This window comes from Rhinopithecus roxellana, unplaced genomic scaffold, assembly GCF_007565055.1.
Source record: "Rhinopithecus roxellana isolate Shanxi Qingling unplaced genomic scaffold, ASM756505v1 contig5878, whole genome shotgun sequence".
Lineage (NCBI taxonomy): Eukaryota > Metazoa > Chordata > Mammalia > Primates > Cercopithecidae > Rhinopithecus > Rhinopithecus roxellana.
In genome coordinates, this window is record NW_022144380.1 from 76,812 (window position 1) to 131,973 (window position 55,162).

Consider the following 55,162-nt stretch of genomic DNA (forward strand, 5'->3'; position numbering starts at 1 on the left):
TTCTCCCTGCCGTCCCTTCCTCCCTTTCTTCCTTTTTCTTTTTGCTTCTTTCCTTTCCTTCCTTCCTTTCTTTTTAGAGATGAGGTCTCACCCTGTTGCCCAGGCTAGCGTGTAGTGGCACGATCATAGCTCGGTGTAGTCTTGAACACTTTGGGAGGCCAAAGGCTCAAATGATCCTCCCACCTCAGCCTCCCAAGTAGGTGGGACTACAGGCACGTGTCACCACACCTAATTATTTCAATTTTATGTGGAGGCAGGGTCTCGCTATGTCATCCCAGCTGGTCTGAAACTCCTGGCCTCAAGCTATCTTAGTGTCCTAAAGTGCTGGGACTACAGATGTGAGCCACCACACCTGGCCTACTATTTCTTTCTTGACTCAAGAGAATTGGCTGGAGATGGATTTGACTTTTTTGGTATCTATGCACAGACTGAATTCTTGGAGGCTGATATGGATTGGATAAATTGAGGACACGTTCTTGAGGTGGTGACGAGGTGGGGCATTGCTCATCACATACCTAGGTTTGGAAGAGTGGGAGGAGCGACCTGTTGCTTGAACCTGGAGACAGAAAGAACTATTGGAAAGGCCTCCTTACTCCCAGGAGAGAATGTGTTGGGGACTGAATTGCGTTGCCCTCAAATTCACAGGAATAAAGTTTTTATTCATCCTTTAAAATGAGGTCACAAGAGTGGGCCCTATTTCAATAGGACTGGGGTCCTTATAAGAAGAGATTAGGGCCGGGTGCAGTGACTCATGCCTGTAATCCCAGCACTTTGGAAGGCCAAGGCAGGTGGATCACTTGAGGTCAGGAGTTCCAGACCAGCCTGGGCAACATGGTGAAAACCTGCCTCTACTAAATAATACAAAAATTAGCTGAACGTGGTGGTGCACGCCTGTAGTCCCACCTACGAGGGAGACTGAGGCAGGAGAATCGCTTGAACCTGAGGCAGAGGTTGCAGTGAGCCGAGATCACACCATTGCACTCCAGCCTGGGCAACACAGCAAGACTCCATCTCAAAAAAAAAAACCCCAAAAAACAAGAATCAGAGGTAGGACACAGACAGGCACAGAGGGATGACTGTGAAGACATGGGAAGAAGGCGGCAGCTGTGAACCGAGAAACAGGTTCTTCCCAGACACAGATTCTGTCATGCCGTGGTCTTGAACATCCAGCCTCTAGAACTGCAAGAAATATTCTTGATGATACCCAGTTTATGGTGTTTTCATTCTAGCAGCCCAGACAATGAAGGCACAGCCTGATTATGCAATGACCTCGCAGCTCAGAGCTGGGGCGAACCCTGCCTGTACAGTGCAGCTTCCACAGCCTGAGTTTGCCCACATCCCCTGGGGCATTGGGGACAAAGGAAAACCACTTGAAAACAGTTCCAGCGGGAAGCACAGTTCATCCTTGTGGTTTTAAACAATAAACAAACTCTATAAATGGGCACCACAGACAAAGCCACATCAGTGTCAGTTTTTATCTTTGGGGCCTATCTCCTGTTCATGTGCAAATCTGTAAGTCACAGAGACACCTTTGCTGGGACTTGGGCTGTTTGGGGCTACAGGGCAGCCTCTTCCAGACCGAGCTGGGGTCCATTGACAGAATCCTCCCCGACTCCAGGAGATACTTTGCCTCTCCAGTTTGGGTGTCTGAGTGATCATTCAATGATTCATTATTAATGTTTGTTTGTTTGTTTATTTATTTATTTTTGATAAGACAATCTTGCTGTGTCACCCAGGCTGGGGTGCAGTGGTATGATCTCAGCTCACTGCAACCTCCGCCTCCCGGCTTCAAGCAATTCTTCTGCCTCAGCCTCCTGAGTAGCTGGGATTACAGGCGTACGTCACCACGCCTGGCTTCTTTTTGTTTTGTTTTGTTTTGATAGAGACAGGGTTTCACAATGTTGGTCAGGCTGGTCTCGACCTCCTGACCTCAAGTGATCTGCCCGCCTCTGCCTCCCAAAGTGTTGGGATTACAGGTGTGAGCCACTGCGCCTGGCCAATGTTTATTGTTCATTTCTACTTTTTCTTGCCTTTTTCTTTGTTTTTTCACAGGGAGAAACTATTCATCCTTATGCAAATAGATATCTTAACATGACGCTGAAGTTTGTTTCATTTTTTTCTTTTCTTTCTTTTTTGAGACAGGGTCTTGCTCTGTTGCCCAGGCTGGGGTGCAGTGGTGCAATCATAGCTCAGTGCAGCCTCCAACTCCTGTGCTCAAATGATCCTCCTGCCTTAGCCTCCTGAGTAGCTAGGACCACAGGCGTATGCCACCATGCAGGCTAATTTTTTTTATTTTTGTTTTTGTAGAGCTAGAGTTTCATCATGTTGCCCAGGTTGGTTTTGAACTCCTGGCCTCAAGTGATCCTCCCGTGGTGGCCTTCTAAAGTGCTGGGATGACAGCCACCATGGTCAGCTGGTTTGTTTCAGTTTGAGTGACAAAATTTAGGAATTGGGGCTCCAGCTTTTCATTGCAGACATTTATTGTGGGCCGTCTTCCCTAAGGCACCAGCAGAGGGGGAATGGGCCACAGCAGGGCTGCAGCCACGGTCTCCAGATGTTGCCCAGCCTGTCCAGCTGCAGAGGAACCGGGCTGAGTGTCCGCTGGTGTTCCCGCACAGCCTGCTGGACTCGTTCCATCACCTGATAGAACACAGGCTCTGAGGCTGGTGTGAGGACGTGGGTCTCAGAAGGGTCTCTTGAGAGGTCAAAGAGCAAAGGTGGATCGTGGTGGAGTACTTTTTCCCCAAAGCATGGGCAGACTTTTCTTCCATAGCAGGCACCGGCTCCCTCTGGCTGGAACACCGGGGTCACAAAGTGGACTTTCCACATTGTTCCTTCTGGTGGAGAGACAATAATTACAGAGTTGGTATAGAGAAATAGGGTGCATTGCTGGAGAATGGCATCTTCATAAGGGCTAAAGGGTAGGAATAACCCAAGCGTCCATTGATGGATGGACAGATAAACAAAACATCGTACATCTTACATGGAGTACTATGTAGCTATGAAAAGGAATGACACACTGACACCAGCTGCAACATCAATGAACCCTGAAAATACTATGCTCAGAGAAAGAAGTCACAAAAGAGCACACATTGCGTGATTCCATTCATATTGAATGTCAAGGATAGGGAAACACATAAAGACAGGAAGTAGAGTAGTGGTTTCCAGGGTCTGTAGGGTGTGAAATGGGGAGTGACTGCTGATAGGAACAGTGTCTGCTTTTGGGGTGATGAAAATGTTCTGGAGCTACACAGACGTGGAGGTTGCACAACACTGTGAAAGCACGAAGTGCCTGTGAATTGCACTTGGTCAGTTTTTTTTTTTCTTTTCTTTTTTTTTGAGACAGAGTCTTGCTCTGTCGCCCAGGCTAGAGTGCAGTGGTGCAACCTCCGCCTCCTGGGTTCAAGCGATTCTCCTGCCTCAGCCTCACAAGTAGCTGGGATTATAGGAATGCGCCTGTAATTGTTCACAAAGAAGATGAAATCATGTTAAGGTCAGGTGATTAAAACATTTGGAAGCACATCTAGATGCATAAAATAGACTACAAAAGGTTGGACGTGGTGGCTCACACCTGTAATTTCAGCATTTTTGGAGGCCAAGATGGGTGGCTTGCTTGAGCCCTGGAGTTGCCTGGGCAACATACTGAGACCTTGTTTCAATTTAAGAAATAAAGAAAAATTGGAGGCCAGGCATGGTGGCTCACACCTGTCATCCCGGCACTTTGGGAGGCCGAGGAGGGTGGATCACTTGAGGCCAGAAGTTCGAAACCAGCCTGCCTAACATGGTGAAACCCCAACTCTACTAAAAATACAAGGAATTAGCCAGGTGTAGTGGTGGGCACCTGTAATCCCAGCTACTCAGGAGGCTAAGGCAGGAGAATCACTTGAACCCGGGAGACTGTGGTTGCAGTGAGCCGAGATCGCACCACTGCACTCCAGCCTGAGCGACAAAGAAAGACTAGTCTCAAAAAAAAATTACAAAAAAATAAGAAAAAAAGGAGACTAGAAAAGTCTTGAACACATATGTGAGCAAGTATGTGTGTGTGCATGTGTGTATGCATGCACATACATGTGTGTGATGATGACAAAAGTTGCACTTCATATAGTGCAGGGAAGAAAGAATGAAATCCAGCCCATACATGGTGCTGGTGTTACCCATAAACTATGGGTAACAACTACCCATCGTTTGAAGACGATTGACAGGTGATCTCAGAAGGCATGTCGCTGGAATGAGAGGGACACATACTGACAAAAACTAAATTTAAAAAGCTCGTGGAGAGGCTGGGCGCGGTGGCTTACGCTTGTAATCCCAGCACTTTGGGAGGCCAAGGCGGGCGGATCATCTGAGGTCAGGAGTTCGAGACCAGCCTGACCAACATGGTGAAATCCCATCTCTACTAAAAATACAAAAATTAGGCGGGGCGCGGTGGCTCAAGCCTGTAATCCCAGCACTTTGGGAGGCCGAGACGGGCGGATCACGAGGTCAGGAGATCGAGACCATCCTGGCTAACACGGTGAAACTCCGTCTCTACTAAAAAAAAAAAAAAAAAAAAAACTAGCCGGGCGAGGTGGCGGGCACCTGTAATCCCAGCTACTCCGGAGGCTGAGGCAGGAGAATGGCGTAAACCCGGGAGGTGGAGCTTGCAGTGAGCTGAGATCCGGCCACTGCACTCCAGCCCGGGCGACAGAGCGAGACTCCGTCTCAAAACAAACAAACAAACAAACAAACAAACAAACAAACAAACAAAAATTAGCTCGGCGTGGTGGTGGGCGCCTGTAATCCCAGCTACCCGGGAGACTCGCTTGAACCCGGGAGGCAGAGGTTGCAGTGAGCCGGGTTCGCGCCACTGCACTCCAGACTGGGGACCGATCGAGACTCCACCTCAAAAAAAAAAAAAAAAAAAAAAAAAAAAAAGCTCGCGGAGACAAACGGAAGCGCGGAGACATGGAGATGGGCTCTGGAATGCAGCTCCACCCCCAGCCTGTTCTAGGGCATGGCGCTTTCCTCCGCAGAGGGACTCTTTCCCGAAGGCTGTTAGGAAGGGCCCCCCCCCTACTCACTGTCCCGTTGATGCCACCTGGCTGCATGCAGAACCCCCTCACAATAATGCATCAGGAACTCATGGTCTGAGTGCTGGGCTGTCCCCAGGAGCAAGGGCAGAAGGTCTTGGCCGTCAATCACTCTGCAGGAAGGAACATGGCATGGCTCAGGGTTGGAACAGGGACTTTGGACATTTGTCCCTCCAACATCCACCAGTCCCAACCCCAGGTGCTGCACTCTCTTTATGTTGTATCAGTGGAGGGAAAGTCCGGGTGTGAACACAGATGGATGGAAGGTATGTGTGTGCTTTAGCACGCTTGGAAGAAGAATGCAGCAGCGGCCCACGTTAGTCACCACCAAACGTCACCTTTGGCTAAAAAGTAATTAATTGGCCGGGCACAGTAGCTCACGCCTGTAATCCCAGCACTTTGGGAGGTCAAGGCAGGTGGATCACCTGAGGTCAGGAATTCGAGACCAGCCTGGCCAACATGGTGAAACCCCGTCCCAACTAAAAACACAACAATTAGCCGGGCATGCTGGCACATGCCTGTAATCCCAGCTACTCGGGAGGCTGAGGCAGGAGGATCGCTTGAACCCAGGAGGCGGAGGTTTCATTGAGCCTAGATCGCGCCACTGCACTCCAGCCTGGGCGACAGAGTGAGACTCAGTCTCAAAAAAAAAAAAAAAAAAAAAAAAAGCTGAAAGAGCCAGCGCCCAAAGACTGGAATGTAACAAAAGCCCACCAAGAGTTCTGCCCAGGCCTTTCCTGGGCCTTGAAGCATGACGAAATAATGAAGGATTCCTAACAGGACCCGTTTAGGATTAAACACGTTTTATTGGGGGTCTTAGAAGAAACTCCCCAGACCTCCACAATGAAGTTTCATTGAGAGTCTAAAGGAACTCCCCTAAACCTCCATGATTTAGCGGGATACAAGATAAGAGTAATCACCCCAGCACCTGGAACCATCTAGCTGAAGTCAATTTACTGAGACTCCAGGAGAAGGTCCTCAGGACTCACACCTTAATTACAGATTAAAGGAAGTTGAATCACTTCTGTCTTTAGGTGAGTACACACTTACATGTGGACATACAGCTTAGAGGATATAAAAGCTCTGGAAAACTTTGTAATTTGGAGTTGGTCTAGTGATAATTTCCAGCCCTTCTCCCCGTACCTGGTTACAGAAATAAAACTCCTTTCTTTCCTAGTTCATTTGCATCTCGTTATTGGGCCATGAGAATAAGTAGCCCGACCCTCAGATTGGTCTGGGAACAATTTCATGGACGCCTTACTGCAATGCCAAAGTGACATTTTCATTTGTCGTGAGTGTTGCTGTGTCTGTGCAAAGCTGAATTGTTTCTTTGGGTTGTTCTGTACCTGTCCTGGGGCACCTCACCGCCTGCCAGCTGGACCACGGTGGGGAACACGTCCATCAGACTTGTGGGCTCGCCAATCACTTGGCCGGCCGGGAGCACCCCGGGCCAGCGGAAGATCCCGGGCACGCGGATCCCACCTTCCCATCCTCCCATGCCCTTCCCACCTGTGTTTGAACACAAGCAAAAGAAAGTGGTTAAAAAACAGAAATAGATCCTCAGCCTGGGTGATTTAACTTTTCTGCTTGTTTCACTTGTTTTAAGTTTCTCTCTCCCTGAGTCTCTCAGTTTCTCTCTCTTTGTTTTAGTGACATTAAAACATTCAATCTCATGTAGTTTCCCTGTAGAGATTTGATTTTATATTTTTTATTAACCTTGTTATTGGTTAGTGTGCATTGGATTAAGTTGGGTCCTTCACTGCAAATGACTGTTGTCCTTATAAGAGAAGACACAGACACAGAGCGGAAGGCCACGTGGAGACGGAGGCAGACTGCAGTGGTATGTCCACAAGCCCAGGGACACCTGGGGCCCCCAGGAGTTGGCAGAGGCAGAAAGGAGCCTCCCCTAGGGCTTCTGGAGGGAACATTTCCCTGAGACACCTTGATCTCAAACTCTTGGTCTCCAGGGCCAGGACAGGATAAATTCCTGTTGTTTAAAGCTCCCCCAGTTTATAATACTGACATTCTTCATGGCACAGAGAACCAGACTGGGTAGAGGATACATTAACATCAATGGCAATGAGATAAAGGTTTCTGAGGAGTCAGGCCTTCAATGTGAAGTTGTTTTGGGAAGGCATTAGTGGATGTAGCTGGCATTTATATATCCCGTTTTATATGTGTACTAGACTGATGGATCCATCTACTTCAAAGCAAATGTACATCACAGGTATATTTGCCAACATTAGCCTAAAAAGGCTCTTTCAAGGACTGAAAAATAAAGCTCTGTAAGCAGGGAGACGACAAAATGTGTAAGCACAGCAGGGAGACGACAAAATGTGTAAGCACAACAGTGTGAAGTCATGTACACAGGGCAGCACATTTTAGAATCTTTGTGGGACATGAAATAATGGCGTGTTTGGAAACAATGGAATCCAGGTTTGAATATAATGTGGCCAGCTAGGAGTCTACCCTTCTTCCTTTTTTTTTTTTTTTTTTTTTTTTTGAGACAGAGTCCTACTCTGTCACTGAGGCGAGAGTGCAGTGGCACAGTCTCAGCTCACTGCAACCTTCACCTCCCAGGTTCAAGCAATTCTCCTGCCTCAGCCTCCTCAGCTGGGATTACGGGCGTGTGCCACCACGCCTGGCTAATTTTTGTATTTTTAGTAGAGATGAAGTTTCAGCATGTTGGCCAGGCTGGTCTCAAACTCCTGACCTCACGTGATCTGCCTGCCTCGGTCTCCCAAAGTGCTGGGATTACAGGTGAGAGCCACTGCGCCTGGCCTTATCCTTCTTGGATGCATTGTCTGAAGGTAAAATTCAAATCTGAGTCCATACAATAGAATATATTCAGCCATGGAAAGGAATGAAACATTTCCACAACACAGATGAACCTCAGAAACATCATGCTAAGTAAAAGAAACCACAAGAAAACCCACATATTGCATGATTTCATTTACATAAATGTCTAGAGTAGGAAAATACACAATGATACAAAATAATGTTGTGGCCAGGCATGGTGGCTTACGCCTGGAATCCCAGCACTTTGGGAGGCCCAGCTGGGAGGGCTGCTTGAGTTCAGGAGTTTCAGACCAGCCTGGGCAACATAACAAGACCCTATCTTTACAAAAAATAATTTAAAAAATTAAATAGTAAACAAACCAAAAATAAGTTTTTGGGTGATGGATGTTAGCACGGGGGACAGGGAGTGACTGCTGAGTACAGGATTTTTTTGTGAAGTGGTGAAATGTTCTGAAAATAAACAGTGGTAGGCCACTTGATGATGGTTACACAACTCTGATAATCTAAAAACTCCTTAATTGTGCACAAAAACGTGGCAGGCCAGGTCTCACTAACGCAGGCCTCCGTAACAACTGTTTCAGCACTGACCGAGTGGTGAAGTTACATCTTAAAAGCTGAAGCAACCAGCGCCCTTATGCAAAGGCTGGGATGTGACAAAAGACCCCAAAAGTTTTGCCCAGGCCTCTCCTGGGCCTTGAAGCGTGACAAGATAACAAAGGAATTCTTAGCAGGATCCGTTTAGGATTAAACAAGTTTTACTGGGGGTCTGAAAAAACTCCCCAGACCTCCGTGATTTAGTAGGAGACAAGGTAAGGATAATCAGCTCTGGCACCTGGACCTATTCATTTATTTACTTATTTTATTATTATTATTATTATTATTATTATTTATTTATTTATTTATTTTTTTTTTTTTTGAGACGGAGTCTCGCTCTGTCGCCCAGGCTGGAGTGCGGTGGCGGGATCTCCACTCACTGCAAGCTCCGCCTCCGGGGTTCACGCCATTCTCCTGCCTCAGCCTCCCGTGTAGCTGGGACTACAGGCGGCCGCCACCGCGCCCAGCTAATTTTTTTTTTTTTTTTTGTATTTTTAGTAGAGACAGGGTTTCACCGTGTTAGTCAGGATGGTCTCGATCTCCTGACCTCGTGATCCGCCCGTCTCGGCCTCCCAAAGTGCTGGGATTACAGGCGTGAGCCACCGCGCCTGGCCTATTTTATTATTTTTGTTGTTGTTGAGACGGAGACTTCCTGTATTGCTTAGGCTGGAGTGCAGTGGCACGATCTCAGCTCACCGCAACCTCCACCTCCCAGGTTCAAGCGATTCTCCTGCCTCAGCCTCCCGAGTAGCTGGGACTACAGGCATGTGCCACCATACGCAGCTAATTTTTGTATTTTTAGTAGAGACGAGGTTTCACCATGTTGGCCAGGTTGGTCTCAAATTCCTGACTTCAGGTGATCTGCCCGCCTTGGCTTCCCAAAGTGCTGGGATTACAGGCGTGAACCACCATGCCCGGCCACCTGGACCCATTTAGATTAAGTCAATTTACTGGGGCTCCAGAGGAAGGTCTTCAGGACTCAGACCTTAGTTATAGATTAGAAGAAGTTAATCGCTAATGTCTTTAGATGAATGCACACTTACACATAGACATACAGCTTAGAAGGTATAGAAGCTCTGGAGAACTTTGTAATTTTGAGTTGGTCAGGCAATAATGTCCAGGCCTTCTCCCTGTAACCGGTTACAGAAATAAACTCCTCCTCTCCCAGTTCATCTGCATCTCATTTTTGAACCACCAGAATAAGCAGCCTGACCCTCAGTTTGGTCCAGGAACAAAAATTCAAACTGGAGTATGTCAAATTATCGCTTTTGCCCTGGATAGGAAAAATCACTGTCCTTGAGCGATAATATTGACCCTCCTGGAAGAGACTGCCCTGTTGGGAATTGCGGGGAAGAGATAAACATGCAAGATGAGGATCTGGGAGCATCTCAGCCTCACCTTTATAAATTCCATTCCAGCCACCGTATTGGCTGTTTCCAAGTTGATTCTCTAGGGAACCCCCGTGATCTGATGTAAAATAAATGAGGGTGCTGTTGGTCAAACCTTCCATATCCAAAGTGTCAAGGATCTGTCCTGCAAAGAACAGATGTTTTTGAGGCCATCGAAATAGAAAAGTATCAGAAATGAAGCCCGAAGTGTATGCTTTAGTATTTGGAGGCTATCCGCAAGAATGAATCCTTCGTTTTAACGCATAACGGAAGTCACTTGTTTCATTTTGATACCCTTTGTTGGAGATCGATGTCTGACTTTCTATGCACCCCGTCCTTTGCTCAGAATTTTAGGCAACCTACAAGGACAAAATATCAAAAACTTAAAAGTGTGGCATGTAGACTGGGCACAGTGGCTCACACCTGTAATGCCGGCACTTTAGAAGGTCAAGGCAGGAGGATCATTTGGGCTCAGGAGCTGGAGACCAGCCTGGCCAAGATGGTGAAACTACATCTCTACTAAAAATACAAAAATTACCCGGGCGTGGTAGCACATGCCTGTAGTACCAGCTACTTGGCAGGCTGAGGCAGGAGAATAGCTTGAACTCGGGAAGTGGAGATTGCCATAAGCCGAGATCACACCACTGCACTCCAGCCTGGGTGACAGAGTGAGACTCGGTCTCAAAAAAAAAAAAAACAAAAAAAAAAAAACAAAAAAAAAAAAAACAAAAGAAAAGAAAAAAAAAAGTGAGGCATGTGAACATTCCAGAGAAGAAAGCATAGGCTGAAAATGCAGACCAGTCCTCAACAGTGACGCTGAGCTTCTTGCAGTCACACACGAGGGCACTCGTGTCATTAATGCCACTCACAGTTGGCCGGGCACAGTGCCTCATGCCTGAAATCTCAGCAATTTGGGATGCTGAGGCAGGGGCCTCGTTGAGCCTATGAGTTTAAGACCAGCCTGAACAACATAAAAAGAACTCGTCTCTACAAATAATAAAAAAATTAGCCGGGTGTGGTAGCGCACACCTGTGGTCCCAGGAGGCTAAGGTGGGAGGATTGCTTGAGCCTGGGAAAATAGGGTGCAGTGAACCATGGTTGCACCACTGCACTCCAGCCTGGGTAAGAGTGAGACCCTGTCGACTAGGCGCAGTGGCTCACGCCTGTAATCCCAGCACTTTGGGAGGCCGAGGCGGGCGGATCATGAGGTCAGCAGTTCGAGACCAGCCTGGCCAACATGGTGAAACCCCATCTCTACTAAAAATACAAAAATTAGCGAGGCACGGTGGCGGGTCCTGTAATCCCAGCTACTCTGGAGGCTGAGGCAGGAGAATCGCTTGAACCCGGGAGGCAGAGGTTGCAGTGAGCCGAGACCATGCCATTGCACTCCAGCCTGGGCAACAGAGTGAGACACTATCTCAAAGAAAAAAAAAAAAGTGAGACCCTGTCACACACACACACAATTAACTTTTTCTCCTTCCTTGCCTAGCTTGTTAAGGAAACAAAATATTTTAAAAACACAACTTTCACCCAAATCTCTGACGGCAATTATTCTGAGGATCCTGTGATTCTCAAGCCCACCACCACCTAAACCCTGGGGTTCCTAAGTTCTTTTTTGGGAGGCAGGGATGTGCTGTGCCCATATACAGGTACTCACCCAGCCCTGACTCACTCAAGCGATATCCCCTTCCATCCTGTTCTAAACCCAGGAAATATAATGAGTGAATGAGGCAAAACAATCCAGACCCACAGGAGTTTACATTCTCCCGGGGGAACATGGAAAATCGACCCACCTAACACATGGTCATGAAGAGAAACAATGGCGGTGCTGTGTTAGGAAAAAAAGAAGAAAGAAGACAGAAATCAGAAAGAAGAAGAAGAGGAAGAAGTGGAAGAGGAAGAAGAAGGAGGAGGAGGAGAAGGAGGAGAAGGAGAAGAAGGAGGAGGAGGAGGAGGAGAAATATGAAGAATAAGAACAAGAAGAAGAAGAAGAAGAGGGGGAGGAGGAGAAAGGAGGAAGAGGAGGAGGAAAACAAAGGCAAACAGAAAAAGGACCACAGGAGAATGGGGGAGAAGATGATTGGGAAGGAGCTACTTTAGGGGTGAGTCAGGGCAGGCTCTGAAGAGGAGCCAGCGAAGCCTGAGGAAGCGTTCCAGGAGGAAACAGCAGGTGTGGAAGCCCTGACAGAGGACACATGTGAAAGATACTGTGTGGTGTCCACGTGGCCAGAATGCAGCAGGTGGGGAGGACAAAGGGGTTGGGTGGAGATCAGACTAGGATCTGGGCAGCAGCAGCTCGTGGGGCTTTTGTAGGCGATAGGAGGAAATTTAGTCCTATTTTCAGTGCAGGGGAGCCACTAGCCACTCTACAGCAGAGAGGAATTTTATCTGCTCTTTCTTTCATTTGTCTACCACACGACGATAGGATGTAGACATCTTTGGGGCCAAAATTCCGTATGCCACTTGGGAATTAAGACATGGAACTCTCTGAGGTCATTATTGTATCTAACACATGGGGATTAAGACGTGGACATCTTTGGGGTCATTATTCTGTCTCCCACATGGGGATTAGAAAGTGGCTACCTTTGGGGCCATTTTTCTGTCTACCACATCAGGATTAGGACATGGACGTCTTTGCAGCCATTATTCTGTCTAGGGAGTGGACAGTTTTGGGGCTATCATTCTTTCTGCACATGGGATTAAGACGTGGACATCTTTGGTCAAATAGCGTTGCCTTCCATGCACGTGTTATGGAATTCACTCTCTGCTAATGGAGTGAAGATCTGTCCTATAATATTTTGGACTCTTAAAATCCAATCGCACTGCAATCGCTATTCTGCATCTTCTGTCTTTAACCTTCTCGTTCTTTGTTTCCTTTTCTGCTTCTGTTGCTGCAGGGGAAGCAGCCCGTTTTCCCTGGAAGGGCACTTACCTACCATCCAGTCCATCTCCTCTACGTTGTCCCCATACAGCCCGTGGAGACTCTTCCCGAGGAAGTTCTCCATAGTGATAAGAGGGATGTGGACGTGCAAAAAGGAAACAAAGAGGAGGAAAGGCCCATGCTTATTCCTAAAAATAAATACAAAGCACTTAAGGTTACTTTTTTGGTAAAACAGAGATTGAAGTCCTGTAGAGACTAAATATGGATGTCACTTGTCACATCCTTACTCAAATGTCTTCTCAACCCTGCTCACCAAAAAGAAACACTCAGAACTCTTCTTCGACAGAAAAATAATTCTTATGTTTAACAATCTTCCTTTTTTTGGTTGTTATTTTAAAGACAGGGCCTTGCTCTGTTACCCACGCTGGAGTGCAGTGACATGATCTCAGCTCACTGCAGCCTCAATCTCCCAGGCTCAAGTGATCCTCCCACCTCAGCCTCCCAAGTAGCTGGGGCCACAGGCATGTGCTAACAGGCTCAGCTAATTTTTTTTTTTTTTTTTTTTGGTAGAGACAGGGTCTCACTATGTTTACTAGGCTGGTCTTGAACTCCTCGGCTCACATGACCTGCTCCTGCCCATCTCAGCCTTCAAAAGTGCTGGATTACAGGCGTGAGCCACCATGCCTTTCTGGTCTGTTACCTCTCTCTCTCTCCTTTTTTTTTTTTGAGATGGATCCTGGCTCTGTCGACCAGGCTGGGGTGCAGTGGCATGATCTCAGCTCACTGCAACTTCTGCCTCCCGGGTTCAAGCAATTCTCCTGCCTCAGCCTCCCAAGTAGCTGGGATCACAGGTGTGCGCCACAATGCCCATCCTGCTTAAGACTCATTAACATCATGAATTTCCCCTTCCCTTCTGAAATCGATTTAAAAATCCACACTGGGCCAGGTGTGGTGGCTCACACCTGCAATCCCAGCATTTAGGGAGGCTGAGGCAGGAGCATTGCTTCAGCCTAGGAGTTCGAGACCAGCATGGGAAACAGCAAGACCCCATCTCTACTAAAAATACAAAACTTAGCGGGGTGTGGTGACATACACCTGGACTCCCAACTGCTCGGGAGGGTGGGGCGGGAGGATTGCTTGACCCTGGGAGGAAGAGGTTGCAGTGAGCTGAGATTGCACCACTGCACTTCAGCTTGGACAACCGGAGTGAAATCCTGTCTCAAAATAAATAAATAAATAAATAAATAACCATACTGATTTAGTGCATCTTTTTTCCCCTGAGTATTATAATGTTCTAACTCTACATACTTAATGCAAAGTTAAAAGAACTGCAGGTTACTCTCTGACATGACTTTTATTTTGTTCAGTTATTTCAATATATATTTTTGACCTCAAGCCTTAACTTATAGAATAAGTGGTGTTGCACATTCAATTTTCTTTATAATTGCTATCACGTAGTGAGGATTAGGACATAAAATAGTTATAAAAAGCACACTTTAAAAATGAGGCATATTGGGTTATTAATATTATTTTCATTGTCCTCCTTGAAAGTAGTGCTTTAGCTTCTCCCTCCCTTCACCTGGCCTTCATGGTCTAATCTAGATCCTTAAAGCAAAAGAGCAATGGTGAAGGTGTTAGCCTTAATTAGAACACATCAGGCTGGGCATGGTGTCTCATGCCTGTGATCTCAGCACTTTGGGAGGCTGAGGCAGGAGGATAGGCTGAGCCCAGGAGTTCAAGACCAGCCTGGGCAACATGGCCAGATCCTATCACATTAAGAATCAAAAAGAACGCAACAGTCTTACCTGCTTTAATTTGCAAGCTAATTGTCAATGTCCTTTCTGTCATACATTAGGTATTGCCATGAAGAACTCTCTAAGAGGCTGGGTGTCGTGGCTCATGCCTGTAATCCCAGCACTTTGGGAAGCCGAGGTGGGTGGATCACTTGCGGTCAGGAGTTCAAGACCAGCCTGGCCAACATGGCAAAACCCATCTCTACTAAAAATATGAAAGTTAGCTGGGCATGGTGGTGCATGCCTGTAATCCCAGTTACTTGGAAGGCTGAGGTACGGGAATCGCTTGAACTCAGGAGCAGAGGTTGCAGTGAGCCAAGATTGTACCACTGCACTCCAGACTGGGCCACAGCTTGAGACTCTGTCTCAAAAAAAAAAAAAAAAAAAAAAAAAATATATATATATATATATATATATATATAAAAGAATGTTGTAGGAGATGATGACAACCTCATTGTCACCAGGTAAGGTGACTTTTGATGGTATCACCATCTTTCCTAGAATGCCCTTGGGGAGCATGAAAATAGCTGTGTAGTGTTGAGAACCCTTTTCATCCTATTTCTCCTGGTCCCACACAGGAAGTTTCCTTGCCACAAAATTGACTGCAGGCTAAGTTCTGCCATAAGACGTCTGACTTCTGATGATAGACATTTTTTAAAATTTATAATTTATTATAAAGCCCTTCAGGTGATGCAGTTTACTTAAATAGTGCCTGTGGTGATCCAAGGATGCCAATGGAGTAAGACTGACCCTAGAGTAACAGCAAATTCCAGCTGACCTGTGACAATTTCTTTTTGAGACAAGGCCTTGCTCTGTCACCCAGGCTACCTTCATAGCCTCACTACATAGCCTCAACCTCCTGGGCTCAAGTGATCCTCCTGCCTCAGCCTCCCAAGTAGCTGGGCCTAAAAGTGCATGCCACCACAGCGAGCTAATTTTGAAAATTTTTGTAGAAATGAGGTCTTGCTGTGTTGTCCAGGCTGGTCCCTAACTTCTGGCCTCAAAATATCCTCTTGCCTCGGTCTCCTGAGTAGCTGGGATAACAGGTGTGTACCACTATACCCAGCTCAGCTGTAACAATTTTTTTTTTTTTTTTTTTTTTTCTGTAACAATGTTTTAATGGACACAAGGCAAGTCACAAGGCTCCACTGACCCTCATCTATGGCCCATTTTTACCAAAAAATTGTCCTTCTAGGTCATGGCTATCCCATTCTTCAAATGTCAATTAAAGAAGAGGCTTTTTTTTTTTTTTTTTGAGACAGGTTTTCCCTGTGTCACCCAGGCTGGAGTGCAGTGATGTGACCTCAACTCACTGCAACCTCCACCTCCCAGGTTCAAGTGATTCTCCCACCTCAGCCTCCAGAGTCGCTGGGATTACAGGCACGCACCACCACACTGGGCTAATTTTTGTATTTTTAGTAGAGACGGGGTTTCACCATGTTGACCAGGCTGGTCTTGAACTCCTGACCTCAGGTGCTCCTCCCACCTCGGCCTCCAAAACAGCTGGGATGACAGGAACGAGCCACCATGCCTGACTGAAGAAGATTATTCAGGATGCGTTTTCATTCCAAAGCTGAGTGCTTGGAGGAAGCTGACACTTTTCTGCTGACCTTTTGAGAAAGGACGCGACCTCCTGCAGAATAAGAGGTGTCGTTGTCTGGAAGCGCATGGGCTGCTCCGTGATGGTGTGGTTTCTCATCAGCAAGCAATCGGCATGGACAATCAGAGCACCCACAAAATAGGAGCCTGCGAGGAGGAGGACGGCCGAAAGGGCTGACCAGATGACCGGCGTCCACGAGACGGGTATCAGGTGTGTGAGCTTCCCTGCTGCCAGAGTGAGGGCAACCAAGGCCAGGACTTGGAAGAGGAAGTTGAGTTTTTGTTCCAGGTTGACACGCTTCTCTGAGAGTTCCCAGTGGGCGCAATCACCCATCAAGGAGAAAGGCATTCCGTAGAAATGGTCAAAGCCATGGTGGAGGGGGTGGTGGCAATGATCGCTGGCTGACTCACAGTTGAGACCCAGATGCCATTTTCCTGAAAGGCAAAAAGGATATTGATGTGACAAGCATCTGAGCACAACTGGACATGTCGATATTGACTGCTTGTCGCATTCCTGATACTCTGTTAGACACTGGGGGCTGGGAGATTGCAGAGAAGTGTGGGCAGCACTAGCTGTTACTTGCACCCCGCAATCTGGCCTCATTGTTTCAGGGGAATGAGGACCCCGTGTGTCAGCTTTAACCAAAATATGCGTTACCTGTGACAGGTGGAACAAATTACTGTAAAACTGTTCACTTAATACGACAGAAATTTATCCTCTCCCAGTCCTAGAGACCAGGAGTCTGAGATCGAGGTGTCTCCAGGCCACACTCAAATTGGAGGCTCTAGGGGAGGATCCTTCCTGCCTCTCCCAACTCCTGAGGGCTCCAGGCCTCCCTGGGCTTGTGGTCCCATCCCTCCGGTCTCCATCTCCATGTTTCCATGGCGTTGTCCTCTGTGTGTGTCTGCGACCTAATCTCTTGTCTTATAAGGACAGCAGTCTTTGCAGTAGGGCCCACCGTACAGACCTCATCCTTATCTGATTATATCTGCAATGACTGTTGTGAGCTGGATCCTGACCTGCCTCAAATTCCTGAGTTGAAGCCCTGACACCCAGGACCTCAGAATGTGACTGTGTTTGGAGACAGAGTGTTCAAAGAGATAAGTAAGGTAAAATGAGGTCATTAGTTTGGCACTGATACGGTTTGGCTGTGTCCTCATGCAAATTTCACCTTGAATTGTAATAATCCCTATGTGTCAAGGGTGGGGCCGGGTGGAGATAATTGAATCATGGAGGTGGTTTCCCCTATACTGTTCTCATGGTAGTGAATGAGTCTCACAAGATCTGATGGTTTTATAAATGTGAGTTTCCCTGCACATGCCCTCTTGCCTGCCGCCATGTAAGACATGGCTTTGCTTCTCCTTTGCCTTCCACCATGATTGTGAGGCCACCCCAGCCATGTGAAACTGGGAGTCCATTAAACCTCTTTTCTTCATAAATTACCCAGTCTTGGGTATGTCTTTATTAGCATCGTGAGAACAGACTAATACAGGCCCTAATCTGATAGAACGTGTGTCCCATAGGAAGAGGATATTAGGACACAGACACATGCATACTCTCTCCAGAGGCTCTAGGGAGGATCCTTCCTGCCTCTCTCAGCTCCCGGTGGCTCCAGCCATTCCTTGGCTTGTGGTCACATCACTTTAATCACACTGCTTTCTCCTCTCTGTGGCCCAATCTTCCTCTACCTCCATGTTAAACGAAGCTGTGTCCTTGCACAGTGGGCCCAGCTGGATAATTCAGGATCATTTTCTCACCTCAAGATCGTTCACTTAATCACATTTACAAAGACTCTTTTTGCATATAAGCTAATATTTGCTAGATTCAGAGATTAGGGCCTGACATCTCTGGGGACCGTTATTTAGTCTTTTGCACCTTGTTCTGCAGTGCAATGATGAAGGCCAGAAAGCGCCATGTGATATCATCAGCATGGGCAAAAGACTTCTGGACTTTGGAATTGTTCTCTCTTTGAGAAACCACTATAATAGTGGCCATGGTTGAAGTTAGTGGTGGGTTTCGCAAGGCGCACCTTTCAAATTCAGTCAAAGCATAGTCTTTGCTTCCATGCGGCCACTACTATGGTGTTGACAAAGAGATGTCAACCACTCCAATGCTGTCTGCCATCTGGAAAACCTCATGATTTCCCAATGAATATCCCATAAGGATAGACTCTTCTGTTTCAGAAAAATTATAGTTGGCCGGGCATGGTAGTTCACAACTATAATCCCAGCCCTTTGGGAGGCCGAGGTGAGAGGATTGCTTGAGCCCAGGATTGCTTGAGACCAGTCTGGGTAGCATGGGAAGACCCTGCCTCTACAAAAAAAAAAAATAGAAAAAATTAACCAGGCATGGTAGTGCAAGCCTGTAGTGCCAGCTGCTTGGGAGGCTAAGGTGGGAGGATCACTTGAGTCCAGGAGGTCGAGACTGCAGTGAGCCATAACTGCACCATTGCCCTCTAGCCTGAGTAACAGAGTGAGTACCCTGTCTCAAAAAAAAAAAAAGTCTATTGGAAAAAATGCAACTTTGTTTGACAGTGATGACTGAATCTCCCCAGATTTTTTTTTTTTTTGGGAAAAAATTAAAGAACATTTTATAATTTTTAATTTTTGGAAATATATAATTTATTGAATTTTATATTCATTGTATCCACTAGTCATGTTGTTTGTTATCAATAAATGGAACTATTGATAAAAATCATTACTATAACACAATAATGATAATGGCAACTTGGTCTCCTCTTAAGGAACTATTGTCATTAATTTTATTTTTCATCCAATACATAACATGCTTTGTTGACTTGTAGAAAAATAACCATGTGAGTTATGGAAGCTGACAGGGAGGTATAATTCTAGTAAAGACATTTTCATACACACTGAAGGGAAAAATAGGTAGCATTACAGACCTTTTTGATAAAATAATATTATTTTCTTATTTTTTGTAATCATGGTCTACGAGAACATTGTGTGAGATGCCAAATATTTCATTAAGGTGATGTTCCTTTTCTTTCTTTCTTTTTCTTTTTTTGTAGAGACAGGGTTTCGCTATGCTGCCCAGGCTGGTCTCATATTCCTGGCCTCAAGCGATCCACCCACCTTGGACTCTCAAAGTGCTGGGATTACAGGCATGAGCCACCGCGCCTGACCAGAGTCACTTTTGTAAGGGCACTAGTCCCACATATGAGGCTCCACCTTCACAGCCTCATTACCTTCCAAAGGCTTCACCTCCTAACTCCATTACCTGGGGGGTAAGAGTTTCAACACAGGAATTTTAGGGGGACACAAACATTTAGATCACAGTACTAAACTAGCTAAATTGATCCATAAACCAACCATGAAAGAGCTGAAGGTGTTCAGTCTAAGACACTAATGTCTAAGACACAAAGTCCATGTGAAGGGCGGGAGAGGATCCCACAGAACAAAGAAGCGATTGCGTGTTGTGCAACGGAGCTTGGAGCGTATGCCATAGGCATGAGCACATTTTATTTCTTTTTAAAATTTATTATTATAATTATTTTTTTGTAGAGGTGGGGTCTTGCTATGTTGCCCAGGTGGGTTTCAAACTCCTGGGCTCAAGCACTCTGTCCACCTTGGCCTCTCAAAGTACTGGGATTATAGGCATGAGCCACCTTGCTTGATCTGGTATTTCTTGAGTATCTACTTTGCAGAAAACAACCTGGAAAGTAACATGGTTCCTAGATATATGCAGCTTTCTGTCTAGTGGAAAATCTCACAGCACCTCACGCATTTTCCTTTCCAAACGTTTTAGCTGAATGTCCCTTCCATATACAAGTCATGCGCTTACCACTTTAAAAACTTACATACCTACGAGTCCAGTGGCATAGCCTTTCTCTTTCAATATTTTTGCAAAAGTTGTCTCATTTGTTGGAAGACCTCCAGATGCTCCAGTCCATTGAAGAACACGGTAACCAATGCTGGAAACCATCCCTTTGAGCAATTATTAAGAAAAAGAACTACTGTTACACATTTTTTTTTCTGTTTGTTATTTATTATTTATTTAAAAATAGAACGCTTGGTAAAAATCTCTCTTACTTAAAATTAAATTGAAGATGGACTTCCTATATGACTTTGCCTAGTGGATTGCATTTTTGGCAGCAAAGTAAATGATTAATTTGTTGAAAACGTTAGTGAGATGATGGACTTTCCTGTTATGTGCAGGTTATAAGCAATATAATTCAGTGAAAAAGGAATAAAAACTTACAATTTTTTTTGTGTGTGTTAATTAATTTATTTAGAGATGAGGTCTTGTTCTGTCGTCCAGGTTGGAATGCAGTGGTGTAATCAATGCCCACTGCAGTCTCGACCACCTGGGCTCAAACGATCCTCCCACTTCAATTACCCGAGTAGCTGGGACTACAGGTGCGCACCACCACACCTGGCTAATTTTAAAATTTTTTGCAGAGACAGGGTCTCACTCTGTCACCCAGACTTGAGTGCAGTGGCATGACTATAGATCACTGCAGCCTTGAACTCCTGGGCTCAACTGATCCTCCCACCTCAGTCTGTCAAGCAGCTGGGACTATAGGGGCACACCACCATGCCTAGCTAATATTTTCAAATTTTTTGTAGAGATGGGGGTCTCACCATGTTGCCCAGGCTGGTCTTGAACTCCTAGACTCAAGTAAATCCTCCCACTTCAGCCTCCTAAAGTGTTGGGATTAGAGTCATGAGCCATTGTGCCTGACCTAAAAATGATTTTATAATTTCATCAAACTCTTGATATAATCCAAAGGTTCTCAAACTTGTCTGCCCATTGGAATAGTGTGGGGAGCTTCAAAATATTCTGACGCCTGGTTATGACCCCAGGGGTGCTAATTTTTATCAGTCTTGGGTGGAACTTGGGCTTTCGGATGGTAGGAATATCCTCTGGATGATTCTAACGTACTGACAAGGTTGGTAGCCACTGATAAAATTTTATTCTGCTCTCCAGACATTCCAAATCTTTACCCAAGGGTTTGTTTGTTTGTTTTGAGACGGCGTCTTGCTCTGTCACCCAGGCTGGAGTGCAGTGGCGTGATCTCGGCTCACTGCAACCTCCACCTCCCGGATTCAAGCAATTATCCTGCCTCAGCCTCCCAAGTAGCTGTGACTACAGGAACTCATCATCAAGCCCAGCTAATTTTTGTATTTTTAGTAGAGACGAGGTTTCCCCATGTTGGCCAGGTTGCTCTTGAACTCCTGACCTCAAGTGATCCACCTGCCTCGGCCTCCCAAAGTGCTGGGATTATAGGCATGAGCCACCACACCCAGCCTCTACCCAAGTGTTTTAAAATGTAGGTGTTACGTATTATTATTATTATTATTAAAGTTTTATCATTATTTAGCTATGGCAAGGCCAACAGATCAGGAGATGACGGTCATTGGAGAGATAGTTTATTACTCACAGTTCAAGAGGAGGCAGGGGTGAGCCATGCTGTGTGATTCTATGGGGAAGCTTCAGGGTTGGTCAGGAGGCAGAGGGAGTGAGGGGAAAGCATGGAAAAAGCCTTTTTTATTTATCGTTTTTCTTTTTTGGAAAGTAATTGGCAAGGTAAGGTAAGTCGGCTTAAGACTGGCCAGTTTGTACAATTTCCGTGGGCTTTCATCTGCAGGGGCTGTCCCTAGAAAGCTGGTACCTGATTCTGGGGGATTAGGGCAAAGAGAGAGTGGCCCCATATATGAAAACCTCATAAAGGTGATGGTTAGGGGTGTGGGCTCTGGATTGATTGGTTTATCTATGAAAGGTGCACTCCCAAGTGACTTGTTTGCTGTCTCTAAGAACTGGCTAGCCCTGGGAGGGCCAGTCCTGCCAAGGTCAGCAAAGCCCTAAGATGTCAAAGCATCAGAATATAAAAGCTGCCTGGGCACGGTGGCTCACGCCTGTAATCCCAGCACTCTGGGAGGTCAAGGAGGGGGGATCTTTTGAACCCGGCATTTCAAGATCAGCATGGGCAAGATAGAGAGAGCCCCCCCCCGCCCCAGAAATCTCTATTTAAATTAAAAAAAAAAAAACTAATAAAAAAACCAAAATGTAAAAACTAAAAACTGTGATTAATACACCAGGCTGCACCCTAGTGCAGTTGTAAGCGAGACTAACCTGATCGAACAGGGTATCTGCCCGTGAGGAAGGCAGCTCTGCTTGGGGTGCACAAAGATGCGGCAGAGATGTGTTGGGTCAGCCTCACGCCGTCCTCTGCAAGGCGGTCAATATTTGGAGTCCTATGGAGGGACAAATTAACAGCTTTACTTGTTAAAACTAGGATTCTCATAAGCACAGCTACATGCTACTTGATAGAAGGTCTGCTGGTCATCGTAGAGCGCTTCAAGATGTTCTTAGGAATGACCCAAACGTAATGTCAAAGATTTCTAATGTTTTCTGAACCTTCAAGGAAACATCAGCTCATTTAAATAGAAGTGGGTGGCTGGACGTGGTGGCTCATGCCTGTAATCCCAGCACTTCGGAAGGCCAAGGCAGGAGGATTGTTTGGGGCCAGGAGTTCAGGACCAGCCGGGCCAACATGGCGAGACCCTGTCTCTACAAGAAAAACCTACAAAAATAGAAAAATTAGCCAGGAATGGTGGCCCATGTCTGTAGAACCAGCTACTTGGGAGACTGAGGAAGGAGGATTGTTTGAGCTCAGGAGTTCGAGGCTGCAGTGAGCTGTGATTGCACAGTGTACTTCAGCCTGGGTGACAGAGAGACAACTTGTCTCTGAAATAAATAAATGAATGAGTAGATAGAGTGACTAAGCTTCCACAAGGCACTATGGGTACTGAGAGAGCAACCTCAGAGGGAATGCAGAACTGAGAGCCCAGGGCACCTTCTCTGGGACTCACAGAGTTCATGAGAAGGTTTGACTTCATGGACGCCAACACACTGTAAGTGCTACATGAGGGTGGAAGGCTGGAATTCAGACAGGAGGATGGACTAGCTCTAGCTCATGACAGATGGACACACCATATTTTGGCATTAAGAGGGTGTGGACCCTCCTAATGAAAAGCAGAGCTTTTCAGCAGGGGAGGATTGAAATCCCATGTGAGTGCTGGGCTTGGCTAGCTGGATAGGGCTGGGAGTGAGATGGAGATCAATGTTGGTCTTCCGCTTACAGGCAGCGACACTGATTTCTTCTGCATGTTTGTTTATTTGTTTGTATTTTGAGACTGAGTCTCACTCTGTTGCCCAGGCTGGAGGGCAGTGGCACTATTTGAGGCTCACTACAACCTCCCCCTCCTGGGTTCACGTGATTCTCCTGCCTCAGCCTCCCAAGTAGCTGGGATTACAGGTGCCTGCCACCACTCCCAGCTAATTTTTGTGTTTTTAGTAGAGACGGGGGTTTCACCATGTTGGCCAGGCCGGTCTTGAACTCCTGACCTCCAAGTGATCAGCCTGCCTTCGCCTCCCAAAGTGCTGGGATTACAGGCATGATCCACCATGGTCAGCCTGTTTGTTTTTTGAAACAGGGTCTCACTCTGCTGCCCAGAGCGCAGTGGTCTGATCACAGCTCACTGCAACCTCAAACTCCTGGGCTCAAGTGATCCTCCCACACCTCACCCTCTTGAATAGCTAGGATTACAGGTGCATCCACCATGTCTGGCTAATTTTTTTTTAATTAAAAAAATTAAAATGTGCTGGGAGTGGTGACTCACGCCTGTAATCCCAGCACTTTGGGAGGCTGAGGCAGGCGGATCACGAGGTCAGGAGATCGAGACCATCCTGGCTAACACGGTGAAACCACGTCTCTACTAAAAATACAAAAAAATTAGCGGCGCATGGTGGTGGGCACCTGTAGTCCCAGCTACTCGGGAGGCTGAGGCAGGAGAATGGCGTGAACCCGGGAGATGGAGCTGGCAGTGAGCCAAGATCGTGCCACTACACTCCAGCCTGGGTGACAGAGCGAGACTCCGTCTCAAAAAAAAAAAAAAAAAAAAAAAATTAATGTTTATATTTTGTAGAGGTAGGATTTCACTGTTTCCCAGGCTGGTCTTGAACTCCTGGCCTTCAGTGATCCTCCTGCCTCAGCCTCCCAAACGGCTGGGATTACAGTCATGCCCGGCTGATAGCATTTCTAAAGTATTGTCCATTATGTACTGGGTGGATAAAAATCGTATTTAAAAAATGAAACGAGGACGGGCACAGTGGCTCACACCTGTAGTCCCAGCACTTTGGGAGGCTGAAGCGGGTGGATCACTTGAGGCCAGGAGTTCAAGACCAGCCTGGCCAATATGGCAAAACCCTGTCTCTACTGAAAATACAAAAATTATCCAGGCATGGTGGCGGGTGCCTGTAATCCTAGCTACTCTGGAGAGTGAGGCAGGAGAATCACTGGAATCCTGGAGGTGGAGGGTGTAGTGAGCCGAGATTGCGCCACTGCACTCCAGCCTGGGCAACACAGTGAGACTCTGTCAAAAAAAAGAAAAGAAAAGAAATGAGGCCAGGTATGGTGGCTTACATCTGCAATACCAGCACTTTGGGAGGCTGAGGCGTGTGGATCACTTGAGCCCAGAAGTTGGAGACCAGCCTGGGCAACATGGCAAAACTCCATCTCCATAGGAAATTTAAAAATTACCCAAGCATGGTGGTGGGCACCTGCAGTCCCAGAACTACTCGGGAGGCTGAGGCAGGAGGATCACTTGAACCTGGGAGGTCGAGGCTGCAGTGAGCTGTGATTGTACCAGTGCAATCCAGCCTGGACCACAGAGCAAGACTTTATCTCAGAGAAAAATAAATAAATAAATAGAAATAAAAATGAAATGAGCAGTCATGTGTAGGATGGATTGAGGTAGTGCTGGCGTGGGAAGAAAGTAACATTAGGGAGTGTTAGAAAACGCAGAAGTGCAGAGCTCCTGAAGTGTGAACTGCCAAGATCAAGGGTTATATGCATTTTCAGTGGCTTCTCTTTCTTCTACTGTCTGCACTGGGGGCACCAGGTGAGTAATTCTCTGTCCCTTGCCTCATGGTGTTGTTGCCATAGCAGCCAATGTCCCCGATGCCGAGGTCGTCTGCCATCAGAAGAAGGATGTTCGGTCGGGAGGTGGAAATGTTGCTGGAAGCTGATGGCGCCAAAGCTAGCAGCACAGCGAGCATCCCGGCCAGCCAGCTCCTGAAACACAACCTGACAGAGACTGCATCACGCTTCTGGCCATCTCGCTTGCAGAACTTGTGTATGGGGGAAGTTGGCATCACTATTTTAAGAGGTATTGATATTATCATCACATTTCAGAATAGCTTTGAGGACATCTCTTAGGCATTTGATTGTTTTTCTCTGGTTACAATTAACTGATACTGTTGATGACTTTATTTGACCTTTAAGTGTTTTTTTTGGATGCTCTAAAGTCTATTGTTTCAAACTCATGATTAACAGAAAGCCTTGGTGGGGTGCAGTGGCTCACTCCTGTAAGCTCAGTATCTTGTGAGGCCGCAGCGGGTGGATTGCTTTAGCACAGGAGTTCAAGACCAGCCTGCGCAACATGGTGAAAACTCATCTGTACAAGAAATACAAAACTTAGCTGGGCGTGGTGGCATGTGCCTCTAGTCCCAACTACTGCAAAGGCTGAGGTGGGAGGATTGCTTGAGCCTGGGAGGTTGAGGCTCCGGGGAGCTGAGATCGCAGCACCGCAGGGCAACAGAGCAAAGCTGTCTCAAAACTACAGCAACAGCAACCACGAAAAGCAGAAACAGACAGAAAGCCTGCCTTAGTCATGGTTTCTTGGACGGATCGGGTCCCCAGAACAGCTATTGTCCCTTCTCCGTTGCCTCTTCTTTATTGCTCTTCCTTAAGGAAATTGTGTTGAATATAGGGAATGGGGGCTGGGGTTAGGGGTTGGACCACCCAGCAGAGCAAGGAAGAGACACAAGCTTGGGGCAAGGTGAGACCAGAGTGAGCTGCTACTTCTGAGTCTGTGAAAACCCTCTGTGTATCGTAGCACGCAGATGAAAATACCCAGGACTGACTTCTTTAGCCCACTGGTATCTGATGAGAAGAGGGTTTGGAGGTGAAGGAGGTTCTAGCCTGGAGGAGAAAGCCCTGGTAGTTGCGTATCCTGAGGGAGCATTTCCACAGGGCTTGGTGACATACAGCCTGTCACTATCATTGCTGCCTCTTTCATCGATGCCACCCTGGGAATGTATGTGGACAGCAGGGCCATAGTGTCCCAGTCCCCAGTGGGATGCAGTAAAGATGTAATCTGAGTCTCCAAGAAGGTTTGCAGTAGGGGAAACCCTGATTTTCCCTGGAAAACCAGACACCTGGCCGATGGTAGAGGTTGATGCCCACCTGATTTGCAAAGAATTAAATACAATTCCCTCTGAGGCTGCCTGGGACAACATCAAATTAAGGGAGCATGGAGCACATCTTTTTTTTTTTTTTTTTTTTTTTTTTAGGTCTCTGCAGCAGTTTATTCTCTGAAATTCCATGTTTTCAAAATGGACATCCAAGAAACAAACAGACTGTACACTCAGGTTCAGGATTGCATGGTGAAACCTGAATTATGCTGTCGCATGCACTCGTTTGCTTCCAAAACTATCCACTTAGAATGTAACTTTCTAAAGTTATATTTATCCCATAGTTTTGCTTATATATGAAATTATTATGAAACCAACACATGTTCATTGTAAACATTTTAGAAACCACTGAAAAGTATAAAGAAAAGTAATTTGATCCTTCAATCACGGGTCTCATGCTTCATTCTCCAGATGCAGGATCAGTCACTATCAGTGCATTCGGAGAAAGCACCATCAAGAGATCCAGAAGTGGTCAGGCAGGGTGGCTCATGCCCATTATCCAAGCACGTTGGGAGGCCAAGGCGGTAGCATCACCCGAGCCCAGGTGTTCAAGACCAGCTTGGGCAACATGGTGAGACCCTGTCTCTATATAAGAAAGGAAAAAAAAATAAGAAGAAAAGGAAAGAAGGAAGGAAGGAGAGACAGAAAGAAAGAAAGAAAGAAAGAAAGAAAGAAAGAAAGAAAGAAAGAAAGAAAGAAAGGGAGAGAAAGAAAAGACTACTAATGAGTGCATATAATTGTATCTTACCAAGAATGGTGCAGATGTAGCATGTTGTCTCTATCTCTACTTCCTGTAAGACATAAAGATGTCCACAATCACATTGACAGCAGAAATTGAACCGATTATAAATAAAACAGTAATTAGAAAGGGGAATTTTGATTCCCGTTCATGATATCAATAGCAAAAATATCTTAAAACAATGACCAAAATGTCATAAAGGAATACTCTTCCTGAGTGAAAAGGCTTCGAAAATGTTTAATACTATGTTAAGAATGTAAAGCATGTTTCAATACACAGCCAGATGGAGTCTTCAGAGAAAGAGGGAGAAAGTGGTCATAGGGTCTCCATCCCCTTTACCAGCTTTCATAGCCCATGAGTGATGTGGTCAGGGCAGAAGATCGCAAAGTGAGGAGAGAATCCCAGTGTCCGGAAGCAGCTTCTTTTGTCTTCTGCTTCCTGAGCCCAGGGCCAGGGTGATTCCTAATGTCCAGAAACGCAGAGAGATTCCTGATTTGGAAGGGGGAAGCGGGGAAAGATCAAAGCTTGGATGATACACAAAAGAATCTGAGTAGAGGGTATGAAGATCAGAAATACAATGAGAGGCTGGGCGTGGTGGCTCATGCCTGTAATCCCAGCACTTTGGGAGGCGGCAGTGGGAGGATTGCTTGAGCCCAGGAGGTGCAGACTTGAAAACAGAACTGGGAGTGTCAGTGTGAAGGAAAAAGGCCTAGACGACTCTGCAGGCACTGAGTGCTGCATGAAGGAGAGACGCATTCGCCTTCTTTGCTAGGGGCAGGTGCTGCAGGAAGACGGGGCGACCATTGCCCACACTTGGAAATGTTCTGTCCACGGAGGGAAATGGGCGACCCCAAAGCACAGAAGGGCGGCCCCTCAGTCTCTCCAAAAAGTGAGGGAGAGCCCAGGGTGGAGAGCCCAGGGTGGGGAGCCCAGGGTGGAGAGCAGGAAAGGAATGAGATGGAAGATAACAATTAGAGTTGCAGGCAGCAAGGGGTCCCCTTCAGGGTACTGCAGTGGTCTCACCCCGTGTGGTTTGTGCATGGGACTGAGGACAAAGCTTGGATTTTTCTTTTTATCTTGCCCGAATTCCTATCTAAGGGGTCTGGAGAGTCGTGCCCTACAAACCATAAATTCTCATCAGAAGGGTTTCATTTAACTATATATCGTGACTTACTTTCCAATCTGACTCTGGCATAACATGGGACAGATAAGAAAATCAAAACATTTTACCCAAAAACATGTTTCTTTGCCATATCTTGGAACGGCCCTGTAAAGTTGTCCTTTGTGGGGAAAAATTTGCATCTGTAAAGATGTAAATAATTTCTATCCACATAGAGATTCACATCTTTTTCTTCCAGACCTTTCCAATCCTGAAAAGATTAACAAGACTCTAGCACCTTTTAAAGGTCTGAATAGTGTCATCTAGTGTCTCTAAGGGCAGCCACTACAAGACTCCAGAAGAACCTTGGTCTCCACAATCTTTTATCTTAACCTGAACATTTCTTTCCTAGGGATCCCAGGTTTGTTTGTTTGTTTTTTTTCTTTTTTGAGACGGAGTCTCGCTCTGTTGCCCAGGCTGGAGTGCAATGGCGCTATCTTGGCTCACTGCAAGCTCCGCCTCCCGGGTTCAAGTGATTCTCCTGCCTCAGCCTCCTAGTCTCCCAGGTCTTTAGACGAACTCAACCAATTGTCAACCAGGAAATGTTTAAATCTGTGTATAAGCTAGAAGTCCCCTGGCTTTGACTTGTTCCACCTTTCTGGACCAAACCACTGTATTTCTTAAATGTATTTGATTGCTGTCTCATGCCTCCCTAAAATGTATAAAACCAAGCTGCACCCCGATCACCTTGGGCACATGTTCTCAGGACGCCCTGAGGACAGTGTCATGGGTCATGATCATTCCTATTTGGCTCAGAATAAATATCTTCAAATATTCTACAGAGTTCGCTTCTTTTCGTTGAGTGGATGTGGGCATGCCTAAAAGATAAAGAGACAGGAGCATGCAGATGTGTTGGGTTTCTGCCTCTGAGTAACCAGGGGAGTGACCTGGCCACTTTTAGAAGGGCCGAGCGGCCAGTGAGTGAGGACACACTGGAGCCAGCAGGCACTGAGAGCCTAGAAGTGGCCGTGGTGGCTGTCCCGGTGAAACCTGACCAAGGATAGACACAGCTGGTGTGGGAGCGGGGAGGGCAGAGAGGAGGGGTGGGCAAGGTCCGCAGGGCTGCAAAACCCCAGGGTGTGAGTGGGAGAGAAGCCATTGGTTGAGGGATTTCCCCTCATGGCCTTTTAGGGGATGCTGGGAGGGGTGTTTGCTCCTTGCAGGATTCAGGGACAAAACCAGTCTTCTGAGAAAGACAATGAGCTTTGTGAAAGGAAAATAAATCTCGAGGCTCGCAAGTCACTAAGCTAAAGGTAAAAGTCAAGCTGGGAACTGCCTAAGGCCTCTGCCTCCCATTCTAGTCAAAGTCACCCCTCTGCTCCCTGAGATGACGTGTATCTGATCGCCTCCTTTGGAAAGGCTCATCAGAAACTCAAAAGAAGGCAACTGTTCCTCTCTCACCCTGTCTGTGACCCGGAAGCTCCCTCCCTGCTGACAGTCCTCCTGCCTTTGCTTCAAGTTGTCCCGCCTTTCCAGACCGAACCAGTGTGCTTCTTACATTATTGATAGATGTCTAACACTGAATTGCTACATCTCCAGTAATTTTCTGTCTGTTGAAGAGAAAAAGACCTCAGATATCATTTGTGCTTTGTTTGGAGCACAGAAGGAAGGGATAAGGTGTACGCCCTGCTCGTGAGGTTTGTTTGTTTGTTAGTTTGTTTTACCCTAGAGAGCACACACAATTCTTATATTCGAAAAGCAATAGCAAAAGACACAATTACTTTTCACCAACCTAATAGCACCTCCACCGGGAAAGAGATTGATTTAAAATTGTACATGGAGAGAAAACCAAAATGAGCATTTTAACACCCTCAGCTTTGCTTTCTGACCTACAATGCCACACTGCCGATGGTCAGAAAACTGAATAAAAGCAAAATACTGTGCAAATGTAATGGGAAAACTCCAAACCACCACAAAATAGGGGAAGATGGTTTGCAGCAATCCTGCCCAGCAGTGGTTTATCACTGGGTGTGGAGATTTAGTTAAAGTGTTCTTTTTCTAATTTTTCTTTTCCTCTTTTTTTTTTTTTTTTTTTTTGAGATAGGGTCTTGCTGTCTTACCTAGGCTGGAGAGCAGTGGTGCGATCATAGTTCACTGCAGCCTCAAATTCTTGGGCTCAAGCGATCCTCCCACCTCAGCCTCCCAAGTAGCTGAAACTACAGGCACATGCCACTATGCCTGGTTATTGATTTTTTTTTTTTTTTTAAAGTAGAGGCGGGATTTCCTCTTTTGCACAGGCTGGTCTCAAACTCCTGGGCTCAAGCCATCCACCCCCTTCGACCTCCCAAAGTGCTGGGATTACAGATTTTAGCCACCGTGCTTGACCTAATTTTTCTTTCTCCCGCAATGTTATGTATTTATAAGTAAAAAGATGAAATTTTTTCTTGGAGAAAAACGTTAAATAAATAAAGAGATGGTGATAAAAGCCTTGAATGAGTTTAATTTTAGAAGCTGTGACATTGAGGTGACCCAGAGCCTGGGGCCTGCCCAAGGCCTCTCCTGCAGATGAGAAAACAAATCCCCCTTCTCCAGGGCAGAGCTACATTCCTAGGCCTGTAAGTCACTGGTACGTTTCTGCTTTATAAAAACAAACTGGGCAATTATTCAGAGACAGAAAAGGGAACGGGGAGCTCTTTGTTCACCACACTACCTCATGCCTGGGGCTGGAGTCCCATTCCAGCACAAACGAACCTTCACAGGACTCACCTCTGCTCCTGGGTTCCCGCCTGAACCCCCGATCAAGAAGAGGAAGGTTCTCTTCCAAAGGAAGCAAGCGTGAAGGCAGAGAGCACACCCACAAGGCTTTGAGCTGGGAATGATTGACTTCGAGTTTGTTTTTCCCATGTCAGAGGATCAGAGAGAGTCAGGACAGACAGAGCGAGCACACACTCCCCCCACATCGCAGCATGGGGGAGTCTCAAAGCCACGCCCACGTCTACCAATCCAGTGGTCAGTTTCCTTAGGTTTTTATTTTGTTTTATTTTTCGTAGAGACAGGGTTTCGCTATGTGGCCCAGGCTGGTCTCAAAGTCCTGAGCCCAAGTGATCTGTCCTCTTTGGCCTCCTGAAGTGCTGGGATTACAGGCGTGAGCCACCACGCTCTGCCAGTATCCTTAGGTTTTTAAGTGACTGCCTATGCTGTTACACAGGGTACTTGCTATAATATGATCATATCCAGCCTGGCATGGTGGCTCATGCCTGTAATCCCAGCGCTTTGGGAGGACGAGGCAGGAAGATTGCTTGAGGCCAGGAGTTTCAGAGCAGCCTGGGCAGCAAAGTGAGATGCTGTCTCTTCAAAAATAAAAAAAATTAGGCTGGGCATTGTGGCTCATGCCTGTAATCCTAGCACTTGGGAAGGTTGAGGCAGGAGGATCGCTTGAGCCCAGGACTTCGAGACCAGCCCGGGCATCATAGCAAGACCCTGTCTCTACAAATAATAAAACAATTAGCCAGGCACGGTGGCATGTGTCTCTAGTCCCAGCTACTCAGGAGGCTGAGGTGGAAAGATTGATCCTGGGAGGTTGAAGCTGCAGTGTCACTCCAGCCTGAGTGACAGAGCAAGACCCGGCCTCAAAAAAAAATTGTTTTTAAAGAAGTTATTTGTTTAGTGGTAAATGAAGTAAATAAGAAATAAAGATAAGATAAAAGAGAAAAATATTTTTTAAGTAAACAGACAAACAAACAAACAAGGAAGTAAAAAGACCAGGCACAGTGGCTCATGCCTGTAATCCCAGCACTTTGGGAGGATGAGGTGGGCCGATCACTTGAGCCCAAGAGCTCGAGACCAGCCTGGCCAACATGGTGAAACCCTGTCTCTACTGAAAATACAAAAATTAGCCAGGCATGGGGTTGCACGCCTGTAATCCGAGCTACTCGGGAGGCTGAGGCAAGAGAATTGCTTGAACCCGGGAGTTGGAGGTTGCAGTGAGGTGAGATCGCAGCATTGCCCTCCAGCCTGGGCAACGGAGAGAGACTCTCTCAAAAATAATAATAATAATGATAATAATAATAATAATAATAAACAAGATAAAAAGAAAAAAAAGCAAAAAAAAAAAGTGAAAAAAGGATTATTTTCAAGCAATGCTTGATTTTAAAACCGAAAAGATGGGCTGGGCGCGGTGGCTCACGCCTGTAATCCCAGCACTTTGAGAGGCCGAGGCAGGCAGATCACCTGAGGTCAGGAGTTTGAGACTAGCCTGGCCAACATGGAAAAACCCCATCTCTACTAAAAATACAAAAATTAGCTGGGTGTGGTGGTGCGCACCTGTAATCCCAGCTACTTGGGAGGCTGAATAGGAGAATTGAACCCAGGAGGTGGAGGTTGCAGTGAGCTGAGATTGTGCCACTGCACTCCAGCCTGGGCGACAGAGTGAGACTCCGTCTCAAAAAAGAAAAGACAAGACAAGAGAAGATCAAGGGGGCAGGAAGCAGTTTCTGAGGCACTGCATGATCATTGGGGGGAAGTTACTCTATGGAATGGAACTGTTCACAATGGTCCCTATTATTCAACCATCCTTGACCTACAAGGACAGGGTTTCATAGAGTTCCACCTGCTGTCTCTTCACAACTTCATATGCAGCCACATGCTGGGTCTGTGAAGAGTCACACAGCCTACCTGATCTCACTTCCTCCTTATGTGGGTGTGGAAACCACCCTGCTTCTGGGATGAGCTGAAACGCTGGCACACTCCGGCCTGACTCATTTTTACAAGTAAACGGTTTTGATGGCATGTCTCCAAATCTTAAGTCATTTCCTCGTAGGGGGCCTAAAGGAATATTTTCATCTATATTTTAATTTATATATTCATATCTATTACATATAATATAGTATAACTTTTGTATATCATACATAGTATAAATGTATCACATAAAATGTGTAAATAAGGCTGGGCGTGGTGGCTCACGCCTATAATCCCAGCACTTCGGGAGGCGGAGGTGGGAGGATTGCTTGAGCCCAGGAGTTCAAGATCAGTCTGAGCAACAAAGTGAGAGCCCATCTCTAGAAAAAAACCCAATAATAATAATAAAATAAAATGTATAAATATAATATATAATAAAGCATAATTTTTCTTTATTAAAATATGCATTTTTTCTTTATAAAAATAATATATACTTTAAAATATATATGTACATCTATGTATAGATACATAAAATATGTACATGTATGTACACATATACATAAAAATACATGTTATAAAATGTACATATAAATATAAACATAAAACATAAGTAAACATGTAGATATAGACATCTACATACATGTTTATATATTCACATGTCTTTATATATGTACATGCATATAATGTATATATGTACATTGATGTATATATGACATACTTATATGTATACATAACATATATACATATAAAGTATGTACATCTATACATTAATATATGTATATTTTTTAATAAAAATGTTTATATGTGTATGTATAGTACATATATACATATAAAACAAGTACATATATACATATAACATACATATGTATATGATTTTTCAAGGAAAAAGCATATTAAGGGCTGCTTCTGACTTGCCTGGGGAACATGGTTGTGTTTGTTTTATCTGGCTGGTTATATTGGTGTCTAAATATAGGACCCTCAATCATGGTTGAACAGTCGTATGACGTACGGTTATATATCAAGTCTGTGGCCTACCTCTCAAGTGATGTATTTATGTATTTAGCGACACAATAAAAGCAGATTTTTCTTTTCCAAAGAACTCTGCACTTTAACCCTTAGAATGTTAAACATTTTGGTCCGGATTTAGTTTTTACTACTGAATAAGATTTTCTATTGTTTCATTCTAAAGATACAAGATACCTTTAGAAAGAGACAAGAGGCTGGGCGCGGTGGCTCACACCTGTAATCTCAGCTGGCACACTCTGGCCTTTGGGAGGCCGAGATGGGAAGATCACTGGAGGCCAGGAGTTTGAGACCAGCATGGACAACATGGCAAGATCCTGTCTCAATTTAAAATAAAACAAAATAATAAAATATAGAATACAATAAAATATAATACAATACAATACAAATAAAGACAAAAGAAAAAGACGAGGAAACGCCCATGCCAGACTGACAATGTAGCCTTTGATTCTCTTCCAGGGAGAAGGAATCACAACCCTCCTCTCCCGCCCTGATCTCCAGCCCCAGGCTGCGAGTCTGTGTTCAGCGTTGTGCCTGGGCCCTGTTCCCAAACCCAGTTTCGCTTTTCACCTCCAGTATCTCCTCAATGTTCAGTGCACGTGCCTTCAGCATCGCTAAGGTAAGAATCTAGTGTGGATGCCATGTCTCCCATTTGGTATATCTTCCCTTGTTGCTTTTCCTTATGCATTCCGTTTAGAAATCTCCCATGTAAAATCTGTACTTGATATTTTCACTGATTATTATCATTATTATTTTGAAAGGAAATTACTTTTAAAACATGGACAGGGACTTGTTTGAAAAGACGCAGTTTGGCACAAAAGAACACGCCCTGGAGCGTCTCTGCACGTGCAAAAGCCGGCCTGTGAGAAGAAGCCCGAGGAAGACCAGTTACCTGAAATGCAGTTGTGTCAGGGCGACACCGGCTGGATTTAGCAGGGAGGCTGCTCCTTGGAAGAAACGTCTTCTGCTTGCCAAAACCGACACGCACAGGCTGTCTCGGCAGCACGGAACGGCTGGCCCACGCATGTGCGTAGCTGATTCACTCTGAAAAGCGAAAACAGGAATTCCGCAGAAACCAAGTTAGGTTGTCCCAGGAACAGACCAGGCAAGTCCCCGAGGAATGTACTGCTGGCTCTTTCAGGCGTCCACAAAAGACCTTCTGTTCTCTTTGCAGAACCTCACTCTCAGGGAAACAGCCCAGACGTCTGGTGCTGAACACGGAGTTTTTCAATGGCAGGAAGGTGGAATCCCTTCTGGCTTTTGATGTAGACAGAGTGCATTTTCCAAAATGGAAAAGTGGTTCTCTTGAAATTCATCTTGAATAATCACTCCATAGCCCTTACATTTCATGCCTTTTTCTTTCCTTTTGCTATTTGCCTCAAACATAAAAAGAAGACAGAAAACGATTCAGGTTACAGTTGCAACTCTGACTGTGCGTACATAGCCGCAACTATTACCATATGTATATAGCTGCTTACCCATGTGACTCTGTCACTATCACTTCTGTTTAGCTCTGTGCACCAGTGTGTTTTCTCATCTATTTGCCAGGGAGTGCATTTCTTTTTTCATATTGAGGCAGAGCATACATTGCAGGCAACGTTAGATGTAAAATGAATCACTTCAAGGACTTTTTTCCAAATAAGAGCTGTCTGCACACTTCTACGTCTTGACTCACAAAAATATTCATCCTAATGCATTTATAGTCTCTATAGCCTGAACATTGCAGAGTTTTGATTTGCGACTCCCGCTTGCCAAATAAGCCCTCTTGTAAATCTGTAGCTGCATACAGTCTTTATGAGTTTAACACATCAGAAAGAACAAAGCACAGGCTCGATGGGCTTAAGAACACCTACCACTCTAGGCCAAGTCTACTAGATTATGTTGCTCTTGAGGGAAGGCTGTCAACACTCATACAGTTATTTTTTGCACAAGTTGAACATCAAGGAGATAAAACCAGGATCCAAATTGGAACTCCCAGGTTGCCTGACCTTCAGCCTGACTTTCTGTGTTCTGGGATGAGGCATGGTTACGCCACTACCCTACTATTGACATTTGAGGAGGATGATTCTTTATTGTAGGGGCCGTCCTGTAGAATGTTGAAAAACATCCCGGGGCTCCACTCCCTAGAAGCAGGTAGTGACCACCACCTTCCCCCCAGTTGTGACAACCAGAAATATCTCCAGTCATGGCACAATGTCTCCCGGGGTGCAGAATCACTCGGGTTGAAAACACTGGTGTTAAGGACGTACTTTGCAGATGACTGGAGAACACTTAATTACAATCATGCTGGGTAAGCAATTTCAATTTCTTTCTCATACTCCCATGTCCTTCAGAGCTGGTAGCAGAATCAAGTTCCACACCTGAATCTCTTAGCACGAACGTTCTACACCAGTACTTCCCAGCTGCATTTACAACGCGAGCATTCCAAAAGAAATACTCTCTTAGCATCAAGTAAACTCATTTATTCTTTTTTTGTTTTTTTTGAGACGGGCTCACTCTGTTACCCAGCCTGCAGTGCAGTGGCACAATCACTGTCACTGCAGCCCTGACCTCCTGACTCAAACGATCCTCCCACCTCAGCCTCCTGAGTAGCTGGGACCACAAGCACACGCCACCACATGTGGATAGCTTTTTTTTGTTTTTTTGTGAAAATGGGGTCTTGCTATGTTGCCCCCTCTAATCACTAACTCCTGGCCTCAAGCAGTCCTCCTGCTTCAGCCTCCCAGAATGCTGGGATTACAGGTATGAGCCACTGTACCCAGCCTGACAATACATATTCTTTAGCAAAGTTCAGATCCCTACCATAATCCTAACCTTGTCTTCTGCATGCAGCTTTCATCTCTGAACAAGGTGGATATTCACTTTCCCTTGACTCCAAGTTTAACTACAAAGTAAATTGATCTCATTGTTATCTTGGGCACCATTGCTAGAATAAGCAAAACAAATACAACAAGACAACAGCAACAACGTAGCCTGTGAGGTTAGAAGCAAGATGGAATCAGTCATGTTTGATTTCTCTCATCATTTATAATTCTGTAAAGGTGGTTTCATCCATCTTTCCCAAACAACCACTTCGTCTTCCACTCTAGCTACAATGTATTTATCCTGGGCTATAGTTTAAAGTGTCACTGTAAAGGGTGACCTAAGGAGCCACACCTTTTGGGCAGAATTCCTTCTCTACCTGGCCACCATTTTCCATATTCCTTGCACAGGTAATACTTGAAAATATTCAGACATAACTTAAAATTTTCATATGGGTTGCATACAAGAAGACAATCTTGAAATCCGTGTTTCTAAAGTAGTTGCTTCAGCTTTGACATTATGAAGAAAAAGAAATGCCCATGAGGGTAAAATGGATGGTTTTTCCACGTGAGAAAATGTCTTATATACGGTGATGTATTTTTAAGAAAATCTATGAAAAGCTGTTTTTATCTCAACTATCATCATCTACTTTGAACAGAACCTGACTTAAGAAAAAGTTGGCTGGGTGCAGTGGCTCGTGCCTGTAATCTTAGAACTTTGAGAGGCTGATGTGAGAAGATTGCTTGAGCCTAGGAGTTCAAAATCAATCTTGGAACATAGTGAGTCCTGGTCTCTAATAATTTTTCTTTTTTTAATAAAAATGTTGCTCTTACTATTTTATGTCATAAGTATCAAATCTTTTCTAATCTCTTTGGACTCCTAATCTCTCATCCATTCTGAAGATGTGCATGTCGGCATGCATCTAATTTTATTTTATTTTATTTTATTTATTTATTTTTTTGAGATGGAGTCTCGCTCTGTCGCCCATGCTGGAGTGCAGTGGCGCGATCTCTGCTCACTGCAAGCTCCGCCTCCCAGGTTCACGCCATTCTCCTACCTCAGCCTCCGAGTAGCTGGGACTACAGGCGCCCGCCACCACGCCCGGCTAATTTTTTGTATTTTTAGTAGAGACGGGGTTTCACCATGTTAGCCAGGATGGTCTCGATCTCCTGACCTCATGATCCACCCGCCTCGGCCTCCCAAAGTGCTGGGATTACAGGCATGAGCCACTGCGCCCGGCCTGCATCTAATTTTAAATAGCAATACGTTTCTTATGTTGCACATATATTGCATGCCCTAAATCAAGAGAAGTCGGTGGAGAGGTGCAAAAATACCACTGGATAGAAGGGATAAGTTCTAGTATTTGATAGTACAGTCGGGAAATTATAGTGAACAATGATTTGTCCAGCCTATGACACAGTGAGACCCTGTCTCAAAAATTAAAATGAAAACAAAACAAAATAATGATTTGTTTTATGTTTTAAAATAGCTAGAAAATAATTGTAATGCTCCAAACACCAAGAAAGTATGAATGTTTGAGGTGATGGATACCCCAGATTCCCTGACTGGATCATGACACATTGTATGCATGTTTCAAAAGATTACGTATATCCCCAAAATGTGTACACAGCCAGGCATGGTGGTGCCCACCTGTAGCCCCGGCTACCATGGGGCTGAGGCAGGAGGATCGCTTAAGACTAAAAGGTTGAGGCTGCAGTGAGCTATGATTGTGCCACTGCACTTTAGCCTGGGCAAAAGAGTGAGGCCCTTTCTCATGAAAAAAAATGTGCAATGATGATATATTAATTTTAAAAAATGAGATGGGATTTTTCCCTTGACCCCCTTCATGGGCAGGAACTGGAGTGGCTCATTTCACTCAGCCTGCAGTCCACGGATGACTAAGTGTTAACAGCCCAGCAAAGGGTCAGGGTCACAGCCTTCTGCACCCGCCCTTTTTGACACCTGAGTTCTTGTTTGGCATCCAGGTGCTCACAGGAATGGATGAAGGGTAGTGTATGCAGAGGATTTTACTGGGCGATGGATGTGGCTCTCAGATGGATGTGAATTAGAATGGGAATTGGAAAGGGGATGGTGTGGGAAGAAGGTGATCTTTCTCTGAAGCCCAGTCATCTCTGGCGGGGCTCCCATCTGAAGCTGCACCATCTGAAGTTAGCTTCTATTTGTAGTCTCCGACACTCAGCCACTTGTATACCTGACGCTAAGCAGCTTGCATCCCTGACTGCTTGCATCAGCTGCTTGTGTTGCTCTGCCAGCAGAAGTCTGGTTTTCACGGGCGCAGGATAGGGGTCAGGGTAGGCCAAAAGGGCAATCATTTGAATTGAAAAGTGGGTTCAGCTGTTTTCACTTAGGACCAAGTGTTCAGGCTCGAGGGCGGAGTTTAGCCAGGAGCCCAGGTGTTCTATATTATTTCCCCCCTCTGGAGAGGCACATCTGACTGCCCTTAGAAAATAGATGACGACCAGTCTTAGCTACTTCCTGCTGAAAGAGGGTGCTGTTTGGGGAAAACAGCAGTCAGATTCCTCGCAGAGGTCTACCAATGGGTCCCCAGCAAAGGTGAGTCATCATCTGAGGCTCTGGCTGCCTGCCCATTTGGAGTCTTGATGGCCTCTAGGTGAAAGAAGAAATAAGCTTTACAAGGTTAAGTAGGCATGGGTCAAACATGTGTATTATACAAAGAAAGAATCTAGTGCCGAACATCTCAGAAACAAGAAGTAAAACTTGCTAACAGCATTGTACCCCAAGCTGCCTCACCCTGGTGAAAGAAAGTAAACCTCGTATGGGTGCAGTTAAACTTTATGAGACAATAAGTGCTCTTGCCACATCTGTAGGAGTTAACAGGTGAACCTTAGGAATTCTGAGGTTTATGGGCGTGCACGGTGGGCAATAAAGCTTCTGCCTCTTTCTTGTGTTTAAAAGACCAAGGTGGTCGTTCTCAGGATGTCCTCTAAAGTACTATCTGGTCCCAGGGTCTGTTTCTGAGTATAAACGGGAGGTGGAAAAGTGTGTTGGTTGCCCAGTCTGAAAGGGAATTAGGCATCCCTCAATTACCTTTCTTCTTTCAGTGAAAACTTGGGGTATGAGGCAGAGAGGAAGTGGGCATCCCACTTTCCTCTTTTATCTTTTCATCCCCAAGTCCCAGCAACCTTGACAGGTGCCACCCATGGGTGCCAATGTGGCTTGCACCCATGAAGCAGGGAGAGCCTAGAGAATAGGAATTATTTGCACTCACCTATGCCTCTACCTCCCTTACTGTTGACAACCTTTGAGTTTCCTGGGCCTCATTTATGCCATAGAGTATGGCCTCCTTCTGTAAAGTGGGGGTTTAATTGACAGGAATTGGTCCTGCCTATTTACGCTGTGCCTGTTGCCTGGCTTAGATCTGGTTTTCCTTTCTAGGGGCTCGACCTGGAGCTTGGAATCGAGTTTGAGACCAAAAAAAAAAAAAAAAAAAAAAAAAAAAAAAGTATTTCAGGGGCTGCAGAGATTTATTTAGACTAAGTCCCAAACAGGCCTTGCCAAATTTACAGCTAACAGCCCGCAGAAGATGCTCCTCTGTCGTTTCCCTGTCATAAGCAGAGTGCTGACGTAGAAAGAGAACTCTCTTATTTGGAAAAGAAGAAAAACAACTTAAAGTGCATGGTGGGGGTGGGGAACATGGGGAAAGAGCCTCTTGCTCTGTGGAAATGGGTTCCTTTGATCACTGTATCCCTCCCCTGGTTCAGACTAGTTAGACTTTCATGAAGGGAAAGAGAACCAACATTCATTTTACCTGAAGAAAAGAGAGAGGTAGCAGGGTCTCAGAAAAGAGACAGATCCAACAATTCCGCATTTTAATCCATGCTTTGTTGTATCCTGGACAAACCTCCAAATGAGATGGGATTGTTCCCTTGACCCCCTTCATGGGCAGGAACCGGAGTGGCTCGTTTCACTCAGCCTGCCGTTCCTGGACAGCTAAGTGTTAACAGCCCAGTGAAGGGTCAGGATGACAGCCTCCTGCACTTGCCCTTCTTGACACCTGAGTTCTTGTTCAGCATCCAGGAAAAATATGGTCACATGAGCAGATGGAAGGGTAGTGTATGTGGAGGACTTTATTGGGCAATGGCTGTGGCTGTCAGCGGAATGGGGGATTGGAAAGGGGATGGTGTGTGAAGATGGTGATCTTTCCCTGAAGCCCAGCTGTCTCTGGCCGGGCTCCTCTCAGAAGCTGCACTGTCTGAAGTTAGCCATGTCTATCTGTAGTCTCCGATGCTCAGCTGCTTGTATCCCAGCCTTCAGCCGCTTGTATCCCCAACCACCTGTGTTGCTCTGCCAGCTGAAGTCTGGTTTTTATGGGCACAGGATAGCGGGTGGGACAGGCCAAAATGGCAACTATTTGGGTAGAAAAAAGAGGTCAGTCGTTTTCACTTGTGGTCTGAGGTTCCAGGCTTGAGGGTGGAGTTTAGCCAGGACCCATCCGTTCTGTACCAAAGAGACATAAAATAAGGTAGAAAAAGGTAAACAAAACAGAGAGAGAGAGAGAGAGAGAGGAGAGAGAGAGAGGAGAGAGAGAGGAGAGAGAGAGAGGAGAGAGAGAGGAGAAAGAGAGGAGAGAGAGAGAAAAGTGCCTGAACTCTGAGCGGCAACTTCAAAAAACCAGGTAAAGGGTCCTATTAGGACAATAAAGAAGGAACCCAAGTTGATTGTAAACCTACAAATCAGGATGACTAAATGCTGCTTCTAAGGTCCAACGCTGAATTTATACCAGCTTGGGCCCACAAAGAATAGAAGAGGAGACATAAATGGCAAGAAAAAGGGTGAAATCTTCTTCCTTGGTGTGTGCTTTTTATCTCATCTCTAGCCTATCCCATCTTTATTTTACGTAGGGAAAAGAAAGAGAGATCAGACTGTTACTGTGTCTATGTAGAAAGGGAAGATATAAGAAATTTCATTTTGACATGTACCCTGAACAATTGCTTTGCCCTGAGATGCTGTTAATCTGTAACTTTGCCCCAGCCACTTTGCCCCAACCTCTTTGCCCCAACCTTGAGCTCACAAAAACATGTGTCGTATGGAATCAAGGTTTAAAGGATCTAGGGCTGTGCAGGATGTGCTTTGTTAACAAAATGTTTACAAGCGGTATGCTTGGGAAAAGTCATCGCCATTCTTTAGTCTCGATAAACCGAAGGCACAATGCGCTGCGGAAAGCCGCAGGGACCTCTGCCCTGGAAAGCCGGTTATCGTCCAAGGTTTCTCCCCATGTGATAGTCTGAAATATGGCCTCGTGGGATGAGAAAGACCTGACCGTCCCCCAGCCTGACACCCGTGAAGGGTCTGTGTTGAGGTGGGTTAGTAAAAGAGGAAAGCCTCTTGCAGTTGAGATAGAGGAAGGCCACTGTCTCCTGCCTGCCCCTGGGGACTAAATGTCTCGGTATAAAACCCGATTGTACACGTGCTCAATTCTGAGATGGGAGAAAAACCACCCTATGGCGGGAGGTGAGACACGTTGGCAGCAATGCTGCTCTGTTACCCTTTGCTCCACTGAGATGCTTGGGCGGAGAGCAACATAAATGTGGCCTACGTGCACATCCAGGCACAGCACCTCCCCTTGAACTTAATTATGATACAGATTCTTTTGCTCCCATGTTTTCTTGCTGACCTTCTCCCTGTTATCACCCTGCTCTCCTACCGCATTCCTCTTGCTGAGATAGTGAAAATAATAATCAATAAAACCTGAGGGAGCTCAGAGACCGGCGCCGGTGCAGGTCCTTGGTATGCTGAGTGCCGGTCTCCTGGGCCCGCTGTTGTTTCTCTACACTTGGTCTCTGTGTCTTATTTCTTTTCTCAGTCTCTCGTCCCACCTGACGAGATATACCCACAGGTGTGGAGCGGCAGCCCACCCCTTCAATTTTATCTTTATCAAAGTGGGGCATCTCCTAAGGCATGAGCCATTGGCATTGCCTTATGCATAGCTCCTCCAATCCCATCACAAGCCTTCACATATTTTGTAATTACATAAACTCCTGCTGGAACTTTTCCTCTTAATGGCTTTATGGCTGACTGACATTCTGGATTTGCATTTTGATAAGCCATTATTTCTACAATAACTTTTCGGACGTTATCATCTGCAATGGATTTTTGAGCGGCATCTTACAACCTTGCCACAAAGTCTGGATATGGCTCTTTAGAGCCTCGTCTGATTGAATGAAAAGAAGGGCAGGAGGTTTCTGGGTCCTGAATTTTTTTCCCAGGCCCTGAGGCAAATAGCCCTTAGTTGTTCAATAGCCTTATTCTGCATTATTGATTGTTGATTAATAGTGCTCCAATTTGGACCTGTTCCTAGCAACTGGTCTGCATCTATGTTAACAGCAGGATAAGTGGCCTGATTTTTCCGTACCTGTTGTTGTACTCCATCAATCCACCAGATTTTAAACTATAGAAACTGAGAGGGTGAAAGGGAAGATTTAGCCAAAATTTCCCAATCATAAGGAATAAGTCTATTTCCATGAGCAGTGGAATCTAATAATGTTCTCATATAAGGAGAGTTGGGTCCATATTGTTGAACTCCTTCCTTCATGTCTTTTAACATTTTCATGGTGAAAGATTCATATGTAGGCTCAGTTCGGACAGACACTCCTGCTTGACTGCCTTTCCCGGCCGGTATCGGTTGTAAAATTACTGGGTATTGCCATGCCTCAAGATCTCTCTGTTTTCTGGCTGTATCAATGGTTTCTTTAGGAGGACAAGTTAGAACATTTGGGGGGAAATGTTATAATTGTGGTCAAATCGGTCATCTAAAAATGAATTGCCCAGTCTTAAATAAACAGAATAAAAATAAAGAGCCACCTGCCCTGTGTCCAAGATGTGGAAAAGGAAAACGTTGGGCTAAGGAATGTTGTTCTAAATTTGATAAAAATGGGCAACCATTGCTGGGAAATGGGAAGAGGGGCCAGCCTCAGGTCCAGCAACAAAGCGGGGCGTTCCCGATTCAGGATTCAGCCGTTTGTTCCTCAGGGTTTTCAGGGACAACAACCCCCACAGCAAATATCACCACTTCAGGGAATCAGCCAATTACAACAATACAACTGTCCCCCACCGCAGCAGGCAGCGCAGCAGGAGATTTCTGTTCCACTCAGATGATTTCTTTACTCCCTGGAGAGCCCCCACAAAACATTCCTACAGGGGTATGTGGCCTGCTGCCAGAAGGGACGGTAGGCCTTATTTTAGGAAGATCAAGTCTAAATTTGAAGGGAGTCCGATTTTGTACTGGGGTAACTGATTCAGATTATAAAGGGGAAATTCAGTTAGTGATCAGCTCCACTGCTCCCTGGAGTGCCAATCCAGGCCATAGAACTGCTCAGTTACTGCTTTTGCCTTATATTAAAATTGGGGATAGCAAAACAGAAAGAACAGGAGGGTTTGGAAGCACCAACCCTGCTGAATAAGCTGCTTATTGGGCTAGTCAGGTCTCAGAGAATAGACCTGTGTGTACAGTCACTATTCAGGGAAAGCCGTTGAAAGAATTAGTGGATCCTGGGCCTGATGTTTTTATGATCGCCTTAAATCAATGGCCAAAAAATGGCCTAAACAAAAGCCTGTTACAGGACTTGTCGGTATGGGCACCGCCTCAGAAGTGTATCAAAGTGCTATGATTTTACATTGTCTAGGACCTGATAATCAGGGAAGTACAGTTCAGCCTATGATTACTTCTATTCCAATTAATTTATGGGGCCGAGCCGAGACTTGTTACAACAGTGGCATGCAGAGATTACTATTCCAGTCTCCCTATACAGCCCTACGAGTCAAAAAAATCATGACTAAAATGAGATATCTCTCTTGCAAAGGACTAGGGAAGAATGGAGAAGGCATTAAAGTCCCAATTGAGACTGAGGAAAATCCAGAAAGAAAAGGAATAGGGTATCCTTTTTAGGAGTGGCCACTGCAGAGCCTCCAAAACTCATTCCATTAACTTGGAAAACAGAAAAGCCTGTATGGGTAAATCAGTGGCCGCTACCAAAACAAAAGCTGGAGGCTTTACACTTATTGGCAAAGGAACAATTAGAAAAGGGACATATTGAGCCTTCATTTTCGCCTTGGAATTCTCCTGTGTCTGTAATTCAGAAAAAATCCTGCAGATGGCGCATGCTGACTGACTTAAGAGCCGTTAATGCGGTAATTCAACCTATGGGGCCTCTCCAACCCGGGCTGCCCTCTCCGGCCATGATCCCCAAAGACTGGCCTTTAATTATAATTGACCTAAAGGATTGCTTTTTTACCATTCCTCTGGCAAAACAGGATTTTCAAAAATTGCTTTTACTGTACCAGCCATAAATAATAAAGAAGCAGCTACCAGATTTCAGTGGAAAGTGTTGCCTCAGGAAATGCTTCATAGTCCAACTATTTGTCAGACTTTTGTGGCTCAAGTTCTTCAACCAGTTAGAGACAAGTTTTCAGACTGTTACATCATTCATTATGTTGATGATATTGTAGAAACGAGGGACAAATTAATTGACTGTTACACATTTCTGCAGACAGAGGTTGCAAATGCAGGCCTGACAATAGCGTCTGATAAGATTCAGACCTCCACTCCTTTTCATTATTTGGGAATGCAGGTAGAGGAAAGAAAAATTAAACCACAAAAAATAGAAATAAAAAAAGACACATTAAGAACCTTAAATGACTTTCAAAAATTGCTAGGAGATATTAAGTGGATTCGGCCAACTCTAGGCATCCCTACTTATGCCATGTCAAATTTGTTCTCTAGCTTGAGAGGGGATCTGGACTCGAATAGTAAAAGAACATTAACTCCAGAGGCAACCAAAGAAACCGAATTAGTTGAAGAAAAAATTCGGTCAGCACAAGTAAATAGAAGAGATCACTTAGCCCCATTCCAACTTTTGATTTTTGCTACTGTACATTCTCCAACAGGCATTATTGTTCAAAATACAGATCTTGTGGAGTGGTCATTCCTTCCTCACAGTACAATTAAGACTTTACATTATACTTGGATCAAATGGCTACATTACTTGGTCAGGCAAGACTACAAATAGTAAAATTGTGTGGAAGTGACCCAAATAAAATCATCGTTCCTTTAAACAAGGAACAGCCTTTATCAATTCTGCTGCATGGCAGATTGGTCTTGCTGATTTTGTGGGAATTATTGATAATCATTACCCCAAAACAAAACTCTTCCAGTTTTTAAAATTGACTATTTGGATTTTACCTAAAATTACCAGACATAAACCTTCAGAAAATGCTCTGACGGTGTTTACTGATGGTTCCAGCAATAGAAAAGTGGCTTACACCGGGCCAAAAGAAGGAGTCATTAAAACTCAGTATCACTCAGCTCAAAGAGCAGAGTTGGTTGCTGTCATGTCAGTGTTACAAGATTTTAATCAGCCTATTAACATTGTTTCAGATTTTGTATATGTAGTACAAGCTACAAAGGATGTTGAGACAGCCCTAATCAAATATAGTATGGATGATCAGTTAAACCAGCTGTTTAATTTGTTGCGACAAACTGTAAGAAAAAGAAATTTCCCATTTTATATTAGTTGTGTTCGAGCACACACAAATTTACCAGGGCCTTTAACTAAGGTAAATGATTAACTAAGGTAAATGAACAAGCTGACTTGCTAGTATCATCTGCCTTCATGGAAGCACAAGAACTTCATGCCCTGACTCATGTAAATGCAACAGGATTAAAAATAAATTTGATATCACATGGAAACAGGCAAAAACTATTGTACAACATTGCACTCAGTGTCAAGTCCTACACCTGCCCACTCAGGAGGCAGGAGTTAATCCCAGAGGTCTGTGTCCTAATGCGTTATGGCAAATGGATGTCACACATGTACCTTCATTTGGAAAATTGTCATTTGTTCATGTGACAGTTGATATTTATTCACATTTCATATGGGCAACCCCCCCAGGCGGGAGAAAGTACTTCCCATGTTAAAAGACATTTATTATCTTGTTTTGCTGTCATGGGAGTTCCAAAAAAAATTAAAACAGATAATGGGCCAGGATACTGTAGTAAAGCATTTCAAAAATTCTTAAATCAGTGGAAAATTACACACACAACAGAAATTCGTTATAATTCTCAAGGACAGGCCATAATTGGAAGAACTAATAGAACACTAAAAGCTCAATTGGTTAAACAAAAAAGGAAAAAGAGAATAAGGAGTATAACACTCCCCAGATGCAACTTAATCTAGCACTCTATACTTTAAATTTTTTAAACATTCATAGAAATCAGACCACTACTTCTGCAGAACAACATTTTACTGGTAAAAAGAACAGCCCACATGAGGGAAAACTGATTTGGTGGAAAGACATCAAAAATAAGACATGGAAAATAGGGAAGGTAATAACATGGGGGAGAGGTTTTGCTTGTTTTTCACCAGGAGAAAATCAGCTTCCTGTTTGGATACCCACTAGACATTTAAAGTTCTACAATGAACCCATCGGAGATGCAAAGAAAAGCGCCTCTGCAAAGACGGAAAACCCGCAATCAAGCACCATCGACTCTTCAGGTAAACAAAATGGTGGTATCAGAAGAACAGATGAAGTTGCCATCCCCCAAGGAAGCGGAGCCACTGACCTGGGCCCAGCTAAAGAAGCTGACACAGTTAGTTGAAAAAAGCCTGAAGAACACAAGGGTAACACAAATTCGAGAGAATATGCTGCTTGCAGCTTTGATGGTTGTATCAACGGTGGTAAGTCTCCCTATGTCTGCAGGAGCAACTGCAGCTAATTATACTTACTGGGCCTATGTGCCTTTCATGCCCTTAATTCGGGCAGTCACTTGGATGGATAATTCTATTGAAGTATATGTTAACAATAGTGCATGGGTACCAGGCCCTACAGATGACCGTGGCCCTGCCCGACCTAAAGAAGAAGAAATGATGATAAACATTTCCACTGGGTATCATTATTCTCCTATTTGCCTGGGGAAGGCACCAGGATGCTTAATGCCTACAACCCAAAATTGGTTGGTAGAAGCACCTACTGTCAGTGCCACCAGTAAATTGACTTATCACATGGTAAATGGAATGTCACTCGGGCCACAGGTAAATAATTTACAGGACTCTTCTTATCAAAGATCATTAAAAATTTAGGCCTAAGGGAAAACCTTGCCCCAAGGAAATTCCCAAAGAATCAAAAGACCCAGAAGTCTTAGTTTGGGGAGAATGTGTGGCTGACACTGCGGTGGTATTACAAAACAATGAATTTGGAACTATTATACACTGGGCCCCTCAAGGCCAATTATATTACAGTTGTACGGGCCAGACTCACTCATGTTCACGGGCCCATCTGTCTGGCCCACTAATCCTGCCTATGATAGTGATTCAACTAAAAGACTGGACCAGGTTTATAGAAGGTTAAAATCACCCTATCCATGGAAATGGGGTGGAAAGGAAATTTCATCATCTCGACCAAAGTTAGTTAGTCCTGTTACTGGTCCTGAACATCCAGAATTATGGAAGTTTACTGTGGCCTCGCACCACATTAGCATTTAGTCTGGAAATCAAGTTATGGAAACAAAAAATTGTAAGCCATATTACACTATTCACCTAAATTCCAGTCTGACAATTCCTTTACAAAGTAGTGTAAAACCCCCTTATATGCTAGTTGTAGAAAACATAGTTATTAAACCAGGTTCCAAAACTATAACCTGTACAAATTGTAGATTGTTTTACCTTGCATTGATTCAACTTTTGATTGATAGCACCGTATTCTGCTAGTGAGGGTAAGAGAGGGCGCGTGGATCCCTGTGTCCATGGACCGACTGTGGGAAGCTCCGCATTTGTCCGTATTCTAACAGAAGTATTAAAAGGAGTTCTAACTAGATCCAAAAGACTCATTTTTACTTTCATTGCAGTGATTATGGGTCTTATTGCAGCTACTGCTGCGGCTGCTGGAATACTTTACATTCCTCTGTTCAAATTGCAGAATACATAAATAATTGGCAAAAGAATTCCTCAAAATTGTGGAATTCTCGGACCCAAATAGATCAAAAGTTGGCAAACCAAATTAATGATCTTAGACAAACTCATTTGGATGGGAGATAGACTCACGAGCTTGGAATATCTTTTCAGTTACAGTGTGACTGGAATACATCAGATTTTTGTATTACACCTCGAGCCTATATGAATCTAAACATCACTGGGAAAAGGTTAGACGCCATCTACAAGGAAGAGGAGATAATCTTACTTAGATATTTCAAAATTAAAAAAACAAATTTTTAAGGCATCAAAAGTCCAGTTAAATCTGGTGCCAGAAACTGAGGCAATGGTGAAAGCTGCTGATAGCCTCACAAATCTTAACCCCGCCACCTGGGTTAAAACCATTGGAAGTTCCACTACTGCAAATTTTGTATTAATCCTTGTGTGTCTGTTCTCTCTGTTGTTAGTCTACAGGTGTATCCAGGCACTCCGGAGAGACAGTGACCAGCGAGAATGGGCCATGATGACGATGGCGGTTTTGTCAAAAAGAAAAGGGGGGATATTAGGGAAAAGAATAGAGAGATCAGACTGTTACTGTGTCTATGTAGAAGGGAAGATATAAGAAATTTCATTTTGACATGTACCCTGAACAATTGCTTTGCCCTGAGATGCTGTTAATCTGTAACTTTGCCCTAGCCACTTTGCCCCAACCTTGAGCTCACAAAAAACATGTGTCGTATGGAATCAAGGTTTAAAGGATCTAGGGCTGTGGCAGGATGTGCTTTGTTAACAAAATGTTTACAAGCGGTATGCTTGGGAAAAGTCATCGCATTCTTTAGTCTCGATAAACCGAAGGCACACTGCGCTGCGGAAAGCCGCAGGGACCTCTGCCCTGGAAAGCCGGTTATCGTCCAAGGTTTCTCCCCATGTGGATGGTCTGAAATATGGCCTCGTGGGATGAGAAAGACCTGACTGTCCCACAGCCTGACACCCGTGAAGGGTCTGTGTTGAGGTGGGTTAGTAAAAGAGGAAAGCCTCTTGCAGTTGAGATAGAGGAAGGCCACTGTCTCCTGCCTGCCCCTGGGGACTAAATGTCTCGGTATAAAACCCGATTGTACATGTGCTCATTCTGAGATGGGAGAAAAACCGCCCTATGGCGGGAGGTGAGACACGTTGGCAGCAATGCTGCTCTGTTATCCTTTGCTCCACTGAGATGCTTGGGCGGAGAGCAACATAAATGTGGCCTACGTGCACATGCAGGCACAGCACCTCCCCTTGAACTTAATTATGACACAGATTCTTTTGCTCCCATGTTTTCTTGCTGACCTTCTCCCTGTTATCACCCTGCTCTCCTACCGCATTCCTCTTGCTGAGATAGTGAAAATAATAATCAATAAACCTGAGGGAGCTCAGAGACCGGCGCCGGTGCAGGTCCTTGGTATGCTGAGTGCCGGTCTCCTGGGCCCGCTGTTGTTTCTCTACACTTGGTCTCTGTGTCTTATTTCTTTTCTCAGTCTCTCGTCCCACCCGACGAGATATACCCACAGGTGTGGAGCGGCAGCCCACCCCTTCAATTTTATCTTTATCAAAGTGGGGCATCTCCTAAGGCGTGTTGGTGACAAACAAGACAGAAAAAACTCTCGTGGAGAGAAAAACCGGCTCTTTTGAGTTCAGTGGCCCTTTGGGGCATGCTTTGTTGGGAGAACAGCAGAAAATATGCAGAGAACCTCCAGGGAGTTCTTGGTGCTGATTTGTCACCAGGCAAAGGGATGGCTGAGATGGCCTCGCCGCTAGGAACTCCCAGACCCTCAAGGAGAGGTATGTCTTCTTCTTATGACTGCAATTAAGGGATTTACATGGGTTGGGAGAACCACTTTTTTTTCCCCAGCATAGAGATTACTTTTGTTATTTTTTTAAAAAATTGATCTATATCTTGTTAGTATAACCCCAGCACTTTCGGGAGCTGAGGTGGGAGGATTGCTTAAGTCCAGGAATTGGAGACCAGCCTGGACAACATGGCGAAACCTGGTCTCTACTAAAAATACAACAATTAGCCAGGTGTGGTGGCTCACACCTGTAATCCCAGCTGTGCAGGAGGCTGAGACAGGAGAATCTCAGAGCCCGGGAGTTTGACACTGCAGTGAGACAAGATTGTACCACTGCACTCCAGCCTGGGTAAGAGTGACATACTGTCAAAAAAGAAAAATAAAAAAAAAAAAAAGGAAGAAAGAAAAGAAAAAAAGAAAAACATCCAAAAAACCTGTAAGTCAGAATTTCTATAGGTTGGCTCTGTACCAGAATTGCCTCAATGTTTCAAATGGTGGGTTTCAATCCTCCTTCCCAGCTTGCCTGAGCCAGGGCATTTAGGTTTGGACTCCATGCAGTATTGTTTTTCTTCAGTCTTCCTAGTTGATTGTGTCCAGCCACAACTGTGAATGCATTGCAGCATTCAGCTCTAATTTAGCTTTCTCTTGCTAAATATGTATACATATATGGATAATTCTGCAAAAGAACACTTTCCTCAGAATAAAACTTTAATCAGGCTGGGTGCAGTGGCTCACGCCTGTAATCCCAGCACTTTTGGAGGCCGAGGCACGTGAATCAGGAGGTCAGAAGATCGAGACCAGCTTGGGTAACACAGTGAAACTCCCTCTCTACTAAAAATACAAAAAATTAGCCAGGCTTGGTGGAACGCACCTGTAGTTCCAGCTACTTGGGAAGCTGAGGCAGGAGAATTGCTTGAACCTGGGAGGTGGAGATTGCAGTGAGCTGAGATTGTGCCACTGCACTCCAGCCTGGGCGACAGAGCTAGACTCCGTCTCAGAAAAAAAAAAAAAAAAAAAAAAAAAAAAGACTTTAATCAATGGTGAAAACAAATGAGAAAACGTCTTGTGAGAAAAGTGCTTCATGAGGAATGTCTAAGCTAATCTCACATGAAACATGTCTCGATACTTCCACATACAAATGCAGGTAATAACGTTCACCCACGTCAGAGGAGAGTGTTGAGGCTGAGGCTTTATGATGTACTGCTTATAAGATGCGTTTAGACCCAAAGGTGGAAGCTGTACTGTAAAGTCTGCAGTCATATTTCAAATGCTGAAATTCTCCTTGTTATAAGTCTCTTCCCTCTTCCCTTCCTTTTAAGCCTAACTGTAGCTCTTAGTTAACTTTTCTAAAAAAATTATCTGGATGGAAAGCGTATTCAATTTCACATAACTCCCTTCATTCCATATGTATGAGTGTCAGTTGAAAGGCTGAGATAAATTATTCCTTTCTTAAATAACTATGTAACAGCTGTCATGGTAGGTTATGTTTAATAAAATAATTGGTAGACTAGAGCAGTGTCCAGCCTCGGCACTTAATAGATACTTAATTATAATAATGACGAGAGCAACTAAGGACTATGACAGGATCCTGGAATTGTAGAACCGGTGTCTGCAAATGCAGGAGCTGAGGAATCAACTTGTTGCAAGTGAGTAAAATATGTTAAGTTTCCTGTAATTGTAGTTGAGCAGACTTAAAATTTTAGGTAAGCAATGGGGTTGAGAGTGAAGAGTTGAGTAGTTGTTTTATCTTTTTTTTTTTTCTTTTTAGCATGTTTCTAGATTTTTATCTAAATGGGCTCATACAATACATACTGTTCTGTGTGGCTTTTCATGACATCCATGAATATTGTTGCCTATATCAATAGTTGATTCCTAGTTATTGTCGAGTTGACTTCCATTGGATTCTGGCTGTCCCGGAGTGGATTTTCCACTCACCTGTGAGTGGAATCATATTTTCTGTAGTGAATTTTATAGCCATCGGTGGCATTCCTGTTTAAGACTAGTGATGCTAATTTCAGAAAGAGAAGAGAACAAAGTAGACATATCCAAGACCACAGAGGTAGATTGTTTGTGGTAGAATTAGGAAGTCTACATAAGTAAGTGTGAATACCCAAAGGCTTGTATTTTATTTTTAACTCTCTAAGAGGGTATTTGTTATAATATCTGAAGGGGATTATGCATCTCACAGCATTGCAATGAATAAATGAATATTGTATTTTCTTCACTTTTTGAAAAAATCCAAAGTTTACTTACATTGTATAATATAAAGATTTTGTCACTTTATAGAGCAGACTTTCTTATGTGACACTGGCTTTCATACTGGGCATATTTCATTTTACTTTATTTTTATTGGTAGTGTCTTTCTGAGTAAAAAACAATAATGAGTTGCTAAGATGTGTCTCATTCAGTCTAAGAACCTAATGGTTAGAAAAGAAAAAGAAAGGTTTATAGTTACTTATTTATAATTTTTCTATACTGCTGAGTAGTTTTCTTTCTACTTTATAGTATAACATTCCAAGAATTATTTAATACCAGACCATTTGGGGGAAGTTTGGGAATGTGTGTAAATTTCTTTAGAAATCTTTAAAACTTACTTCTATGTGTAGGTGAGAAATCACATAAGAAAGCAGTAATCTAGTAATACGTTTCTTCCAGCAGTGAATGAATAAAATAAAACACATAAGGCACTGCTAAGTTTTAATTATTAAACGATTTCAATTTAAAAAATAAAATACTATCAGCTAAGGATAGCATAGCTTATATTCCAAATCAATAACTCTTTGAATGAAAAAGCCAGAATTTTGACTCATTAATATACAATGCAGCATTTGGTGTCATCCAAGAAGACACTTTTTATAACTTCCCCCTATTCTAGTTGCAAGTACTATTTGGTGTCTTTATTCTTTTCTTTGAGAGAGGGTCTCACTCTGTCGTCCGGACTGGAGTCACCAGTGTGACTGTAGCTTTCTGTAGCCTTAACCTCTGAGGCTCAAATGATCTTCTTGCCTCAGCCTCCCAAGTAGCTGAGACTGCAGGCGCACACCACCAGGCCTGGCCATTTTTATTTTATTTTGTTCTATTTTTTAGTAGAGACAAGATCTCCCTATGTTGCTTAGGCCGATCTCAAGCTCCTGGGCTCAAACAATCCTCCTGCCTAGGCCTTCCAAAGTGCTGCGAATACAGGTGTGAGCCATCATGCTGGCCCTCTTATTCTAGTTTTATCATGACTAGTTCTAGTTTATAAATTCCCATTATTTTAACTTTGTTTCAGTGTGAGGAGGAGGTCATTCTGCCCCCTTGGCCATGTCTGGGGACATTTTTGTTGTCACATTTGTGGGCATGGGTGGTCCTGGAACCTGGTGAATGAAGCCCAGGGGCCCTGCTCAACACCCTTCAGTTCCGGGATGGCTGCATCCTCCAGAAAAAAAAAAAAAGCTCTTTTCTTCCATTCCCTATACCCCTGAAAAACACCAGTCCTACATGGAACCCACAGTGAATTTTCCCCAAGCACGTGGCCACCAAGTCATCCAGCTCCAAATGTCAGCTGGACCAAGATGGAAAAAGCCCGGTCCAGTGCATTTTACCCGGCTCTTCAAAGCCCCTCTCACCCTTGTGTGTCCCCTGTCCGTGTGAAGCTTTACTTCTGTATAGATCCTCAGAAATCGCCTCTGCTCTGCTGCCTTTACAGGCTCCCTCTCTAGGTTTCTGTTCTGAGTCAAGAAAGGAAGAAGAAATTCCAATGAAAAGTGTGATAAATTACATTTCTCCACGTTAAAGTATCAGCTGCTGAATCCTGCTGAATTTTGCCTGGGTTGTAATTATGTCTTAGACTTTCTTGTCTGAACTCTTATCATCAAGATGACTTGGTGAAAATTCACTGCAGGTTTCATTCAGGACAGCACATTTTGCAGATGTGTAGGGAATGAAGAAGAAAAGAGCTTATTTTTTTAATCTGGAGAACACAGACACTTTCAAGAGTAGCTTCAGTGCCTATAATTTTTTGTTAATGAATGTTAATAGAGTGTTTTAATGAATGCAGAGGCTGCTATGGATTTTATTAGTTGACCTTAAACAGCACTTTGCTCACGTAGCCCGATTTACCTACATAGACTTGGGACTAGTGATGTTAACACCATCCTTCGTCATTGGGAACGGAAAGGCTCAGAGGGTGGTGTCCGGGTAGCATTGCGATCTCCTGAGATGAATGCTCTCATGAAAGTAATTATTGTTTTGGTTTCACCTGCGGTTGGGAACTGCCTTATAGAATTATACAGTTCTACCATCAAAGTGACCTAGGAAACCAAAATGACTGAGGGCATCTCTCTTGTTATTTTAATTTTTCAAATTTACATCTTAGGCTGGATGTGGTGGCTCATGCCTGTAATCCCAGCACTCTGGGAGGCAGAGGTGGGTGGATCATCTGAGGTCAGCAGTTCGAGACCATCCTGGCCAACATGGTGCAAATGTGTCTCTACTAAAAATACAAAAATTAGCCAGGCGTGGTGGCGCATGCCTGTAGTCCCAGCTACTCAGGAGACTGAGGCAGGAGAATCGCTTGAACCTGGGAGGTGGAGGTTGCAGTGAGCTGAGATTGCGCCACTGCACTCCAGCCTGAGTGAGAGTGAGGCGCCATCTCAAAAAAAAAAAAA

The 55,162-nt window shown here is 44.7% G+C and overlaps 1 protein-coding gene across 2 annotated transcripts; it reads right to left on the bottom strand.

Moving 5' to 3' along the window:
- Positions 1 to 2,456: 2,456 nt before the first annotated feature.
- ARSL (arylsulfatase L) lies at positions 2,457 to 34,928 on the bottom strand. Of its 2 annotated transcripts, none has more exons than XM_030926584.1 (11): positions 34,833 to 34,928; positions 27,151 to 27,193; positions 25,072 to 25,233; positions 22,218 to 22,339; positions 19,946 to 20,068; positions 16,135 to 16,558; positions 12,783 to 12,919; positions 9,861 to 9,995; positions 6,416 to 6,578; positions 5,061 to 5,182; positions 2,457 to 2,837 (listed from the first exon to the last, which is right to left on the bottom strand). In XM_030926584.1, exons 2-11 carry the CDS (start codon positions 27,171 to 27,173, stop codon positions 2,479 to 2,481), a joined length of 1,770 nt encoding a protein of 589 aa, XP_030782444.1. In that variant the 5' UTR covers positions 27,174 to 27,193; positions 34,833 to 34,928; the 3' UTR covers positions 2,457 to 2,478. The 2 variants fall into 2 exon arrangements, with proteins under 2 accessions (XP_030782444.1, XP_010381793.1); XM_010383491.2 differs by lacking the exon at positions 34,833 to 34,928 and adding an exon at positions 31,007 to 31,118.
- Positions 34,929 to 55,162: the final 20,234 nt, after the last annotated feature.

Coding starts and splice junctions, on each gene's coding strand:
- ARSL (XM_030926584.1), bottom strand. CDS start 27,173: ATGCTACATCTGCACCATTCTTG. Junction 16,559..19,945: donor CTATGCCACTGGACTCGTAG/GTATGTAAGTTT, acceptor TTTGCCTTTCAG/GAAAATGGCATCTGGGTCTC. Junction 2,838..5,060: donor CAGGTGGCATCAACGGGACA/GTGAGTAGGGGG, acceptor TCTCTCCACCAG/AAGGAACAATGTGGAAAGTC.